General features: G+C 37.0%; 1 pseudogene; it reads left to right on the top strand.

Annotated features, from left to right (window-relative positions):
* Positions 1 to 32,802: 32,802 nt before the first annotated feature.
* Positions 32,803 to 58,021, top strand: LOC132684349 (ribosome production factor 1 pseudogene; annotated as a pseudogene).
* The last annotated feature ends 14,068 nt before the right edge of the window (positions 58,022 to 72,089 follow it).

Genomic DNA, 72,089 nt, shown 5'->3' with positions numbered 1-72,089 from the left:
GAAAGTGGTCCAGGTTCATTCTTCTGCATGTCGCTGTCCAGTTTTCCCAACACCACTTGCTGAAGAGACTCTTTATTCCACTGGATATTCTTTCCTGCTTTGTCAAAGGTTAGTTGGCCATATGTTTGTGGGTCCATTTCTGGGTTCTCTATTCTGTTCCATTGATCTGAGTGCCTGTTTTTGTGCTAGTACCGTACTGTCTTGATGATTACAGCTTTGTAATACATCTTGAAATCCGGGTTTGTGATGCCTCCTGCTTTTGTTTTCTTTTTCAAGATTGCTTTGGCTATTCAGGGTCTTTTCTGGTTCCATACAAATTTTAAGATGTTTGTTCTAGCTCTGTGAAGAATGCTGGTGTTATTTTGATAGGGATTGCATTGAATATGTACATTGCTTTGGGAGTATTGACATTTTAACAATATTTGTTCTTCCTATCCAGGAGCATGGAATCTTTTTCCATTTTGTGTGTGTGTGTGTGTGTGTGTGTGTGTGTGTGTGTCTTCTTCAATTTCTTTCATAAGTCTTCTATAGTTTTCAGTATATAGATTTTTCACCTCTTTGGTTAGATTTGTTCCTAGGTATTTTATGGGTTTTGGTGCAATTGTAAATAGGATCAATTCCGTGATTTCTCTTTCTGTTGCTTCATTGTTGGTGTATAGGAATGCAACCAATTTGTACATTGATTTTATATCCCATGACTTTGCTGAATTCATAAATCAGTTCTAGCAGTTTTTTTTGGTGGAATCTTTTGGGTTTTCCACATAGAGTATCATGTCATCTGCGAAGAGTGAAAGTTTGACCTCCTCCTGGATGATCTGGATGCCTTTTATTTCTTTGTGTTGTCTGATTGCTGAGGCTAAGACTTCCAATACTATGTTGAGTAACAGTGGTAAGAGTGGATATCCCTGTCTTGTTCCCGACCTTAGGGGGAAATCTCTCAGTTTTTCTCCATTGGGGATGATATTAGCGGTGGGTCTTTTATATATGGCTTTTGTGATCTTGAGAACCTACTGTCTTCTAAATAAGTATGCTATCTCTTGGGAGGTAAATGAAATACTATAGAACATAAAGTTACATTTATGCCTCCCAGTTTGTGACTATTCAAACTGAACTTCACCATGTGCATAGTGGTTCAATTTGGGGTAGAATGTGAGGCGCCTGTAGGACATCTTTGTGAAGATGGCCCTCTATGTTTACAGAGAGATTTGGAAGTCATTTGGACGTAGATGAAGCAGCAAAGGCAGAAAGTGGAGAATAACATAGGAGGAAAAGGCAGAACCATGGATAACATCCATATTTAAAGGATAGAGGAGAAATTACTGGAAGAAACAAAAAAGAAACAGACAGATTGGAGGGTAATACAGAGACCAGGATTGCAGAAAAACTAAGAGAGGGGAAAATCATTATAAAGAGAGAACAATCAACACAGTCAAATTCTTCAGAGGAAAACATAGGATAAAGACAGAAAAGAGGCCATTACAATATGTTCCCTAAAGCCAAAGAGAGAGAAGAGAAGAGAAGAGAAGAGAAGAGAAGAGAAGAAGAAAGAGTCCTAAATCAACAAGTCTGTTGTGCTGTCAATGACTTGAGACCTTGCCTAATACTGGTTAAGGAAAGAAAAAAAAACTGTGTCTAAACATCCTAGGAACTTAACATAGAGTTTATTTATTCTATGTTATGTATATTTGAATAACATCAAATATATTTATTCAGCTATTAAAAATTATGGGACAACTATATAATACATTAGCAGTTAATGAACAAAACTATATCTGGGTTTAAATGCATGACTCCTCAGTGTTCATTACTTTCATCAAAAAGTTACAAACAGGACAGTGCCCATTTGTGTTACAGTTGATTGTACACTAGTCCATGCTCTCCAACAGCTATTTGTACTCAATAAATGAGACAGCAAAACAGGAGGAGAAGAAACTGATGTGGGAAAAAAAATGAAATACTTTGGTACTGAGATTTTATATCAAATAATTACTTGTTTCTAACATTAAAATGTCTTACTATCAGCAAAACTCCATCAGAAATTTCAGAACTTTCTGGTTAATATGGCCTCATGCTCAAAAGAAATTGGACTTAAGTTATATAAATAACCGAAGTCTGTGCCAGAAGATTGCACCTAAGTATATCACAAAATGAGATAGCAATTTTAGTCATACAATAAATGGAATCATTGGGTCTCATCTTTGATCTAGCCTATGATCTCATTTTTCTTTGAACATAGAGTTATTTGTACAGAGTGATATTGTGTTTGCAGGGATAGTCTAATGGGCATGCAATGTATCTATCTCTGTAAATCACTATATGTTTGATTAAGTTCTTTATGTACAGCTGTTACTGAATGGGATGCCTGGTCTGTAAGGCTTCTATTTTCTGGGTGATGACCCTACCATAAATTTTACACATATGTTTGAATACTTAGTCTCCACTGAGATGTTTTCACCATTTATTTACAGAAATATGTCAGTGACTGCCCACATGCTCAGCATGAACTATGCTAGCCTTCAAGTACTGTAATGGGAAAGGGCCTTCAGGTCATGAAAGTGTAACTTTGCAGAAACATAACTTCCCCTGTGATTAGAAGAGAATTTTAGTAATTGTTGGGAATTTCACCCTTACCATCCATGTTGAGGAAAGGAGTTCAAGATGCAAAGTCTGGATCTTAACTTTCCAGATGTTGCCTCCAAAAGGAGTTTCCTACCCCCTACCTTGAGAAGAAGGGCTGAGAGTATTGTTCCGAGCACTCTAATGTTTTATATAAGTGTTTTACATAGAAGTTGATTACTCTATGCCTAGCATCCAATGGAATAGATCTGGCATGTGCCACCCACAAGCACCCTTCTAGACCAAGGCACTCACATCCCAGCTTCTGGGAGTATAGGCTACTAAGATCTCGTAGCTGAATTCCTCTCCTGAAATCTGGGAGCCACCAAACCCAAGGTCGTGCTTCTCCCCAAGGGCAGTCCACATCCAATGACTGGTCAACTAGGATGGTGTGGGTAGGAAATAAAAGGGCTAGTCCCCCATGCCTTAATTAGGAACAACTTTAGAAAGCCATATAAAGCCAGAGCTTCACTATTACAACTACAAGACAGTTGTCAATCTCTCCTTCTGCGTAATCCTACTTCTTTCAATGCCTTCAAATCCAATTCAGCAGTATCAGATTTGAAAGCATTCACCAGTAAAATGCCTACATGCAAATCTACATCTCAAAGTCGGTTTCTAGGAATATTGACCTAAAGCAAAAGTCAGGAGTGGTCCTAAGAAGCAGATTCTAAAATGGGAGTTTGATGCTGAATCACCTGCTGATGGCTAGCAGTGAAGACTCTATCACTGGTGATAGGTGGAGTGCTAACCACCTCTGGCATACTGTAGCAATACAATTGTTAAGACTTTCACCTGGGGTGAACAGAATGGGAAGAGAAAGCATTAGCTACAGGCAACATCTCAAGCATTCGAGAGATTTGGGGGAATTAGTAATTATATGGACTGTGGAAAGGGTAGCTGTCGCTGAGGGCTATCAATTCACTGGAGAAAAAATGAAAAACTAGAGATAATTAATCACCAATTTAAGGTAAAGTGTGAAAGCCAGAGGGATTCCTTGGCAGCACATAAAGAATCTCTGCTCTCCTGTAGCTGAAAGGCAAAGAAAGCTGAGGGGTTTTATTTTTTTTCCCAGAACTGAATCATAAAATTAGCAAAACTCCAGAGAAGGTTAAATTCTACAATAGGCAATTCCACAATGCTAAGATCAGGACCTGGATTAGTAAACCTGGAAATGGAAATATCTAGCTCTTTGCACTCAAAAATCTTGAATACTCAGGTTCTCTTGACCCTTTTGACCCATCAGAAGTGCTCCATTCCTCCTTGCTAAAAAGCATTCCCCCCACCCCTTACTTGAAGACAATAGAGAGATTTCTGCATCTCAAGACAATACATGTCCTTCTCAAGATCCACCCCAAATCCCCTATGGGCCTCCAGCAACTGAAGAAGAGGTCAAGAATCTATGAGAAATCACCATGCAATACCAAGGCAACATTATATGGTAATAATTCAACCAGTTCTTCCTTGCAGAAACCTATGCCCATTTTCTCAGGCAACTGTACACTGGAGAAAGACAATTCCTAGGAATTTCAAGGTCATAGTTATTATTCAGGAATGCAAAGTCATCTAAGATTCCATGTCAGAGTGAGTGCACAGGGTAAAAATAAATTCACTGGGTCCAGTTTCCAACAGGTACAACAGGACCCTCAAAGCAACCCTGTAATCATTCCCTCTATCCTTCATGTGATATTGGAATAGACATACTTGGTATTTAGCAAACTCCTACCCTTACTCCAGGTTGGTGGCTTGAACTTTGAAGGTAAGAGCCAGTGGGAATGACCAAATGAATGCCTGTGTCCAGATCTGACAGTAAGTAGTTAGGCTGCTGCCTGTCCTGAGAAAGGTACGGATGGTCAGGATCACTCATCAGATAAACCACTTAGACTAGCAAAAGTATTTAACCAAAGGTGAAGAGAATCTATAATGGGTAGAAGAGGAGTAGAATAGTAAGTATCAGTTGTAGTCTCTCAAGACCAGCTGCAGCATTGGGCAGTTTTTTATTACATATTTTATGCTTTCTATTCTCAAGTTGGTTTACACACAGTGTAGTCTTGGCTTCAAAGTTATTTTTTTTTTTTAATTTTTTACTTACATTTATTTTTTTTAAGTAAGCTCTGTGCCCAATGTGGGTTCGAACTCACAACCCCAAGATCAAGTCACATGCTTTATGGACCAAGCCAGCCAGGTGCGCCAATTACATATTTAAATAATAATACTTTGAGGCACCTGGCTCTTGATCTGGGAGGTCATGAGTTCAAACCCCATGTTGGATATAGAGATTACTTTTGAAAAATAATACTACTGGGAGCCTGGGTAGCTGAGTCGTTCAGCATCTGACTTCAGCTCAGGTCATGATCTGACAGTTCATGAGTTCGAGTCCCACGTCAGGTGAGCCCAAACCCCACTTCGGGTGAGCACAAGCCCCACTTTGGGTGAGAACAAGCACCTCTCTGGGTGAGCATGAGCCTTCTTTTGGGTGAGCTCTGCTTCTCTCTCTCTGCCCCTTGTGGGATTCTGTCTCTCTCTCTCTCTGCCCCTCGCTCACTTGCACCCTCTCTCTCAAAACAAACAACAACAAAAAAGAATGGTACTACTTTGGACATATATTAAAGAAAATATATCATTAAGTTAATTTTAATTTTTTCAATATGGCTACTTAAAAATGTAAAATAACCTATATGACTCATATTTATGGCTTGCATTATATTTCTGTTTGACAGTTTTCCTTTAAAATATCTGCATGCAACAAAAATTGCATCTAAAATCTGTAACCACTAAATGAACTATTGGGACCTCATCAAAATAAAGAGCTTCTGCACAGCAAAGGAAACAATCAGCAAAACTAAAAGGCAACCAACAGAATGGGAGAAGATATTTGCAAATGACATATCAGATAAAGGGTTAGTATCCAAAATTTATAATGAACTTACGAAACTCAACACACAAAAAGCAAATAATCCAGTGAAGAAATGGGCAAAAGACATGAATAGACACTTCTCCAAAGAAGACATCCAGATGGCTAACAGACACATGAAAAAGTGCTCAACATCACTTATCATCAGGCAAATTCAAATCAAAACTGCAATGAGATACCACCTCACACCTGTCAGAATGGCTAACATTAACAACTCAGGCAACAACAGATGGTGAGGATGCAGAGAGGATCTCTTTTGCATTGGTGGTGGGAATGAAAGCTGGTGCAGCCACTCTAGAAAACAGTATGGAGGTTCCTCAAAAAACTAAAAATAGAACTACCCTAGGACCCAGCAATTGCACTACTAGGCATTTATTCATGGGATACAGGTGTGCTGTTTCAAAGGGGTACATGCACCCCAATGTTTATAGCAGCACTATCAACAATAGCCAAAGTGTGGAAAGAGCCCAAATGTCCATCAATGGATAAATGGATAAAGAAGATATGATAGATAGATAGATAGATAGATAGATAGATATAGATATTACTCAGCAATCAAAAAGAATGAAAACTTACCATTTGCAACTATGTGGATATATCTAGAGGGTATTGTGCTAAGCGAAACTAGTCAGTCAAAGAAAGACAAATATCATATGACTTTACTCATGTGAGGACTTTAAGATACAAAACAGATGAACATAAGGGAAGGGTATCAAAAATAATATAAAAACATAAAGGGGGACAAAACATAAGAGACTCTTAAATACAGAGAACAAACTGAGGGTTGCTGGAGGAGCTGTGGATTGGGGGAGGGACTAAATGGGAAAGGGGCATTAAAGAAAGACACTTGTTGGGATGAGCACTGGGTATTATACATAGGGGATGAATCACTGGAATAGCTTCCTGAAATCATTATTGCACTATAAGCTAACTAACTTGGATGTAAATTAAAAAATAAATAAAAATAAAATAAAATAAAATAAAATAAAATAAAATAAAATAAAATAAAATAAAATAAAATAAAAACATATATAAATATATAAATAAATATCTCTAACCAATAGAAAGCCATCAGTTGCTAAATATTGTGATTTAGCCAATGGAGTAAGAGTTAGGCAACCATGGTGTGCACGGGGAAAATTACAATCTAATGAGAAACTGAAAAAGGAAAATAGCCTTCCAGCTGACTCCTTTTTCCCTCTTTATAAGTGTGGCATAAATACCACCCATGAAGCCAGGACTGAATACAGCAGAGATCTGATTATTTCATAATTTTAAAACATCATGGGAATCTTCCCTAAATGCTTGTCCAAACTCAAAATCTCTATCCTTCTCACTTCAACAAATACCTCTGCAGAAGTTTGACCTGTCGAGATTGTAGAGGATTCCAGAGACAGGCATGTACAGAGGAAATGCATCTTAAAAATGAAAGCTTTAAATAAGCTATAGTCATTGCGTTTTAGAAACAAAATTTAAAATAAGGCAGTAACCACAATATTCATCATCCACCATAAAATTATCTGCTGTAATCTCCATACTTCTGGATATGGATAGCTAAATAGCAATATATAAACAAACAACATCAAAGAGCCTTTTTGGCTAACTGCCACCCTGCCACTTCTGAACTACAGCCAATTATAATGACATCACTCTAGCTTCATGTCCTTTACTGACCTTCCTACTTATGTTGCCAAAATGTATTAAATTTCTGCTCTACAATCTGTCTTTTTCCTTTTGCCTTTGTTTCTTTAAATAATGACTTGACATCACTTGACCTCAACCTACAATTTTGGCTGATAATATCACTGAGCAATTCACATACATAAATGGCCTTGCATAATCATTGGTTGTGTCACAGAAAAATCTGTGCAAGAAGAGATTGAATTTGTATGACATAAACTGAAGAAAATTCTTTTAAATATTCTAAAAATTGTTCTTCCATTAGGCAGCAAAAATGAGATCTTCTATCAAGCTGTAAAAACCCAGTTTCCATAGTACTATATAGTACATAGTACTATAGTAGAAATACATGTTTAGTAAACCCACCTGCAAATATTTGTTTTAGTAAAATAAATTCTTTAAATAAAAGCATTCTTTAAGTAAAAGTCATTCTGACACTAAACTGAAAATGAATATAATTTAATAATAATTGAAAAAGTGGTATCCCATTAGCTGAGATCTTCAAACATGACTAAAGTCTTGAATGTGTTTGAAAATCCACAAATACTAGGAAAGAAAACTAAATCGTTTATCTATTTGAAAGAAAATTAATCTTGGGGCACCTGGGTGGCTCAGTCGGTTAGCGTCCAACTTCGGCTCAGGTCATGATTTCTCAGTTTGTGAGTTCGAGCCCTACGTCAGGCTCTGTGCTGACAGCTCAGAGCCTGGAGCCTGCTTTGGATTCTGTGTCTCCCTCTCTCTCTGCCCCTCCCCACTCAAGCTCTGTCTCTCTCTCTCTCTCAAAAATAAATAAACGTTAAAAAAAAATTTTTAACTAAAAAAATAAAAAAGAAAGAAAATTTATCTCTTTGGAATGTAAAGACAATGTTATTTTCTGGAAAATAAATATGACCCAGTTAATAAAGAATGTTTACAATTACATTAAAAAGTGTGTGCTAATCTATATTATGTTGACTCATTATCTATTAATTTACACATACTAATTAAAGGCCATTATAATTGTTTAAGCATGAGGGTATTTTTCTTTTATTTTAAAGAAAAACAATTTTTCACTTGAACAGATATTTAAAAAGCTATGACTGGGGCACCCAGATGGCTCAGTTAGTTAGGTGTCCAACTCTTGGTTTTGGCTCAGGTCATGGTCTCATAGTCCATGAGTTCAAGCCCTGCATTGGGTCCTGCACTGATGGTACACAGCCTACTTGGGATTCTTCTCTCTCTCTTTCTCAGCCCCTCCCCCACTCATGTTTTTTCTCTCTCTCTCACTCCCCTTCTCTCTCAAAATAAATAAATTTTAAAATGACATTGTTTTTAAAAATAAATAAATACAATACAATACAATACAATAAAAACTATGACTGAGGCGTCTGGCTGGCTCAATTGGTTGAGTGTCTGACTCTTGACTTTAGCTCGGGTCGTGATCCCAGGGTCATGCAATCAAGCCCCACATCAGGCTCCATGTGAATGTGGAGCCTACTTAATATTTTCTCTCTCTCTCTCTCTCTCTCTCTCTCTCTGTCTCTCCCTCTGCTCCTCTCCCCCACTGGCTTTCTTTCTCTCTTTCTCTAAAAATAAAATTTTAAGGGGCACCTGGGTGGCTCAGTCAGTTAAGCCTCCGACCTCGGCTCAGTCATGATCTCATGGTTCGTGGGTTTGAGCCCCCCGTTGGGCTCTGTGCTGACAACTCAGAGCCTGAAGTCTGCCTCATATTCTGTCTCCTTCTCTATTCCCCTCCCCTTCTAGCGCTCTGCTTCTCTCTCTCTTTTAAAACTAAACATTAAAAAAAAAATTTTAATAAAATTTTTAAAATAATAAATAAATAAATAAATAGCTATGACTGACCCTGCCTTTTCCTTACTGTACCCTCTGTGTTTAGCACAATGCCTGGAATATATTTTGTATTAATACGTGTACTTTGAATATTTTAATAATATCAACTTTACAGAGTACTCACAGAACATAGTGGTTAAAAGCAGGAACTACACATTCAAATTATCTGGGCTTAAGCCCTGGCTCTGTTATTTATTGGGTGTGTGACCTTGGACAAGTTATTTAATCTCTCCTCCATTTATTCATCTGCAGTAATAGCCCTGGCCTCATAAGAATGTCATGAGGAATAAGTCAATACATGTGCAACTTTTAGAACAGTGTTTACAGCCTAGTTAAGAGCTCAATCAACTATAGCTTTTATTTAATAATAGCACTTAAGTGCACTTTAGAGTTCACAAGTTCTTTTCACATGTAACATTCAGAAGAATCTCATGAAGTCTTGCGACCTAGGTAAGATAAGTACCTGTTATTACCCTGGTTTATGGTTGAAGCAACAAAGGCCCAAGGTCACATTATGAGAAAGGAACAAATCAAAACTTGAATCCAATAAAGGCCTTGAATCCAAGGCCTCTCTGAATCTGAATTCTAAATGTATTCCACTATATATAGATGGAAGGTATTCTTTTGATTCTCTCCCTAATAGTATCTGAGAAGTGAGTATAGATACTGAGTAACTATGGTAGAACTGTTGGGATTCATTACTCTCAGTGACCACATTGTAGTATAAAAACAAATGTAACGAATGATCAATTTCTTTTTTCCGTGGTTTGCTCATGTGATCATGGGTAATTCCTAAGCACCAGTCTTGCTGAGCACTGTAACATAGGTTGACAGAGTCTACCTGCCCTCAGAGTTCATCATCTAAAAGAAGAAACAGAATATGTACACATGCACACATAACATGGAGAGGTGCTGCGGAGAAGTGTCAGACAAAAGAACATACAGCACAGAGAAGAGAAATGCTGAGGAACATTGGGAAACATAATAGTTTACCAGAACTTGGCAGAAGCCTAAGGTTCCTTCCTAGGACAGAAACATGTCATTTTGAACTAATGTATGTAAGATCAGTGGGTCTTGTTTTTATCTTATGTGAAACTGAATTGTGGATCTTTAAACATTGCCCAGCTTTACATTATTATAATACATTCTCACACACCACGTGAGGAGTATAAATTACTAAAAATCTTTTGGAGGAAGTCGCAAAATTGAAAAACCCCATGCACCTTGACCCAGTAGGTTCACTGGGTCTACTTCTTTCTATCTCTACTATTAGCACTGATCACAGTTGCCATCCTGTCTTGCCCAAACTATTCCAGTAATTTTACTGAGCCCCTACTTCCACTCTGGCACCACTAAACCCCATTCTTCACACAGCAACTGGAGCAATCATTCTAAAACACACATCAGATTGCCCCTGTACCCTCCTTAAAATCCCCTAGTGGTTTTTCATCATACTTGGGAGAAAAGCTAAATTCCTTCCACAACTTAGAAAGTCTTAGGGATCTGCCTGTATTTCTGATCTCAATCATACCACTTTTTTGCACACCACATTTTGACCACTCTGGTCTTCTTTCTGTTTCCAAGATACAATTTGTTTACCAAGGTTGTTATATATGTCTCAAATACTCTTTATCTGCTCATGCATTTAGATTCCAACTTAAATGTCACCTTCAAATAGGTACACCCAACAACCTAGGCTAGAGTGGCTGTCAAAGCAATCTCTAGCACATCATTGTTGTTTTAATTCTCTGCACAACACTCTCATGATATAATGCTTTCTTATTCAATTATTTTTTCATACATCCATTTTTCAATGTATTCATGCAGGTAGGTACATAGTATTTACTGGGGTTTTTCTCCCTCCCTCCACTTACTCCAGAGAATTTAAGTTTATAAGGACAGAGACCTTGCCTATTTTATTCAACAGTGTATCTCCAGGGCTAATAATACCTAGCAGGTAATAGGTACTTACTCAATGAATATTTAATTCTAGTAATATAATATATGACCATTTTTTTCAGGCACGATGTTTCCAAATATGCACATAGAGTACATTTCCAGTTTAATTCACTCATTGATTAAGTAACTACTAGTTCTGCTGTTTGAGAAATTAGGAATAAAATGGGTGTGGGATGAATATCCGATGACCTAAAAGAAAATTTGAGTTCACGTCTGAGAACACAAAAGGTAAAAAAGATAACAAAAAAGAAAAGAAAGAAGATTTAGGCTCACCTAGCTGGCTCAGTTGGTGGAGCACACAATGCTTGATCTTGGAGTTGTGAGTTCAAGCCCCATGTTGGATATAGAGATTACTGAAAGAAAGAAAGAAAGAAAGAAAGAAAGAAAGAAAGAAAGAAAGAGAAGAAAGAGAAAGAGAAAAAGAAAGAAAATTTAAATATTAATTAAATATTATTGTCATTGCTATTTTAAAATCAGAAACTCTTAAACCCATCTAAATGAACATGGGAAGGATCAAGTAGAGAGGGAAGAGTGAGCCAATGCCTTATAATAAATCTCCTTTTATGTATATATGTATTAGAACTCTGACTAATACAAAAGGTAGAAGGAATATGATTAAAAACCAAGAGGTGGAGGACTGAACCTGAGCTAGGAAGGACAATTCATCCTCTGTAAAGGAGACCACGAACAGAGGATGAAAACAGAAGCATCAACGTGTCGGTAAGTCCATAGATTTAATGATGAAAGGTGAGGAAATTCATCTACTGATTTCTGTATACTCTGTGAAGAAATGTAACAAAGTTGCATCCAGAAGTTTAAGGAGTGTAGAAAGTTTTGAAATCATTTCTGTACTGAGTGGAAAAATTGGCCAGTAAAATATAGCAGACTCACTAGGCAGTGTTGGAGTCTAAGTAAGGAACTAATGAATTTATGTGGGAAGCAATCTGCTGAGTTCATGATATCCTTTAGTAATGCTCATTTGCTCATGTGCATGCTTAACGAAAGCCAATATTTAGTTTGATGCAGAGTAGGTGTTTTGCCAGAAAGATGTGATGGCAAAGCAATTTTGCTATTTTCAGAGAGGTATTAAAATTGGTGTAGGTATGTTATTTGTGAAGAATAATAGAACATTCTATTTTTCTCTAATCAAACTTGATTCTACTCTCCATCTCCATTTAGCCGAGAGGCAGAAAAAATACTTTAAACAATTATTAATACATGGAATCTAAGATGGATCGGAAGAAAAATGAAGACTGGGAAGAGATATTGATTAGGAAAAGGACACAAGACAGACTGGGCTTCAGTAATTCCCTCCTATGGATGATTACAAGCTATCAATGTTTAGCCAGCCTGGTCTAGAATTGGCTCCATAACTGGATAACGCTGGACCTAAAAATGTTGGAATTCTCTGACTTTAGAGGATCAATACTGGGGAAGACAGGGGCTGACAGTAAACTATTGCCAGATGCAAAAGCTGACCAGAATATTAAGAAGCCCATGTCTTGGCAATTTGAAAACCCAAAGCCTTTCCATCCATTTTTTTCCATCCCAGTTTGTCATATGATTTTTATTTAGATAGAGAATAAAGATACTTGATCATTGTACTAGTTTTACTGGCTACTTTATAGCTAATGCCATTTCCAATTCTTGCTTAGAAGAAAAGTGAAATTATTTTTGACTGCCTAAAAGCAAGGTGCTATTTAGTAGTCTAAATCCCTCTCCTATATTTAACATTATTCTCTTTCTCTAGCATTAGTTATACAACTATCTACCCTTTGCATTTTAAGTGAATTGGAGCCACAAAAGCTTACTCAGCTGGGTTGTTTCTTAATCCTATCAATTCAAGTCAGAATCATCCTTTTCCACCCACATACACTTAGCTTTCAAGTCTAAAATCCAAAGAAACATTTAAATTATTAAAGTCAATCTTGTGAGACAGGATTTGTCACACAGTAGGCAAGTAATTTAAAGAAATTCCAATGTAAATTTGAACTTACATTGACTAGCAAAGGCTCTCTCCCAAATCAAACCCGTAAACTCATATTTGCTTTGTTCTGATGTTTTGTTTTCATGACCAAGTTTGGGCATTATTTTCATGTTTTACTTTTTTATTAATTCTATAATATGGAGTTCATAATAATAAAATAATTAATTAAACAAATATCTACTAAGCACCTTCTAGGCCTAAGATACTATCCTATTGTGTCTCAGACTTAAGAAGCAGGAAGTTGTAATTCTTACTATATAGTGTGAAAATTATTAATTGAGAAACCCCACTAAAATAGAGTCAGGAAGTTTCAGCAGGAGGAGCTCTCCACCTTACCACTTGTAGTCAATTGCAAACCCAACATGAAGAGACACACTTGACCTTACATGGACTTGGCCTTGCACGTTGATACTCCTATACAACTCTAGCCAGAAGAAAAGATACTTCCTTTCTCTTCTCCTCACCACCAAATAGCTCATCCAATGAAAAGCCACCATACTTTGGACTCCCAGTTTACTCCAATGGACTTTTAGATCATAACTGCCTTCCCAATTTACCCCTTTTCTCTTAAAAAAAAAAAAAAAAGTGTACTTCTTCTTTGTTCCCTGAGCTTGCCTATGATTTTTTATGTGGTTTAGAGTGTTGGGGTTCAGAGCCAATGGCCAAGAAAGAATTCTTGAGACATCTTCAGTGCAAAAAGATGGTTTTATTAAAGCATGGGGACAGGACCATGGGCAGAAAGAGCAGCACTGGGATTGTGATGAGTGACTGATTATATACTTTCAGGTTGGGAGGGGGTTAGGGATAGTGTAAGTTTCTACGGTATTTCAGAAACAAGGTTTCCAAGACCTTGAGGGGCTAGTTGCTGTTAAGAAAAGGTCATTTATTACTGTATAGTAAACACTTAGTCATGAGACCCTTCAGATGTATATCAGGGGTCCATAAGCTTGGAGTATGGTGCCAACATACATCTTGGGGGAAAGCGGGGGGGGGGGGGGGGGGGAGGATGGGGGGAGGCGGTGGTAGAATAAAGGAAGTTTCCAAAGGAATTTTTATATGTTAGAGTAGCCTTACAGGATCCTGGTGGATCAGGATAAGGCTAAGCTAAGATTCTCTTTGCCCCTTAGCAATGTGTCATCATTGAGGCAATGGAGCTCCAGGTGAAGGTCACTCTGCCTGTGTCAAGGACTTGTCAATGGGCTGGAAGTTATAAGGAAATTTAGTTTTTCATTTGCCTTTGTTTCCCACATCAGTTTTGCCACAACATAATTGTCCCAGATTGCAATTCTCTTTTATTCCAGAATAAACCCATGTTTTACTCGCAAAATAACTGGCCGTTTTAATTTTAAGGTTAACAATAGGTTCTAAATAAATCTCCTGATGTGGGTCAATTGAGTGTACAAACAGACCTTAAAATAACACCTAAACTCAAGAGGGGAAGGAATCCGAAGCTGTGAACTAAAGTAGTGATAGGCAGTGTAAACGAGAAAAAATATATTTTTCTCTCTTCATCATTATCCTTGGCTGAGACTTTTTGTAATAAAAGATTTACAGGAAAAAAACAAACAGAAGTTTAGTAACGTGTATGCCTCCTGTATACATGGAAGATGCCCAGGAGAACTGAATAAAATTCAGAATGGCCCAAGCCACGACCTTAAATAGCATCTTCAGCTAAAGACAAAAAGATGTTGGAGGTTGAGGTGGCAGACGCCAGTTACTTGAAATTACCAGGAAAAGCACAGTAACAAAGGTGACAAAGGTTAGTTGTTATGCAGATTTAAACCAGGGCCTTTCCACTGATAAAGAGTTTTTGTGATCTGGAGTCATTCTTCTCTTCCTGGTACTGAGAGGAGATACCCTTACAAATGGAGATTTCTCTTATAAATGTAAATTTCCCTTACAAAAGAGTAAATTGTTTGTGGAACTTCTTGTGTGTCTGCTCTTTCTCAAAAATAATCAACTCAAAATAATCCTTACATCAAAGAGCCATATTTTGGGGTGGCACATTCTGCTACAATTCAGCAGAATTAAAAAAAACTCTGGAAGGAAGGGGATGTCTGTTAGACAGAGACAAAGGACTTCAAGAAAACTCCATATTTTTCATGTTTAGTCAATGGGAGAAAAGTATTATAATTGGCAGAAATTGGAAATTTAGGAACAATGAGTTGTTTTGTGGAGAAAGGTGATAAATCTGGTTTGAGAAATTTTTAGTTGACGGAAACTGTAGAACATGCAAATAATGATGTCTAGCAGGCAGCTGGAAATGTGTAGCTAGAGTTTTGTAGCAAAGTCAGGGAGCAGGGCAGTAGAACCCGGAATGATTTACAAGAGCAATAAAAAGCTGCTACAATCTCCAATGGTGAGAATTGGATACAAACAAATTGTGTATGGGGGATGGTATGAGGAAAGAAATTTGGTGTTGTAAGAAGAAAAGAGCACAGAAAAGACAGACAGCAAAGCGATAAACACAAAATTAATATTCAGAGATAGAGAGCCAAGATAATATTTTAAAAAATCAGATGAGAAAAAGTTCTCATTATGAATAGTGTGATCAACTCTGTCAAATGCCACAGAGATTTTGGAGATAAATCATTTCCAAAATCGCTCAGTATTGTTAATCTTGGGAATATAGAGCATGTTACGCCTAATAAGAGCTACCAGCATTAATTAATTTTCAAGCTAATAATTATATTTTAATTCTCTTTTCAAGTTTGAGACAGGAGCATACCCACAAGAACGATATCTCTGAACTTGTCTGAGCTGAGTTTCTCTTTTACCAGGCAAGGATTTGCAGATATTACCAGAGGTGATGCCTCCTTTTGCCATCAGAAATACGCACCCTTTTCTATCATTTCCAAACAGATGTCATTGGTCTTAAAGCAAGAAGGCTCCTTCTCTTAATTCATTGTCCACTAGAACTCTGTTCTTCACTTAATGCCCCAGAACAGGTGGAGAAAGGGTTGAGAGCCAGAGCTGTGGGTCAAAGCTGCTAATGTTCTGAGGAGCATTTGCACTGAACATTCCAATCAGCAGGAAAACAAAATAAGAATCAAAAGGAATAAGTTTCAAAAGATCATGACATTTGATTGAGGAGATATAAGGAAAAACACCCCTTAAAATAACATCATGTAGGCAACCTCTAATTTAACTTATCCTGAAACTGACATTTTAAATGGACAAGTTTGACTAAGATTATTCTAGGAACTTTTTAAAGCTATACCATGATGCTATTACTTCAGTCCCAGAATCACTTCTCTCAAGAGGGCTTCAAAGATTTGGAAGGTTGGAGGAGTAGCTTCTCCAGGTCTTTCCCTTTGCATTTCAAAGAGCTTTTTATTTGAGATACACAAGGAAATTTCTGTTGCCAGTTTTCTAGTGGTGTACTTTCATTGATAGTGGCGGTCAAAAAGAAGCCTCACTATCATGCATGCAGCCAGCTAACTTACATTTGCTTTTATATATGCATTATATTTTCTTCTTTGAAAGTACTTGACCATCTTGTCCCTTCCCAAATTCTGTTTCTTTTTTCCTAGAATATGAAGATAGATGTTATTTAAATTAAGAAAATTCAAAGATATATTTAAAAATATTAGTTAAATAACTAGGACCTGGGAAAGAAGCCGAGGCAGCCAGGGACATAGGAAGGGAGTCGGGACTCAAAAGATGGCCATTAAATAATGGAGAGAAGGGAGGTATTTTGGAATATTTTTTTTAACAACTAGTGTGCTGAAACAGGTTCCTACTACCTGAATTTCCACCCTGAGCAAACTTTTCTTTTTAAAAATGACTTCTCTTGGGGTGACTGTGTGGCTTAGTCGGTTGAGTGTGGGATTCTTGGTTTCAGTTCAGGTCATAATCTCATGGTTCGTGGGATTGAGCCCCACGTCAGGCGCTGTACTGAGCCTGCTTGGGATTCTCTCTCTCCCTCTCTCTCTCTGCCCCTCCCTCACTTGTTCTCCCAAAATAAATAAATAAACATTTTTTTTTTTTAATTTTTTTTTTTTCAACGTTTTTTATTTATTTTTGGGACAGAGAGACACAGAGCATGAACGGGGGAGGGGCAGAGAGAGAGGGAGACACAGAATCGGAAACAGGCTCCAGGCTCCGAGCCATCAGCCCAGAGCCTGACGCGGGGCTCGAACTCACGGACCGCGAGATCGTGACCTGGCTGAAGTCGGACGCTTAACCGACTGCGCCACCCAGGCGCCCCTACATTTTTTAAAAAATTAATTAAAAAAATAAATATGACTTCTCTTATATAGAATTGCTGAATCACAAAATTCCACACGTGAAGGTAATACAACACTATTCTGGAATTAAAAATGAAAGATAGGGGTGCCTGGGTGGCTCAGATGGTTGATCACCTGACTTCAGCTCAGGTCATGACCTCATGGTTCCTGCATTCAAGCCTTGCATGGAGCTCACTGCTGTCAGTGCAGAGCCCACTTCATATCCCCTCTCCCTCTCTCTCTCTCTGTCCCTCCCCCACTCATGCTCTCTCACTCGAAGATGAATAAACATTTATTTAAAAAAGAAAGAAAAGAAAATTAAAAATAAATAGATAGGTAATCAATCAACAAATAAAAATTATTTATCTTAAATTCTTTTCATTGGAGCACCTGGGTGGCTCAGTCTGTTGAGTGTCCGAGTTTGGCTCATGTCATGATTTCCCTGTTCATGAGTTCAGGCCCCACATCAGGCTCTGTGCTGACAACTTGGAGCCTGGAGTCTGCTTTGGATTCTGTGTCTCCTTCTCTCTCTGCCCCTCCCCACCTCTTAAAATACATAAACATTAAAAATTTCTTTTTGGGGAATGCAAGCTGGTGCAGCCATTCTGGAAAACAGTATGGAGGTTCCTCAAGAAACTAAAAATAGAACTACCCTACGACCCAGCAATTGCACTACTAGGCATTTATCCACAGGATACAGGTGTGCTGTTTCCAAGGGACACATGCATCCCCATGTTTATAGCAGCACTATCAACAATAGCCAAAGTATGGAAAGAACCCAAATGTCCATCGATGGATGAATGGATAAAGAACATGTGGTATATATATATACAATTGAGTATTACTCGGCAATCAAAAAGAATGAAATCTTGCCATTTGCAACTACATGGATGGAACTGGAGGGTATTATGCCTATGCTAAGTGAAATTAGTCAGAGAAAGACAAAAATCATATGACTTCACTCATATGAGGACTTTAAGAGACAAAACAGATGAACATAAGGGAAGGGAAACACAAATAATATAAAAGCAGGGGGGGAGACAAAACAGAAAAGACTCATAAATATGGAGAACAAACAGGGTCACTGGAGGGGTTGTGGGAGGGAGGGATGGGCTAAATGGGTAAGGGGCATTAAGGAATCTACTCCTGAAATCATTGTTGCACTATATGCTAACTAATTTGGATGTAAATTAAAAAAAATAAAAAATTAAATTAAAAATTTTTTTTTTATTTCATTTTTATTAAAACACAAGAAAATCTGTTTATATGCACTTCTCTAGTTGTCAGGTTAAACCCATTAAAAATGGCATATCCACAGTCCATGAATCAGCTCTGGCCAGTTAGAAAATGGAACAAGCACGTGGTGTTAGTTTCCATTACTGATTACTTTGCCTTCCCAAATGCTTTTCCCTTCCACCCTGTTCACCTGAGAATGTATTGCACAAAAAGTCAGCCAGAAAATTTGTCCTCAGAAGCTCTTGAGTTAAATAATTTAGAAATGTCTTATAAAGATAAGTTGAAGGTACAGAGATATATGGATACAATATAGAGTTGGTATGGAAAGGAAGAATCATTTATTTTTAGTTATAGTAAGTATGAACATAATCCTCAATATTATAATTTCAAATAATTCGCACCATTTTTTTATGTGTTCACCACTTTTTTGTTTAGTCACTGAAGTTTGCAACTACTGTGCATATAATAATATATATATTATATAATATAATGAATATATATAATAAATCTTACATAAAGCATAAAAGTACTTAATGCTCTTGTTTAAGCCAAATTTAAGAAATAAAAACATGAGGAGTAGAGAAATGTGGTATCTAATGGGTTAAGATACTTCCTCTGCGCTTTGTAAATTAATCAGGGAAGATTAAATGAAATAAAGGTCTTGGAGACCAAGTTTCAGCTTTAAATAACTAGTTCCTCAAGTAGGCCATGCAAAGAGAATATATATTGTTCCTGAGGTAAGTGAGTTTAGAGAAAATCAGCATATGTGTGGCCACTCCTCAGAACTTTGGGAACGGAGTAGCTAAGACAGCATTGTCACTTGAAAATAACAGTTTTAGTACTTTACCTCCCAAATTATTTCTCTTCATCTGCTGTCTGCAAGCTCAACCTAGTGGTTTTTAAACCGAAATACAATTAATTGCTTTTTATTAATAATATCCAGACCTAAATTTCATTTTTTTTTCAAGAAAAGCACCCCACCCTTGATTTATAAAATCGTAAAATATAAAGCTGGAAGTAATTCTTCTATTCCTACAGTAAATATCTTTGCATTTCTGCTTGAGGTTTGGCCTTTTATTGTACACCTTCATTTCACAGATGAGAAAACTAAAACCCAGAGATTTAAAATGTCTTAACCGAGTTCACAAATCAGGACAAATACGTTTTAAAAGACAGAAGTAGGCTGGGTCTATGAACACTAATTCAGCTTAAATCCAGTTATTAACACACTCAGTTTCCTTCTGCTGAGACTTTCAGGAAATATTAATGTAGAAAAAAATCTGCCAAAGCAGTCGTGCAGTGTGTATCTTGTTGCGATAAAGAACCTCATAAGGCAATCAGATCGCCCCAAGAACCACAGCACTTAGGAAGATGTTTCAGAGCCTTAAAACTCAAAGTATGTTTCCTTGGATTGGCAGCCGCATGTTAGAAATGCAAGATGCTGGGCCCCATCACAGACTACTGAAACACTTCTGCATTTTAACAATATCCCCAGGTGATGTGTACACGCTCTAAAGTTTGAAAAGTACTATGATGGATGATCTTGGAAATAACTTCCAATCTTAAAAAAAAAAAAAAAAAAAAAAAAAAAGTATGAGTTAAAATGTGTGTGTTTAAATGACATCAGGGGTATCTTATTATTCAAAGTAATTCTGTTGTGAATATTTACATAAAGTGAAGAATCTCTTTTAAAATAAGTTATCTCCAATTTATGTTAGGTGTCAGTCGGGAATTTTTATACATGGATTTCTTATTATATAAGATGAGGCCACTCTAGAAATCACAGAGTGGAAGTAGGAAGAAACAAAATGCTTTCAAAAGAAAATGCCAGACAAGCAATACGTAAGTTGCTCTTACTTGAAAATGCACTTGCTCTACAGTTCATTAGTTCAAAACTGATTTACATAAAATTTATTTTAATTCAGTCAGAAGTTGGGTGAAATTACTTTTGCACTATTTATAGACAAGGAAGTCTCGTGAGTTAACTCCAAAGAAAACAATTTTCTTCTTAAAGAAAACACATTATTTTTCAAATTTACAAGTCTCTATTTTCAAGCAAGTAATTGCTATATAAGCAAGAGCATGTATTGTTGTTTGTATACTCGACTAATTACAAATGATTCTTAGCTAGTAATTAAAGTAACTTTAAAAAGGCAACATTTGGTTTATTTGGTTTGCCTGGCTGTTCACATAAAAATAATAAGACCTTTAAAGCCAGCAGACTATCCATGAATTTAAACAAAGCCAAATTAGGCAACATTGCTGAATTTTAATTGATTACTCACTTAATATCTGAATCTTTTCTTCACCTAAGATCCTTCAAAAGTGCTTAAGGACAATGTAACCATTTCTATTTTATGAGCTTCTAAATATCTAAGCTAAATAGAGAGTATGATATTTCCTTCAAAACTAAATCAGTCTCCTGCATGGAACTGAGACGGATGTCTTAACCTACAGTTTCAATGTTTTGTGTTGTGAAACAAAAATCTTTATCATTTTAAACACTTTATCATTTTAAACAGTCTTAGTACTTTTAAGTACACGTTGCCTTGTAGGTGGTTTTCAACAACAACCCCATTTTTAGTGGCTGTTTTGAGGAATTTGTGTAAACCAAAATGTTGCACATAAAATAAATAATGAAAATAATTTTATAGAATTATTTATATAATAATTCTGCACTAGTTTCAGTAATACATTACAGATAATTTCTGAGCATAAGAGAAGTTCTGTGTTACATGCCTGTGATTTCCACTTATCTATTTCCACTATTTTCCTTTAAAAAGACATTCATTTAGAAAATGCACGTGTTTTTATGACTGCTGCTGTTGGAGCACCATAAAAACTGCATTTGACCAATTTTCTATTGGCCTGTGTCATTTTATCATGTTAAAAATCTATAACCACCCTAGCAAATATCATTTCACCTGACTTTTTATGTTGCCTCTGAACTTCAAGGTTTTCAAACAGTGTGACACATAGCTTTTGTGGGGCATACAACATATGCTTTTCTGGCATTTCAGCTTTTGGAATTTTTATATGTATTTCATGTACGTAAACTCTTTCACTAAATAGTCTTAAGGTCATTAATAACATTCTGGCCATTTTTTCTAACTCTCAAATAGCTAATAAAGAGTAGATTATTATTTAGTGGACTTATGTAACAACTTTCTAAGTTCCTGAAAGAAAATAATGACCAGAATTGCATACTAAGAAGAGTTAAAAAAATGAATTACCCACTTCCATAAATATATTGCTTATAATAATCTAAGTGAAAATAGAGCAAAATATTTTCTGACCTTCTCTGGAGTACCAGCGGTGTTAAGGAGTGGGTTAGTAAGGAAGAAAGTTAAAAGTAAACAGCACTTATACATGGCTTAATAGTTGTCTCTTAGGACACTATTTTATGACGATCCTACGGAAAAGAAATTTTCTTCGGACTGCTTGTGCTGGGTAAATATTACCCCAGATAAATGCCACATTTTGACTAAATAAGTCTGTATAAATATAAGACTGTTTTATGTTGGTTTCCTTAGTTTCGTTAGGTTTTCTGCATTAATTCAAAATTCAAGTCACGATTCCCCCTAAAACACTCTATAAAATAGTATTCATGACTTCATACAGTGAGGATGATATTTTCCTTTATAAATGCCACATAAAATCTGTGGTAAATTTTTAAATAGAAAAATTGTGAAAATCCCAACATAACCACAGATTGCCCTCCATCCCCTGGTCCAATAAATTCTAACTTCAGGTTTTTACTATCTGACAGAAATCCTTTACAGTCTTGAGGGAAAAAAAAAAAAAAGCAGCCTTCTGTTTCTTGTGCATTTGTCTGTGTGACTTTCTCTTTTCCAGTTGAGAATGAATTGAGGATAAACATTATAATTCATATCTGCATAGGGGAAACTTGAGGAGTATATTTTCTCCATAAATAATATTCAGAAAACTTTCAAGAATATTTTACCATTCAGGAAGAAAAGAAACAAATAAAAAAAACATTTTTTAAATATCCATGTAGTTACCAAAAATATACTGGAAACTAAAACAATCTCCTACTGAAAATAAATAAATAAATAAATAAATAAATAATGTCTATTTTAAATTGACTTTGAATGTTATAATCATAAATGAGAGTTTATTAAACCTACCAAGTTAAAGCTTGACTTACATATATTTTTACATTAGAATATAAGCTTAAGTTTTTTCAGTCAATTACTAATATTAGCAGTTGCTACCAAATGTAGGAATTTATTTAAATTAGCTATAAAAATATTACATTTAATTTCATATTAAAGTACAGAAACAATAGATACTCATGCTAGGGACTTTTTAATAAGAGGAAAACCCTGTTGTCATATATTACATAATTGACAACATATCAGTGGAAATTTTCTGCCTAGAAAATGATACAGAGAACAGATAGCTAATATTTTGTTATCTATTCTAAGCAAATACAATCAATAACTCCTTTGGCTAACTGACTTGCATACCGAAATACATTCATCTGAGAGGGATGAGTCTCTTTGAAGCATATAAAATGAAATTTTAGTTTCTTCTTTATTAACTAAAGTGAATATCATATTGGCACCCCATAATATCATTTCTCCTCATGTGATAGGCTTCTAGATCTTTCCATTCCATGTACTCAGTGCTCTCTCTCCCCTTTTTTTATTTTTGCAATTACTTTGGATAAAGATTTTTAGATTTTTATTTTGTGCACATGCAGTATTTCCAATCCAAATTTGATAGATTGAGTCTTTGGTTTTCGAGTTCCCAAGATGAGAGCTGGAAAAATTAATACAAATTAAATCATTGTCCTGTCCAGTAGACTATTAGAAGCTCCTTCTTACTGCTGTGTCCTAGATAAAACATCTCATACTTCAGACTGTGAGGACAGAAAATACAGGAAAGCAAAAGATTGTGTTCAATAGTGAAAGAGAAGATTTGTTACCCGGCAGGTACTTCCCCATTGACTGAGTAAAATAAGAAACCCCATCTTCTCTTCTTTAACTAAAGGATGGTCACAACAAAGGATCTTTGAGCAGAGGATAAAATAGAGATAAATTGATGAGCATCTTCAAGGCTTCTCAGGGATATTAAATGCCCCCCTCACAAAGACCAGATGGAAGAAACACACTGATAAGCTTCATGTACTTTTGGAATATTTGGGCATCTTAGGGAGGAACTAGCAATTTTGTCTTTTGATATCACAGTAAAAGCTATATATTCAATCATTTCAAACCCACTTCAAGAAAGAAAAAAAAAGTATACAAAATTCACAGCCAATTAAAGCTGTCATTTCCCTTCTTTTATATATATCATGACTCCAGTGTTAAAAATTAATTACAAAAGCAATATTTACAGCTAAAAATGAATATGGATTCTATTTTGATTCATGGTTTTGGTGTTTTCAGAGTTCATTATCTCTCAACTCACCCTTTAATTTGCTATTGAGTTGTGGAGTTTATCTGACTTTTTAAATGCAATTTATTCTTCATTTGCACATTAATTATTAAAAAACAAAAGAAAACCAACACACATGAAGAAATATTCTGAGATACAATGCTTTCTTTGCCCCTAATGATTAAAATATTAATGAAGTGGACAAGAAATGTTTTCAAGAATATGAGGCAATAAACATGAGGAAAGAACGTAAAAAAAAAATAGAGTGAAGTGAGCTGGCAATGTCAAATACTGAGTACTCATTATCAAAACTAAAGATTATTCACTGCAGCTGTATTATGGCACATACCTCAAATAAACGCCAATTACTCCCTCACCCTGAATCAGCCTAAGGACAGATTGGAAGCTGCTTTGTGGATACCTCTCTTAGAAAATGGTTTCCCTGAATCAGCTAATAGTGAACATGATCTGGTTAGGAAGTATGTTCTCAAACATTATCCACAATATTTGCTCCTTGAAAAAAAGTGAGGGTTTATTGACAACATGGGACACACGGATTAAGCCAGCAAAGATGTTACAGTATGCCTAATATCTAAAATTGTAATCCAGTTATCAGTAGCGTCATTAGGCAATTTTCTATACAGGTAATTGTATATTCTATTTCTTTTCCAACATAGGTAAATGTGAACTCAGAGAATTGGTATGAATAAGTTGGGGAAGGGAAATCTAAATTTTGAGCCATTCTTTACTGATTCCATGAATCATCCTTGCCAAAGTTAAGCCCACCCTCTCACCACAGGACTTAAGAAAATTATTTGTAATTTGCAGGTATTAGTGATTTTATATGGCATATATTCTCCTTGGGCATTTGCATTTTAAAAGAAGGGCAAAAAACAATGCAAAATAATAAACTGCTAATAATAAAATTCTGTATTCTTTTAGAACACAACAAGAGAAAATTATTTGCTTCTCCTGACAAACTGGTATAACTTCTCTGTGGATAATGAAAATTATTTGCTTCGAGTACCAAGATATATATAGCCAAATTTACAGGCCACCTTTATTAATTTTTTCAGATCCTAGGCCTATGTATTTCCCATTACTGATCTTCTATTACAATTTATCTTTTCTCTGGTCCTGAATTTTTACAAGCTGCCCGGCTGTCCAGGGAATAACACTCCAAGCATTGCTGTGTCTTCCAAGACTGGTCCCCACCATCACCATCACCCAAGCCCACAAGCCTGTGTAGGGTATGAAAGTTTCCTTGCGTCAGCTCTCCATTTTCCATACTTAAGCTTTGATGTGTGCAATAAATACTGTTCTTCTCCTACTTGAAGAAAAATTAATTCAGAGTGACCCACAAAATTGTGAAAGAAGATCAGTCTTCTCTTTGCCTCTCCCTTCCTTAGAGACTTCCTGGTGTCAGGCTTCCAGGACCACCCCCCACTCTGGGCCATAAAGACCTTGAGCCTCAGGGCGTCTGGGTGGTTCAGTCAGTTAAGCATCCCTCTCTTGATTTCAGCTCAGATCATGATCTCCCAGTTGATGAGTTCGGGCTCTATGTTTGGCTTCATGCTGGCTGCGTGAAGACTACTTGGGATTCTCTTTCTCTCTCCCTCTCTGTCCCTCCCCTGTGCTCTCTCTCTCTCAAAATAAATAAACTTAAAAAAAAAAAAAAAAAGACCTCAAGCCTTTACTCAGCCTCTGCATCCCTCAACTCAACTGCTTCCATTTCACCCAACTTCTCCATTCCTGCTCCCAAACTTGTTTGGAATTGCTCATTTCAATAATAAAATAGCCTTGCAGCAAAGCCTGAAGTGGCTTTATGTAGTTAGTGTTGGTCTCTCAGTATGACCTTGACATTGAACCAGGCCAAATTTCCATTCAAATGCAGAGGGCTAGTGTTTTCTAATTAACATGGGGTTTGCACCCTTATCTCATTTATTCAAGCAAAATACACACATGCACACACACACACACACGTATATACGTATATATGCGTATATACTAAATTTACTCTAACACATGCACATGTTTCTCAAAAAGCATTATGTATAGAATTCACATCAGTTGTGTTTATTTCTGGGAAAGCATGCTGAGGTAACATTCTAGTCTCATTTCTTGTCAAATAAGAAATATGGATGGTTTTAAAAACATTTTTTTTCATATTAAATGTAGGGCATTAATTGGTCTAAATATTCCTGGCAGAGTTTCTGCACCTCTAATTAAATTCCAAACAGGCCTCACTTCTCAGAAAACACACGTATTAATGCCCTAAATCTAAACTAAAGCAGATGAAATGCTGCATCTTAACGAGTCAAGCACCATTGACATGCCTTCCTGAATTTTGAGTCAATCCACCCTCAGGCTGCACGGTGCTTTCCATGCAGCAGAGGTGCTGCTATTCTACACGCTGAAGATTTTCATTTTGCCCTTTGTATCATTTTAAGAAGTAATTAGTGTGTTCAGTTACCTTTCTGCATGATCCCAATTTTCTCTCATTAGCTTTTGGCTCTGTGGTATTCAAAGTTCATTCCTCTTTGTTTTTAGGAAGTATTTTTAAACAACTTGAAGTTAACTTCAGACATAAAGTGTTCTATTTGTTTCATATTTGCTACGTTGAAGAATAATACGTTGAAGAATAATTTCTCTGAGCTTCTATATTGGGAAACATACAACTCCTTTCTACTTCTAGATATACTCAAAATGGATTCAATAAATCCTATTCCTTATTTAAAGTTTTAGGAAATAGTAATTAATCACCATGATTTAGCAGTTAATAATTATGGAGACGATTATTTCAATAAATCAACTCAAAAGATTTCACAAATGAAAGGGTTTCCTGGGTTAACATTGTAAAAACTTTATAGACCTGAATTGTTTCCTGATTATTGTACTATTAATTATCTAAACAATGTATCTCAGCTTAAGTACAGATGTTATTTTACATTTGTCCAACTCATTAACTTAATAACCAGATGAGAAAGCAATAGAATGACAAAACATGTCATTTTCCCCACTACTCAATTTTTCAGAAACTCCTTTACATACATAAAAATTCACTTACTTGATTATACACTGTACCATTATTTTGAAAATTTGTCAAAACAAAAGGAGACCTACCATAGCCAAAAACATTTTTAAATAGTATGAAATTTGGTCTGGGTATAGAAGGCGTTATTTTATAATAATATGAACTATGGAACTGTAACCATAGTTTTTATCTATGAAGAAATATCATTTTGGTGCAAAGCATTCAGTTCAGTCCAAAAAATTGTTATTTTTAAAACTAAGCAGTTAGTTATTAACTGATTTCCAGCTAATTAACTGAATATAAAGTACTTTGTGCCTACACCAATAAGCCATGCCAACAATTTAAGATTAATTGCTATAACATGCGAAATTTTCTTTATGGTTATGTTTAGAGCTGACATTTAAAATTATTATTAAAATGGCCATTGATCACAGTGATCAACCAATATAATCTAAATTATAAAACTAAGTTATATAAGTAGATAAGCTGCTGAAGATAATAATAACGGTGGTTTGGAGGTGAGAAAGTACAAATTGCCTCTTTAACTGAAACCACTGGAAGGTAAACAAAAGAGCTCCCAAGGCGATTCTAACCAGAATCATAGGACCAAGAGAAGCTTGCATATATAAAAGTGCTTCCGGATGAAGGTGTTTGTGTAGAACCTTCTACGTAGAAGCCATAATTGGTTTATGGGAAAAATTGGCATGTTGTCCTGACAAAACCACAGAGTCCACCATTAAATTAACAGCTATATGGAAGGCTTTTAACAAGATAGTTAAATTTCTGATAAGCAACTTGAAGACTTGGAAAAAAATAAGGGCAGTACTACAAATAAAAGGAATTATTTTTTTCTACCCAAAAACAGTTTTTGCTGTGCTTCTAAATCTGTGTCATTTCCTGCCTAAAATATTTGTTTAGAGCTGCTCTTTTGTGCTATTTTTTTTTTCCAATTTCACTAGATGATCTTAGAAACCAATAGGGATTTAAATCATCATGAATAATGATGGAGTCAGATGCATAGGCTGTTAAAGCAAAAATAACTTAAATTTGTAACACTAGTTATAAATAATAATAGGACATTAAAGAGTTTTATTAGAAGAAAAATTGCCCGAAAAACCCCCTTCTGTCAGTTTAACCTTCTCGAATTTCTCGGGCAAATCATTCTACAAAATCAAAACCAATATCCAAGTCTGTAAAAATCACCAATTCAAAATGCAACTATTTGCCCTTCTCATTTAAAATTTAAAAATGCTCTCTTGCTCTCTTTGTGTTTTAGCTGAATCTGTGCACAGTACATTGTTGTTCCAGCTCAAAACCTCCTGTGTGGCCGAGGGCTTGGCAACCCAGAGAAAGGCAGTGAACACTGTTGAATTCAGCGCAGTGCACTTGGTAACACAGGGAGAGTATGAATAATATTTGGAGATCTAGCACACCTTAGTGGAAACAATTATAATTACAACTGCGTTGAAAGCATTTAAATTTTAAATTCCATTGTTTTAGTTCCATTTTACCTAAATGGAGGGGCTTTGTTCAGACATTTTTTCTTAAAATGATGTGTTTCTTCCCCAACTCCTCACAGATAAAAAAAATTAATTTTGATAATAAATTTCTAAAAGTAGAAATCATGATTTCTTTTCAGAATATCCAAAAGTATCTGTACAACCCCCTTGAAGCCATCAAATTAGGGGCAATGCCATTGTGCTTAAATGTAAAGTGTCAGATTTTTCTTGTTAAATGATTGCTGTGCTTTTGACTTGTAAAAGCTGTCAGGTCAGCTCTTGGGATACTTCAAAGACTTGGTTTCAAACAGGTTGTACATGTTCTACCATTAATGGCCAACCCTCCCTTTACTTCACACTTCTAAAATGTCATCAAGAAAAAGAGAGTAAAAAAGACATCATAAATATCCATTCTAGACCATTTCAAAAGCTTTCAATTTTATATTCTGTCCCATCATCCTCCATCTTAGAGGTGGGATAGGTAAAGCATCAAAAATAAATGGAAAATTTTCATTCCAAAACATGGAGAAAATTAGCCCTGTTCATGTATACCTCCATTGACACATGTGTTTCTAAAAATCGGGATATAATATTTATGAAATTGTAGGTAAGATACACTTGCTTATTATCTAGGCATCTCAACTATCTGCTATATGACTGAAAACTGGAAGGAAAACAAATAATGGTTATTAACAATTAAATATTTTAGAGCAAGCGACTTCCAAAATGGCAGAATAAGAAGCTCAGGAAATGTTCTCCCCCCAAAACAGTGATACAACTAAAGAAAACTGTAAAAACAAACAAACCAAATCAGAACAAAACAAAACAACTATTTTAGGACTCTGGAAATTGGCCAAAGGCATTCAACAAATTGAGATGCATTTATTCAAGTAAAACCTCCAGAAAGAACAGTGAGTGCCTATATCACTTTTGTCTGAGCTGCTCCCTTCCTCAATGTTCTCCAGCTTTGCTGTCATGGTAGATATACAAGGGCATGCAAGCTGTGAAAAACAGCTGCTTTGTTGTTGGACGGGGCTCACTTGGTTTAGAGTAGAGCACTGAGCAATTCCATGCCTATAGGAACGGCCCAAAATAGTAGCAATCTCTGAAGCGAACAAACAGGGAAGTCCAGTGACAAAGCTGTCCTAGGATTGTAGTCCTGGTCAGAGCAGGCAACAAAAATGGCAAACTAGCTTTAAAAAATAACAAGAAGACTGGGGAATGAGACAACATAGTCTCAGTCTCATTCAAATGATATTGATAAATTCTCACAAGTCTCTGGAAATTTGGAAGCCTGCACAGGCTGCCCATATACAGGTGAGACCAGAAAGGGCATGACAAATTCACTCATTCTGGCTAACCATGAGGCCTTGTGTATTCACACAAGAGAATTGAGAGGGCCTGGAAAAAAGCAAAAGCTGGGACAGACTTGTAAACTGCCTAATTTTGAGTATGTCCCCAAACACACAGATCAATGTGGAAGGTAGGAGCCTTTCTAGGGCATAATTTCTAAATAATCACCGGCTGACCACTAAGCTATATTGTCTCAGGGCCTCCTAGGGAGGAGGCCAGGATTAAGAATATGAATAAGAATTTGTTTAATTGTGCATAAATATTAGAGGGTGCATACTGTGGAAGAAAACAGATTCCATGTATTTAGTTCAGGCAAGTTACTAAACACACACACACACACACACGCACACACACGCGCGCACACACACACACACACACCCCACAACCACCACCACACCACCAACAACAATACAACAATCCATAGGGGGAAAACTCAGAATTCAGAGTTGCTACAATATATTATGTAAAATGATTAGTTTTCAGTAACAACAAAAACATCAAGATATGTAAAGAAACAAGAAAAGGTGGCCCATACAAAGGGAGGGAGGGAAGCAGTCAGTAGAAAATGGCTCTCAGGATACCCAGATATTAGACTTAACAGACAAAGAATTCAAAGCAACTGTGGTAGCATCCCCTCCTTAAGGAAAAAAACAAAACAAAACAAAACCCCTCAAGGCAACCTGGCTATACTCATATGTGACAACATCCCTCATGACCTTGTAACATGAGACCATTTTAATCAGACTACATGTTTGTTTGTAACCATCTATGGGAGACAAAGAAGTAGAAAATATATAAAAAAACTACGTGGTGTTCAGGACTCAGTTCTTCGAGTACAAACCCAACTGAGCAGTGCCGGCATGAATAAAGTTGCTTCTTGGAAAGAAATCTCAGTGTAACCACCCTCTGTGCGGGAATCCTGCTACACAACCATTATAAATATGTTCACAGAACAACAACAACAACAACAACAAAACATTTTTAAAGAACTATAGGAAAACATGGTAACAATGTATTATCTAAAATAGAGTCTCAACTTAAAAACTGAAATTATAAAAACAAACCACGTAGAAATCGTAGAAATCGGGGAGTTGAAAAGTACAATAACCAAAGTGAGAAATTCACTAAAGTGATGCAACCATAGATTTGAGGTGACTACAAAAATGATTAAGAAACTTGAAAACAGATCAACAGAAATGATCTAATCCAAAGAACTGAGGGGAAAAACGATAAAGAAAATGAGCTGAGAGCCTCAGAGACCCGTGGGATACCATCAAGAATACAAACATACACACGATTAGAGTCCCAGAAGGAGAGGAGAAAAAGGGTCAGAAAAATATTTGAAGAAATAATAGCCAAAAAATTCATGATTTGAATAAAAAATATTAATATCCAGATAAAAGTTCAGTGAGCCTCAAGCAAATACAAAGTGATCCATAGTTACACATATCATAGTCAAATTGTTGAATGCCAAAAGACAGAGGAAGTTTTGAAATCAGCAAGACAAATTCAACTAATATGTACAAAGAAAAAAACAAAATTCACAGCTGACTTCTCATAAGAAACAGAAAAAGCCAAAAGACAGTGGGATGCTATATTTAAAGTACTGAAAGAAAAAAAAAACACTAACAAAGATGGAGCCTTTATCCAGAAAAATAATCCTTCAAAAATAAAGTTGAAATAGACATTCCCAGACTTTAAGAAAGAAAAAAAAAATGTTTTCAGCAAGTGTGTTACTAGCAGACCTGACACAACACATAAGAAAGTCCTTCAAGCTGAAATACAATATCATTCAGTCACTTGAATCCACATCACAAAATAAAGAGTACCAGAAAAGATACATGTGTGCAAATTAGAATGTATAAATATATTTTCCTCATTTCTTCTCTCAAATGATCTAAAAAAAAAAATAATAAGATTGCATAAAACAATCTTTGTAAAACTGCCTTTCTTAGAATTCTGGGAAGATTGTGGAGTTAGGAAGCACCAGGAATCGATCTTGCCTCCCACACAATAGCAGTGTGCTGGCAGAATCTGTCTGGCAAAACTGTTTTTGGAGCTCTGGAGAGTATGGAAGACTTGTAACTTCCAGGGGAAGACTTGGAGGGTAAATCATAGTGAATTTCAGTGAATTTCAGCTCTTAGCATAATAGCAGCTACCCATCTTCCACCCCCTCCCCACATGGCGGTTTGGAGCAGCTTGCAAGCAGCTTGAGAGAACCAAGACTGGCAATAAGGATTTTGTCCCGCAGATAGCAGGCGTTGGTGCTTTGATCATTGGTTACTGCTTCTAATCATGAGATTGCAGACCCAGACGTGGACAGCCATCGTTGCACACCCTACCTACTGTTGCAAGTCCCTCACCTTTCTGTTGAAGCAATTTCCAGAAGAAAATGACAGAAGCCAGTCCCTCTTTTCAACAATTGCCTTAAATATAAATGGATTAAACTTTCCAATCAAAAGAAAGAAATCAGAATAGCGGATCAAAACACATGATCCAACCATATGCTGGCCCGAAGACACTCACTTTAGATAAAAAGATAAAAATAGATTAAAATTTTAAAAAGATGAGAAAAGACAGTCCATGCAAATAGTAACCAAAAGAGAGCAGGGCTGGCATAGAGATATCAGACAAAATAGCCTTTAAATAAAAAAAGTTTACAAAAACCAAAGGAGCACATTACATATTAACAAAAGATTCAATACAACAAAATACAACAATTATATACATTTAAACATATAATAACAGACTGTCAAAATATAGGAAGCAAACATTGGCAGAAACTCAGAAAGAGACAGTTGTACGATGACAGTTGGAAACTTGAATACCTTACTCCTTATAATGAATAGACCATATGTTAAGTCACAAATTAGGTCTCAAAGACTTAAAAAGATACTTATCATACAAAGTATCTTCTCTTACCCACAACAGGTGAAGTTAGAATACAAAGTAAACCTCACATTTATGGCCAACTGATTTTTTACAAAGATAACATGGCAATTCCATGGGTTGAGGATAGTTCTCTTCCATTTCTTGATTAAGAAAAAATGGAGACATGGGGCGCCTGGGTGGCTCAGTTCGTTAAGCGTCCGACTTAGGCTCAGGTCATGATCTCACAGTTCATGAGTTCGAGCCCCGCATCGGGCTCTGGGCTGACAGCTTAGAGCCTGGAGCCTGCTTCAAATTCTATGTTTCCTCCTTTCTCTGCTCCTCCCCCACTCATGCTCTGTGTCTCTCTCCTTCAAAAATAAATAAAAACATTTAAAAAAAAGAAAAATGGAGACAGATGCGAAGGAGTAAACACCATGGCAAAGGGCGGGGATAAGAGCAGCAGTAGAGGAAAGAAAGGCTGAAACGAAAAGTATTCCCAGAAGAACCTGAAGAAGCCACAGTCACACAGGATGGAGTGACAGAAAGCAAGGTCCAACCCCAAAAGCAGTTGCCTTTCCCCCATGCCTTCAAATTTTGGAAATTAAGAACCCACAATGGGAGACATCTAATGTTCATGCAGTGGAAATAGTAGCAGCATAAGGAAATGTTGGCAATTAAGAAAAAAACTTAAGAATGGATAAAGAAAATGTGGTGTATACACACACACACACACACACACACACACACACACACACACACAATGGAGTATTACTCAGCAATCAAAAAGGATGAAATCTTGTCATTTGCAACTACATGGATGGAACTGGAGGGTATTATGCTAAGTGAAATTCATCAGTCAGAGAAAGACAAAAATCATATGACTTCACTCATATGAGGACTTTAGGAGAAAAAACAGATGAACATAAGGGAAGGGAAACAAAAATGATATAAAAACAGGAAGGGGGACAAAACAAAAGAGACTCATAAATGTGGAGAACAAACTGAGGGTTGCTGGAGGGGTTGTGGGGGGGGGATGGGCTAAATGGGTAAGGGGCATTAAGGAATCTACTGAAATCATTGCTTCACTATATACTAACTAATTTGGATGTAAATTTTAAAAAATAAAAAATAAAGTTAAATCACAAAAAAAAAGAAAAAACTTAAGAAAGAGAGGCTCTTAGTGATAAGGCTCCACCGAAAGCCTATACCAAAGACTACTGACAACCAGCGAGTTGATCCTATAGTTGATCCTAATGATGAAGCGATTGCTTATGATGGAGCTACAGATGAATTTACTTCTTACTTCAACAAATTTCTCCCAAGATTCTCATAACATCAGAGAGACATCATGAGAGAACAGTAGGACTCCGTGAACAGTATTCCACAGTTACACCAAAGTCTCACGTTTACTACAGAAGAGGACTGGCTCTGAAAAAAAAAAAAATTATTCCACAGTGCATTTCAAGAGATTTCACAAATCTGATTGTTATTAATGAAGATTGTAAAACACCAAATGGATGAATTCTAAGTCACTTGTCAAGTGGCCCAACTGCTCATTTTAAGTTTTTGTTTTTTGTTTTTGTTTTGTTTTGTTTTGTTTTGTTTTGTTTTGAGAGAGAGAGCACAAGCAGAGGTGGGGGCAGAGAGACAAGGAGAGAGAGAGAGTCTCAAGCAGTCTCTGTACTGTCAATGCAGAGCCTGTCGTGGGGCTCGATCTCATTAACAGTGAGGTCATGACCTGAGCAGAAATGAAGAGTTGGACATTCAGCCAACTGAGCCACCCAGGTGCCCCTCACCACATTCTTGCACCTAGACTATTGCATGCAGCATTCCTGTCACTTGAATACTTCTTCTTCCCTTCCATCCTCCAGCTGATGCCTATTGAACTCACTCTTCCCCAGCTTCTCCCAATCATCCTCCAACTCCAAATCATGTGACCATCAAAGTACTGCCATATCCCCTAGTACTTCTCCAGAAATGAATAAGAGCTTCTTTACTTCTCTTTACCACCATTAAAATGTAAACTAAGAAAGAAAGTTGGGACTTTGTTCATCACTAAATTCCCAGGGCTTACAGAGAATCTATCCCGTAGTCAAAACTAAGTATATATTTGGTGATTGAATGAAAGGATGTTATTGTGCTATCATTTGAATAATTTATGGCAAGCCCAAATTTAATTTGGATTAATTTGGAGGCTATAAAATGTTTTAAATATATTTATTTTCCTATCTATTCTTTCACTCCTTTCAATGTACGGCAATTTCAGAAAGTATATTTGTGAAAACTCTCTAAGCCATTACCAACCTATCCAGCATAGAAGGCCAACCAAAACAAAATAAAAAACCTCTTACTCCCACTTAGCTACCCACACATTTTATCATGGGGTCAAAGCCAAGTTGGGGAAAATGTTTATTCTAACCAAATCTTCAAAACCTGCCATGGAGAAGAAAAGGACAGGATCCAACATTTCTGGACTTGACTTCTGATAACTGAATCCCTGGTCTACATTCCAATATAAAATATTTTAGGCGCGCCTAGGTGGCTAAGTTGGTTAAGCATCTGACTTCGGCTCAGGTCACGATCTCATGGTTCGTGGGTTAGAGCCCTGCGACGGGCTCTGTGCTTGCAGCTCAAAGCCTGGAGCCTGCTTCAGATTCTGTGTCTCCTTCTCTCTCTCTGCCCCTCCCCCACTCTCTCTCTTTTTCTCTCTCTCTCTCTCTCTTAAAAATAAATAAAACATCAAAAAATTTTTTAAAATATTTTATATTTTTAAATTTTTTTTTAATTTTTTTTTAATTTTTTTAACCTTTATTTATTTTTGAGACAGAGGGAGACAGAGCATGAATGGGGGAGGGTCAGAGAGAGGGAGACACAGAATCCGAAACAGGCTCCAGGCTCTGAGCTGTCAGCACAGAGCCCGACGCCGGGCTCGAACTCACAGACTGCGAGATCACGACCTGAGCCGAAGTCAGACGCTCAACCGACTGAGCCACCCAGGTGCCCCTAAAATATTTTAGATATGCTCTTGTGCTACCTAAAACATATTTGAGGGGCACCTGGGTGACTCAATTGGTTGAGGGTCCAACTTTGGCTCAGGTCATGATCTCATGGTTCATGGGTTTGAACCCTGCATCGGGCTCTGTGCTGACATCACAGAGTAGAGCTTGCTTTGGATTACTTGTCTCCCTCTCTCTCTCTGCCCCTTCCTTGCTTGTGTGCTCTCTCAAAAATAAATAAATAAACATTTAAAAAAGAAACATGTTTGAATTTTTCCCTTGTTAGCTCTCAGTTCTTAAAATGAAATTAGATAGATCATTGTTTGTAACCCATTGCAGTCCTCTTGTCCAATAACTAGCTGACTATTTCATTTGGGACTAATTACTAAAAAGAGATTAAAAATGAAGCATCTGTAGTATCCCACAGCTAGTTACAAGTTGGGAACTAGTCTACCTTTAAAATTTTAAAAGACATCCATGATGTCTATAATTTCTAACATCATTTGTAGAAGTTCATCTTTTCTTATTGAAGTATAATTAATACACAGTGTTATATGAGTATTAGGTGTACAGTATAATTACTTGGCTTCACAATTTTATACATTAGTGTTCATTAGGATAAGTGTACTCTTGATCCCCTTTATCCATTCCCCACCCACCCACCTCCCCCTGGCAACTACCAGTTTGTTCTCTGTATTTAAGAGTCTGTTTTCTGGTTTATGTCTTTTTTTTTTCCCTTTGTTCATTTGTTTTGTTTCTTAAATTCCACATATGAGTGAAATCATATGGTATTTGTCTTTCTTTGATTGACTTATTTCACTTGCATTATACTCTCAGTCCATCCATGTTTTGGGAAACAAGGTCTCATTCTTTTCTATGGCTGAGTAATATTCCATTGTGTATATATATATATATATATATATATATATATATATATATATATATACCATTCTTTTTTATACATTCACCTCTCAGTGGATACTTGGGTTGCTTCCATATATTGGCTATTGTAAATAGTGCTGTTATAAACATAGGGGTGCATATATCTTTTTCAATTAGTGTTTTCATTTTCTTTGGGTAAATATCCAGTAGTGGAATTACTGCATCATATGGTAATTCTATTTTTAATTTTTGAGGAAACTCCATATTGTTTTCCACAGTGGCTGAACCAGTTTGCATTCCCACCAACATAGCACAAGGGTTCCTTTTTCTCCACATCCTTGCCACTACTTGTTATTTCTTGTGTTTTTTATTTTAGGCCATTCTGACAGGTATAAGGTGATATCTCACTGTGTAGTTCTGCTTTGCATTTCCCTGACAATGAGTGATATTGAGCATCTTTTCAGTGTCTGTTGGCCACCTGGATGCCTTCTTTGGAAAAATATCTATTCATGTCCTCTGCCCATTTTTTAATTAGATTATTTGCTTTTTGGTGCTGGATTGTATAAGTTCTTTATATACATTAGATATTAACCCCTTATCAGATATATCATTTGCAAATATTCCCTCCCATTTAGTATGTTGTCTTTTTGTTTTGTTTATAGTTTCCTTTGCTGTTCAAAAGCTTTTTATTTTGGTGTAGTCCCAATAGTTTAGTTTTGCTTTTGTTTCCCTTGCTTGAGAAAACATATGTAGAAAAATGTTTCTATGGCCAATGCCAAAGAAATTACTGCCTATGTTTTCTTCTAGGAACTTTATGGTTTCAGGCATCACATTTAGGTCTTTCATCCATTTTGAATTTATTTTTGTGTATGGTATAAGAAAGTGGTCTAGTTTCATTCTTTTACATGTAGCTGTCCAGTTTTCCCAACACCATTTTTTGAAGACACTGTCTTTATACCATTGTATACCATTCTTGCTTAAAAGTCTTTGACATAGATTATTTGACCATATACTTGTGATATTTCTGGCCTCTCTTTTGCATTCCATTGATCTATGTGTCTATTTTTGTGCCACTACCATACTGTTTTGATTACTACAGCTTTGTAGTATATCTGAAAATCTGGGACTATGATACTAGTTCTTTTAAAGGCTATATTGTTCCCTATGGATGATACCACATAGTCAAATTATTCCTGGTAGGTTGCCTATTGTATGATAGGCTCCTTCAAATTAAAATAGCAAGAAGATAATTGATCAAAATTGCCTTGTTTAGAACAATGCCTCATAGGAAACTCTAAATAAGAGGAAAATGAAAATTCTTCTGAGGGATTTCTTTTAAAAAATTGTGTTATTGTAATGAGTTATAGCAACTTTATGTAGTATAGAGCTATTTATCTATCTCATAATATTTAATTATTTCCTTTTATTGAATGATGGACGTATTCATCCTCTTGTTCTCTTTTTCCTCCAATGGAAAAAGTAAACTGTTTTTACTGGTGCAAACAGGAAAAGCATCAAAGTCTCCAATACCTGCAGTTTGCTGAAAGAATTCTATCCAGCTCCATGAGATTCTGTTCTCATAAGCCATACAATAACTATAGGAGTGTTGGTATTTACATCCTCCTCATTTAATTAGTCAGCTTCAAACTGTAAATAGAGGATATCTCAAACGTCTATTTATACAAGGAAAGACACTTCAAATAGCTATTCCTGTTTTTTTTTTTAAATCTACACTTCATCCTATTTGCATGCTTTTCTTTCTTCTGAATTTAGGGGAAGAAAAAATGGTTAATACATACATATAACATCTTTATATCAAAATTAAGGAAAATGTCTTAATCATTAGAATCCTTGTTTCTGAAACTGCTCATATGGTCAAAGTTAGTATTCATAACTAACTGCCTTCTTCTACTACCAATTCCATAGCCTCTTTGCTTTCAGTAAGCTCCTCAAGTGGTCATGGTTCTTTGCCTGGAAGGGTTACCCAAATCTTCATCCATCAGGGATCTGGATTATTTTAGGTTATAATTTCCCACTGACTTAAATCAGAAGATATGGAAGTGATAAGTGGCACCTATGGGGATCTCCTGCATTCCAGAAATACTCATTCCTACCCCATTAGATAGAAGCAACCTAATTACCTCTTTTTAGTCAGGATCAATCACCCCAGCCAGTAGAGTGATGTTTTTCTTTGCTTATTGATTTACTGGCCTGAAGAACAGTCAAGTGGCAGACTCAACTTCCAATTTAGGGGATCCATTCCTGTATTCTCTAGTTCCCTTGGCAACTAAAATTTGTAGACCAGTAGAGCTTCAAATTGTGGGAAAGAGAACAAAAATATTGCTAGTGGATCTCTATGGTTAACAGTGTAAAGATCCACTCCCATTTCTACCCTTTGATTCCCAGAACTCTGAATCCTGGCTACGAGAGAAATAATACCATATATTGGTCTGCTTTAGAACATGTACTGTATCCTAGAGAAAATTATCATGGACTTGCAAAGTATTGCCACCTAGCTGGTACCATAACAGAAATTGAAAAAGCCATTCCATTATTCTGTGAGGCCAATTGCTTCAGGATAAGGGGAATTTGGTAAGAATAGTGAACCTCATGAGCACGAGCCCATCACTAAACTTCATTTCCTGTAAAATAAGTTTAAAATGGTTAATATATACACATAGTATATTCATATCAAAATTAAGAAAATAAAGAAAAAAATTAACTAGGGGAGCCTGGGTGGTTCAGTCAGTTAAGCGTCCAACTTCAGCTCACGATCTTGCGGTCGGCGGGTTCGAGTCCCACGTCAGGCTCTTTGCTGACAGCTCAGAGCCTGCAGCCTGCTTCGGATCCTGTGTCTCCCTCTCTCTCTCTGCTCCTCCTCCACTCATGCTCTACATCTCTCTCAAAAACAAATAAACATTAAAGAAAAAATTAACTTGCTTAGTACAATCTTAACCGTAATGTCAGAAGAAATGTTTTATGGAATGTTGTGACTATTAACAAGATGTTCAATAAATTCCTAGATGTAGCTTTGGCAAAAGTATTTCTGGAAAAATGATAAATTGATGTCCATTATAAAGATCTATTCCAGTGAGAATAATGCCACCTCTTCTATGATATAAGTGGTGCTATGTAATCCAACCTGCCACCAAGTAACATGTTGGTCTCTGCTATTGGCAAGTTGAATACTCAATGGTGTCTGAAGCCAGATGGGCCTTAGTCAGTGGAAATCAGTGTTGCTGAGCCCATGAATAATCTACTCATGTCACTATAGTTACTTTGTTCATGAGCTTGACGAACAAGAACGGAAGTGTTTAAGAGGTTGACTTATGTCCAAAGAACATGTCATCTTCTCCACATATTATTACAGTTTTCCTCTGCAACAATTGTTCTTTGGTGATCATTCACATGGGACACAAATATAAACATTCTGTGCCCATTCTGAGAGATCTATTGATATACTTTTTCCCCTATTCTTCATGTCACTGATTTTCCAATCATGTGCTTTCCAAGCCTCTAATCCCATCAAGCCAAGTTATTAGCTTTCCATGAAATATAGCTCTGTACCTACAATCCTCTCTCTAAGCACAGTAAACAAAGTCCACAGAACTGCTTGATGTTCTGCCAACTGGGAATATTTTCCTACTCTACTGACATTCAGGGTCACTCCATAGTGGGTTATGGTTCTGGAGCCATCCATATTTTGGTGGTATCAGCATAACATGAACAACTGTCTTCCTCAGCTAACTGGTCACGGTAAAATTCCCATTGGACCATATGTACAGACTGAGAAGAAGGAGGCAGTGTAGGAAGAATTTGGGCCATGGCCATCTGAGCCATTTGCATATGCGGCTTACCTTGGACTTCAGTACCTGCTTAAGCCTAATCTCAATATATACAACTTCTGTGACAGTGATTATCACACACTTAATCAGGTGGTGATTTCAGTTGCTGCTACTGTTCCAAATATAGTTTATTTATGAAACAAATCAACCCATATCCTGGTACCTAGCATGCAGATGGCAAATGATTATTTCTCTACACCTATTGTTAAGAACCATCAGAACCAGTTTGCTTTTAGCTGACAGAGTAGCAATACACCTCCACTGTCTTTTTCAGGGCTATTTAAGTTCTCTGGCCTTATGTCATAATTTAGTCTGCAGGGACCTTGATCATGTCTCCATTCCATGGGGCAGCACACTGAATCATTACATTGGTGATAGTGTGCTGATTGGATAAAATGATGAAGAAATGACTACAGACACCCTGTTAGGACACATACATGCCAGAGGGTGGGAGAAAAGTCCCACAAAACTTAGTGAACTGAATAGTGAAATTTCTAGGGTCCAGAGTGAGGTACCTCCGGATAACTTTTCTTAAGAAAGGACAAGTTTCTGCATGTTTCCTCTTCTACCATGAAGAAAGAGGTACAATGCCTAGGAAGCCTCTTCAGGACTTTAGAAGTACACATATTGTATTCAGGTGTGTTATGTTGACACAATTACCAAGTGACTTGAAAAGCTCCCAGTACTGAAAGATGCCAAGGATAAAAGAAAGCCCTAATACAAGTCCAGATTTGTCTACAAGCTTGCCACTTGTAGAAGAGTCAGTGGAGGAGAAGGTTGCTATATGAGGGACTCTGGCAAATCCTATAGGCAAATCATAGCACGGTGACCTTTAGGATTTTGGAGCAAAACTATGCTATCCTCTGTACATAACTGTTTCATTAAAAATTGGGCATCACTATATTGTACACCTGAGACTAATATAACACCATATGTTAACTATAGTGGAATTAAAATTTAAAAACTTGGGGTGCTTGGGTGGCTCGGTCGGTTAAGCATCCGACTTTGGCTCAGGTCATGATCTCACGGTCTGTGGGTTTGAGCCCCGCGTCAGGCTCTGTGCTGACCACTCAGAGCCTGGAGCCTGTTTCAGATTCTGTGTCTCCCTCTCTCTCTGCCCCTCCCCTGTTCATGCTCTGTCTCTCTCTGTCTCAAAAATAAATAAACATTAAAATTAAAAAAAAAATTAAAAACTTAATAAAGAAATAAGGGGCTCTTGGCTGGCTCAGTGAGTGGAGCATGCAACTCTTGTTCTCAGGGTCATGAGCTCGAGAACTTCATTGGACGTAGAGCCTACTTAAAAAAATAAAAATAAAATGTGGTACCTGGGTGGCTCAGTTGGTTGAGCGTCCGACTTTGGCTCAGGTCATGATCTCACAGTCCGTGAGTTCAAGCCCCGCGTCAGGCTCTGTGCTGACAACGTGGAGCCTGGAGCCTGCCTCAGATTCTGTGTCTCCCTCTTTCTCTGACCCTCCCCCATTCATGCTCTGTCTTTCTCTGTCTCAAAAATAAATAAACATTAAAAAAAATTTTTTAAATAAAAATAAATAAAAGTAAAAAATGATAATAAAATAAAATTGGGAGATTTTAATAAAGATCCAGATGTCTTATCCATCTTGTAAAATCTAGCAGTGATGGGCATGCATTTCCCTAGCATATGCACCCTCCAGTGTCTTCCTTATACCCATAATGCTTTATTTATTCATCCTTAATTTACTTACAGGATGAATAATATTCACAGTAATTTTGGAATAGGTGTTTAGGTCTCCACATACAGAGAGAAGGATCCAAGTTTATCCAGATCTTGAGTGGCAAGGAGACTTCATGTGACATCTGGTCCACAAAGCAAAAAAGAGACATTTATTCAGAGGATATGGAGTTTTACTGTGGACACCAAGAGAGGTGGATCAGTGGGTTCTGTGGTAACCTTAAAAGAGGAGAGGCAGCAAAGGCAGGAGAGAAGTCAGGCAGACCCCACCCTATGACATCATCTGTCACCCCACAGTATGACCTCATCTTTACTAATTTCATCTTTCCTAATTACAGTCCTATTTCCAAATAAGTTCACAATATGAGGTACCTGGGGTTAGGACTTCAACATATCTCTTAGGGGGACATAATTCTACCCATAACAAATGGGTAAACCTCTGACAAAAACAAACCTGTCTCTACGTGGCTTCCCCAAAAAGCAGAGCCTGGGACAGGACTTGTGAGCAAGTTGGATTAAGTATCCAAAGGGAAGCCTTAGCTTTTTTGGGGACATGATCCCAGTGAGCAGGACTGAGGAGATGAGAGTGAGGCAGTGAAGGAGGAAGAGCCAATATAAGTGTATGTTACTGAGGTTGCCACCGTGGACACAAGCAGCCTGATTCTGCTTGGACTTCCAGAAAAGTATACAGAATGCTTCCCAGAATTATGTGCTAGAAGGATGAAAAGCAGGAGCATTTATGAATCAGCTCTGATTCCTCATAGTTGAGGGGGCATTAAGGATGTTAACTCCCAGAGATGTTGACTTCCTCACACTTAACAAGCCAATGTGCGTGAACAAAGTGAGCTCCCAGGGGTATCACTAGCATCCAAGAGTTCCTGGGCAGAAAGCAGAGATCTGTAACTGTCAACCTAAAGTGAGTGAAAGTGTGCCCAGAACTCTCTACTACAGCCACAGCTAAATCAGAGGTATAGCTGAGTAGACATGCACTTGGCCACCAGATTCTCTCTCCAGGGGTCATGGAATTAGGATTCAGAATCTTTAATCAGTTGGTTGGTGACATATGAACAGGCAGGAATTGTAGGTGCCTACAAAAGCCAAATTAGATACATGATTTTGTTCTGAAGAAACATAGCAGACATACAGCAACATGAATATGAATAAAGCAGAATAAAGCAGACGTACAGAAGCTGCAAAGAGCAGAAAAAGCATGCTTTCCCTGACAAATGGAGCTAGACAAGGGGTCGACTTTGCTGCCTGACTGCTCTCTAGTTTCAAGGTTCCGCTCATCTGCCTCCATTGATATCTACAGGACAAACTCAGTACCCTCCCAATATATGCCTCTTTTTGGTTTGTAGCCCAGATGTCATATGAAGCTTCCCTGCCACTCAAGATGTGGATAAACTTGGATCCATTTCTATACATATGAGATCTAAACACCTATTCCAAAATTACTATGAAGACTCAGATTGCTATGAATATTATTCATCTTGATAAGGATGAATCAGTAAAGCATTACGAGTCTAAGGGAAAACTGGAGTATGTGTATGCTACTTATCTGATTATAGCCAGGGAAATGCATGCCCACTATTGCCAGATTTTACAAGATGGACAAGATATCTGGTTCCCTATTAAAATTTCTCTAATTTTAGGGGTGCCTGGGTGGCTCAGTCGGTTAAGCGTCCGACTTCAGCTCAGGTCATGATCTCACGGTCTGTGGGTTCGAGCCCCGCATCGGGCTCTGGGCTGGTGGCTCAGAGCCTGGAGCCTGCTTCCGATTCTGTGTCTCCCTCTCTCTCTGCCCCTCCCCCGTTCATGCTCTGTCTCTCTCTGTCTCAAAAATAAATAAAACGTTAAAAAAAAATTAAAAAAAAAAATAAATAAAAAATAAAAAAAATAAAAAATAAAATTTCTCTAATTTTAAATGATGTCATATAATTCACATATTTTAAAGCACTCTGCAGACTAATCATGTCTGTGTACCAGATCCGGCCTTGTGGCTCTAGTTTCAACATCTGTCACATTCCTGGAGGTATCGCCACCTCCAGTCTCCTGTGCTTTCTTCAGAATGATCTGACCTGACCATCTTATGCCTCATGTGAAATTCTCTCCTTTCACTGATTTCCACAGCAGAAAACAATCTCAATAAGAATTACCCACAGGGGCACCTGGGTGGCTCAGTTGGTTAAGCATCTGACTTTGGCTCAGGTCATGATCTCACAGCTCGTGGGTTCGAGCCCTGCATTAAGCTCTGTGCTGACAGCTCAGAGCCTGGAGTGTGCTTTGGATTCTGTGTCTGCCTCTCTCTCTGCCCCTCCCCTGCTCGTACTCTGTCTCTGTCTCATGTCTCTCTCTCTCTCTCTCTCTCTCTCTCTCAAAAATAAACATTAAAAACTTTAAATAAGAATTACAAAAGAACAAATATTATATGACTCCACTCATTTGAGATATGTGAGTAATCAAATTCATAGAGGCAGAAAATAGAATGGTGGTTGCCAGGGACTGGGGAGAAGAAGGGAATGAGGATTTGGTATTTAATGAGTACTGACTTTCTGTTTGGGATGATGAAAACATTCTGGATCATTGGTCAACAGTGAATGTTCTTAATGCCACTGAACTGTATACTTTAAAATGGCTAAAATGGAGGGTCGCCTGGATAGCTCAGTTGTTTAAGTGTCCAGTGTCCAACTCTTGATTTCAGCTCAGGTCATGGGCTCATGAGATCAAACCCTGTGTCTGCTATCAGTGCAGAGCCTGCTTGACATTCCCTCTCTCCCTCTCTCTTCCCCTTCTCCACTTGGGCAAGCATGCTCTCTCTCTGAAAATAAATAAACTTTAAAAAATAAAATAAAATGGCTAAAATGGTAAATTTTATGTTATGTATATTTTACTGCAATTTTTAAAATTAAAGCTTTAAAAATTGTGAATTTAAGGACTTCATTAACAGTTTAGAGAAGTTCGAAGGAAGACTCACATTACGCAAATGCAGACTTCTACCCTCTGCTTTCTCCTCCCATTGCCCTGGGCATACCAAATTCCAACTCTATTACGAAGATCATCATTTTTCTAAATAAAGACGCTTCTATGCAACAGTTATCCTGGTGATTGCTATTCGAAAAATAAAATTGTCTCATTAAACCTAAGTTAGACCGAAGGAGTTTCTGATTTTGGGGGACAAACATTATCTCTGACTAAAGCACAAGTACTTACATACATTTTTTCTAGAAAGAGTGAGATAATCTTTCTTAAGACAATCTTTAATTTATGCATGTGTCATATTATCCTATGAAAGTTGTAGCATAGTGAATGGGGCCTATCATACGTTAATATTTCCATACCTCTGAACCATGTTACAGCAGAGATAGAAAAGATGAGGTGTTGGAGAACTATTAAAATAGAACTTTCATCCTCCGTCTTCTAAATTAGCAGTGTATTAGAAAGCCGTGCCTGGATATCTGAAAACAGCAGAAAGGAGAGCTGCCGCCTCGCTAATTTAATACCAAACTCCCAGGAGAAGTTTGCTGTCAGAGTTTTATCATGTATTATGGGGACAAGTATTGGCAGGTTTCCGTGAGATGCATATAAGCTTTTATCTCTTCCCTAGATCAGGTCATGTGACTGATAGCTGGATCCTTACATAGGCTTTTACCATCCTTTTAGTAATACACTTGGTGATTGAGTGGAGTCCCATAAATCTAGTCCAGAGTTAATGACCCAGTGGGGGTTTATCCTGTTGATCCCCAACCATCTACCACACGTGTACATTAACATTTCATAAAAGCTCTACTCACAGGTCTCCTGAAAGCTTTCTCATATAGAGACTAGACTCTTCAAAGCTTTCTCTGATTCTCAATAACTGAAAATAGTTGTTATCCCTTAATAATAATTCAAAAACAGAAGATGACTAACTTCTATTCTGCACTAAAATTCCACAATATTGTTATTCAGGCAGCAACGATATAGAGTTGTTAGTAGGTGGCCCTGACTTACGATTCTTAATTCTTACCTAGTCCTATAGAATAAAAAAAATCAGTAATTGAAGACTGTTTAAATGTCAGCTAATCCAGGGGTTACAAATTGCTCATCTACAGAGTAAATCTGGTTTACAGAGATGTGCTGTTTAGCAACACAATCTTTTTAAACCTTTGGAATTATCTGCCACATTTTAAAAGGTAGAGATTGCAGGGGTTCCTGGGTAGCTCAGTTAGTTAAGTATCTGACCATTGATCTCAGCTCAGATCTTGATCTCAAGGTCATGAGTTCAGGGTCTACACTGGGCTCTGCACTGGGCATGAAGCTTACTTAAAAAAAAAAAAAGGAAAAAAAAGGGGGCAGAGATTGCACATCAATATCAAAGATCTGGCAACACTAGCCTACTGTTCCCAGGTAGTAATGATGCGCTGAAGCCTGGAAGCCACTGATGTCTGTGGGCAGGACGTGCGTCCTCCACCTTGCTATGGCATGTTGTCTATCACCACCAATTCAGCTAAGTATGCTGCCTGGATTTTGTAGGCATTTGAAATTTTCACTCATGTCATTTTAGAAATTATAAAATATGAGATTAAACAGTGCTGAAATCACTCTCTTAAAAGTGAAAGGGGCAAGTGGGTGGCTCAGTCGGTTAAACGTCTGACTTCAGCTCAGGTCATGATCTTGCAGTTTGTGGTTCAAGCCCCATTTGGGCTCTGGGCTGACAGCTCAGAGCCTGGAGCCTGCTTTGGATTCTGTTTCTTTCTCTCTCTCTGCTCCTCCCCTGCTTGTGCTCTGTCTCTCTTTCTCCCACACACAAAAATAAATATTAAAAAAAAATTTTTTTAAGTGAACAGACAAAAAATGATAAACGTACCTGATGCCAAATTTTGTGTCTATACAAATTTCTTGTGAACTCTAGAACTTATTCCTCATGAAATGTTGCAGTGTTCTAAGGGACATGATTTGAAAAAATCTGCACTACACTATTTCTTCTTTTAAATTAAAAAAAAAAAAAAATAGTGGGGCACCTGGGTGGCTTAGTCAGTTGAATGTCTGATTCTTGATTTCAGCTCAGGTCATGATCTTGCAGTTTGTGACATCGAGCCCTGTGTCAGGCTCTGTGCTGATAGCTTGAGATTCTTTCTCTCCCTCTCTATTTGCCCCTCCCCCACTCTCTCTCTCTCTCAAAATAAATAAATAAACATTTTTTTTTTTTTTAAATTTTTTTTTAACGTTTATTTATTTTTGAGACAGAGAGAGACAGAGCATGAACAGGGGAGGGGCAGAGAGAGAGGGAGACACAGAATCAGAAGCAGGCTCCAGGCTCTGAGCCATCAGCCCAGAGCCCGACGCGGGGCTCGAACTCACAGACTGTGAGATCGTGACCTGAGCTGAAGTCGGACGCTTAACCGACTGAGCCACCCAGGCGCTCCAATAAATAAACATTTTTAAAAAAATAGTAATTTTTCATCTCTACTTCTAACACAAGATTTAATTTAAGCAATAAATGATCAAAAAATAATTAGTAAGAATTAATCAGAAATAAAGATTGTCTAAATCTTTCTTTTAAAGTTTATTTATTTATTTTGAGAAAAAGAGAGAGAGAGCATGAATGTGGGAGGGGCAGAGACAGAGGAAAAGAGAGAATCCCAAGCAGGCTCCAAGCACGGAGCCTGACACAAGGCTCCATCTCACAAATGGTGAGATCATGACCTGAGCTGAAATCAAGAGTCGAACGCTTAACTAACTGAGCCACCCAGGTGCCCCAGATTGTCTAATTCTTATGCAATATTATATTCCAACAGTCTGATAGGCTTTATTTGTGGTTTCTAATTTCTAAATGACAAACTTGGTTAGAATTTTTTAGTCTAACAAACTTGACCCCCAAAAAAGAAAACATTAATGAACAGATGAAATGCACTTTTTTTTTCTGTATCTTGAGCCATTTCAAATAATGACTATGTTTTTGTAATATGAAATGTGTGTCTATTTGTTCCCTTGTATTGGAAACAAGCTTACTCCTTAGAGAAAGAAAGAAAGAAAGAAAGAAAGAAAGAAAGAAAGAAAGAAAGAAAGAAAGAAAAAGGAAGAAAGAAGGAAAAAAAGAAAGGGAGATAGGGAAAAGAAAGTAAAATACTAAATGTAGAGGGGCCTAAGGATTGCTCTATATGAAAATCCTCCATTTTCCCCTGTAGATCTAATCCGCACTTCTCTCTCTGTCCCAAGGAGCTGATCTATAACAATATCTCCATGGCTTCTCTCTTTTAATCGGCTTTTATCAATGGAAATCCCCGGTAGGAGCATTTATGGAGGCAAGAGAGTAAAACCTAGTATACTTATTCCTTTAAATCTCTTCTTGCAATGTCACCTTCAGCTGGCTGTAGCCTCCATCCAAATGTCAATGCCCCATTTGTAATGATACTCCATACAAGTTTTTCTTTCCAAGCTTTAAAAACCATTGTCTCTCCTTGTTGCTTTAGACCTAGGGGGTAATGACATGTAGGTTGCTATTAAGCTGCAGATCAATGAACCATTCCTTATGGTTCCCTTCTTGCACCTTTGTAAATAAACACTCCTTGAACTTCCTATTGAATATGCTGTCCTTACTGAGACCCAGACTGATAACAAGAGGCACATTTCATTTGTATAATATTTTTAAAATTAAAATAAATGAAGTGAAATACTAGAAGAATATAAATAGTATGCACAATTACTAGAAGAAGCCAAAAGGAACTTCAGCTGTAAGCAATTTATCAAAAGAGTTTTCTAAACACAGTTTCCTCTCTCAGATGAATTATAGTAAGATCTATCAATACAATTCTTTCACCTCCACCAAACATATTTTGGCTCTTTCATCATCTCTTCTAAAGATGTTTCCCCTTTATTAATTTAATATATACACTGTTCCATCTTTTCCAATCTATAAGCCCCATTTCCTAGAAACATTTATTCTTCCCTTATGTCATTTTTGCTTTTTACTCCCATGTCTTTTAATAATACACTTCTCATCCTATTTCCTGATTTATAAATTTTAGATATAATCTATTATAATAAATGAGGGATCAGCTGGCTTACCACCAACCCCCTTACAACCAGTTGTTATATATTTCTATTTTGTGTTCCTCATGTATCTTCCATAAAATACTAATATCTCCATTCCTTATTTCACCAGCTGTGAACAGTATATTTTAGAGCACTAAACCAAATGCATACCTTGGCCAAATACCAAGGCAAACCCCAACATGCTGCATCCATAATTTTTCTTCCCAGTTTTAAAATGATATTAATGACCATAATTTTCCTTTCAGCATTACACTGTTCTTTTCCCCTACAACTACTATCATCTACATGATAACTTTTGCAATGTTAAGATTAATAGTATTTATATAGGATTAATTCCTCCATGCTGTATCTGTAAGTTGATATAAAAGATGTAAGTCGATAAGAATATTAAGAATATAAATATGATTCCATGCAGGTCCGAGCAGTGTCGATTGATTGTTGTCATGTGTTTTTCGCAGGTTTTGCCTTCAATTTTCTAATTGCAGTGAGTTTTTCTTGCCTGTATCTCAGTACCAATGTGTATAAAATTATAAATGTTCTATTGCATCACTATTTCTCCTGATGCCTCAGTTTGGACTGGCTGAATGCCAGGTCTGCCTCCTAACTGCATTTCTGGGCTTTCCCTTCACTGCTCTTCTAGAGACAAATTGGCTCCACTATTTCAAAGATGCCAAAATGTTTTCTGTCTTCATTTTCTTTCTTGTTTGGATATAGTCCAAACTCAAACAGCTTTCCTTTCAGGTAGAGGAAATATTTTATAAATCTTGTGACATTGCCCATTTTAACTTTAAAGTAGTTCTTCACTGTCTTGTAACATTCAATAGTGTTGATGGGAAACGTGATACCAGATTTGTCATTTTTCTGTGGGTCATTTTTATTTTTTCTCAAGAAAACTTTGAGTCTTCTCTTTATCCTTAGTAAGCTGAGTTTTGACAATAATGTGTCTAGGGGTGTCTTCATTCCTGTGCTGAGAACTCAGGGCAATCTTTATTTATTTTAAGATTTTATTAAATTCCAGTTAGGAGGGGTGCCTGGGTGGCTCAGTTGAGCATCCAGCTCTTGACTTCAGCTCAGGTTATGATCTCACAGTTAATGAGATCAAACCCCACATCGGGCTTTGTGATGACAGCATGGAGCCTGCTTGGGATTCTCTCTCTCTCCCTCTCCCTCTCTCTGCCCCTCTCCTGCTTGTGCACGTGCTTTCTCTCTCTCTCTCTCTCTCTCTCTCTCTCAAAATAAACATTAAAAAATATTTTTTAATAAAATTAAACATTAAAAAATATATTCCACTTAGTTAACATAGAGTGTAATATTCATTTCAGGCATACAATATGGTAAATTAACACTTCCATGCAACACCTGGTGTTCATCACAACAAGTGCATTCCTTAATCCTCATCATCTATTTAACCCATCCTCCACCCACTGACCTTCTAGTAACCATCAGTTTGTTCTCTATAGTTAAGAGTCTGTTTCTTGGTTTGCTTTTCTCTCTCTTTTTCTCCTTTGCTCATTTGTTTTGTTTCTTGAATTCCACACATGAATGAAATCATATGGTATTTGTCTTTCTCTGACTTATTTTGTTTAGCATAATATTCTCTAGCTCCATCCATGTCATTGCAAATGGCGAGGTTTCATTCTTTTTTATGCTGAATAATATTCGTGTGTGGGTGTGTGTGAGTGTGTGTGTGACATCTTTTTTATCCATTCCTCAGTCAACGGATGCTTGAGCTGTTTCTATAATTTGGCAATTGTAGATAATGCTGCTATAAACATCAGGGTACATGTATCCCTTTCAATCAGTATTTTTGTATCCTTTGGGTAAATACCTAGTAGTGCAATTGCTGGATCATAGGGTAGTTCTATTTTTAACTTTTTGAGGAACCTCCATACTGTTTTCCAGAGTGGCTGCACCAATTTCATTACCATTAACAGGGCAAGAGGGTTCCTTTTTCTGTTCTTTTGTTGCTGATTGTAGCCATTCTGACAGGTGTAAGGTAATATCTCATTATAGTTTTGATTTGCATTTCCCTGATGATAAGTAATATTTTCATTTGTCTGTTGGCTATCTGGAGTCTTCTTTGGAAAAATGTTTGTTCATATCTTCTGCCCATTTGTTTTTTAGTGTTGAGTTTTATAAGTTCTTTATGTATTTTGGATATTTTGTCAGATACGTCATTTGTAAATATCTTCTCCCATTCCATAGGTTGCCTTGTCATTTTGTTGATTGTTTTCTTCACTGTGCAGAAGCTTTTTATTTTGATGCAGTCTCAATAGTTATTTTTGTTTTTCTTTCCCTTTTCTCAGGAGACATATCAAAGAAGTCACTATGGCCACTATGGTCAAAGATAGGTATTAACTTTTGGTAGCATTTGCTTTTCAAGCCATCTGGTCCTGGACTTCAGGTTGTTGGGATATTTTTGATTACTGATTTAATTTCTTTGCTGGGTATCAGTGTGTTCAAGTTTTCTATTTCTTCCTGTATCAGTTTCAATAACTTATGTTTCTAGGAATTTATCCATTTCTTCTGAATTGTCCAATTTGTTGGCATATAGTTTTTCATAATATTCTCTTATAATTGTGTTTCTGTGATATTGGTTGCTATTTCTCTTCTCTCATTTGTGATTTTATTTATTTGGGTCCTTTCTCTTTTCTTCTTGATAAGTCTGGCTAGAGGCTTAGCAATTTTATTAATTTTTTCAAAGAACCAGCGCCTGGTCTCATTGATCTGTTCTAGTGTTTTGTTTTGTTTTAATTTTTATATCATTTATTTCTACTCTAATTTTTATTATTTCCTTCCTTCTGCTGCCTTTAGACTTTGTTTGCTTTTCTTTTTCTAGCTTCTTTAGGTGTGAGGTTAGTTTGTTTATTTGAGATTTTTCTTGCTTCTTGAGGTAAGACCTGTATTGCTATATACGTCCCTCTTAGAACAATTTTTGCTGTATCCTAAAGGTTTTAGAACTTTGTGTTCTCATGTTCATTGTTTCCACATACTTTTTACTTCTTTAATTTCCTGGTTGACCTTATTGTTCAGTAGCATGTTGTTTAACTTCAATGTATTTGTGGTCTTTCCAAATTTTTTTCTTATGGCTGACTTCTAGTTTCATAACATTGTGGTCAGAAAAGATGCAGGGTATGAATTCATCTTGTGTATTTGTTGAGGCCTATTTTGTGACCCAATATGTGATCTATTCTGGAGCATATTCCATGTGCATTTGAAAAGAATGTGTATCCTGCTGTTTTAGGATGCAATATTCTGAATATATCTGTAAAGTCCATCTAGTCCAGTGTGTCATTCAAAGCCATGGTTTCCTTGTTGATTTTCTGTTCATTCAAAGCCATGGTTTCCTTGTTGATTTTCCACTTAGATGATCTGTTCATTGATGTAAGTGGTGTTTTAAAATCATGTACTATTTTTTTTTTAATTTTTTTTTTTTAACGTTTATTTATTTTGGAGACAGAGAGAGACAGAGCATGAACAGGGGAGGGTCAGAGAGAGAGGGAGACACAGAATCTGAAACAGGCTCCAGGCTCTGAGCTGTCAGCACAGAGCCCGACGCGGGGCTCAAACTCACGGACCGCGAGATCATGACCTGAGCCGAAGTCAGCCGCTTAACCGACTGAGCCACCCAGGCGCCCCAAAATCATGTACTATTATTGTGTTATTATCAATTAGTTCTTTTATGTTTGTTATTAATTGCTTTATGTATTTAGGTGTTCCCATGTTGTGTGCATAAATATTTATAATTGTTATATCTTCTTGTTGAACTGCCCCCTTTATTATTATATAGTACTCTTCTTTGTCTCTTGTTATAGTCTTTGTTTTGAAATCTAGTTTGATAACAAAGTATTGCTATTCTGTCTTTCTTTTGACATCAATGTGCATGATGAATGTTTCTCCATCCCCTCACTTTCAGTCTTTAGATGTCTTTAGGTCTAAAATGAGTCTCTTCTAGGCAGCATATAGATGGGTTTTGTGTTTTGTTTTATTTTATTTTATTTTATTTTATTTTATTTTATTTTATTTTATTTTACTTTTTATCCATTCTGACATCCTATGTCTTTTGATTAGAGCATTTAGTTCATTTAAATTCAAAGTAATTATTGGTAGATATGTATTTATTGCCATTTTATTACTTGTTTTGTGGTTGTTTCTGGAGATTTTTCTCTAATCTTTTCTTGTCTTTCTTTCATGTTTTGCTGATTTTCTTTAGTGATATATTTGGATTTCTTTCTCTTTATTTTTTGCATGTTTATTAATGATTTTTTGATATGTGGTTACCAATAAGTTTGTATATAACCTCTTCTGCAAATAGCAGTCTATATTAAGTTGATGGTTGTTTAAGTTTGAACGCATTCTTTGATCCTCGCCTCCCCACATTGGTCTTTGTTATTATATTTTATATCCTTTTTTGTGTGAGTTCCTAGATTGACTTTTACAGAAATATTTTTTACTGTAGAAATATTCATTTTTACTACTTTTGTGTTTCCTGCCATTATACTGTCACTTTTCGTCTCTCCTTTCCACTTAAAGAGTCCCCTTTAGTCTTTCTTGCAGAGTTGGTTTAGTGATCACAAACTCCTTTAGTTTTAGCCTATCTGGGAAACTCTTTATCTCTCTTTCTATTCTGAATGATAGCCTTGCTGGGTAGAGTATTCTTGGCTGCAGATTTTTCCCATTCAGCTCTTTGAATATATCATGCCACTCCCGCCTGGCTTGCCACATTCTGTTGAAAAATCTCTAGCTGGCCTTATGGGATTTCTTTTGTAAGTTAATGACTTCTTTTGTCTTGCTGCTTTTAAGATTTTTCTTTATCACTATATTTTGCAAATTTAATTACTGTATCTCTTGGTGTTGGACTGCTTTTGTTGATTTTTATGGGAGTTCTCTGTGCCTCCTGGATCTGGATGTCTTTCCTTCCCTAGATTACAGAAATCTTCGGCTATTATTTCTTCAAATAAATTATTTTCTCCCCATTATCTCTCTTCATCTTGTGGGACTCCTATAGTGTAATGCTATTATGTTTGATGGAGTTCCCTAAGTCTATTCTCATTTAGCATATTTCTTTCTCTCTTTTGTTCAGCTTCATTGCTTGCCATTAGTTTGTCTTTATTTTATCATTACTTTGTCATTAATTCATCCCTCTGCTTCTTCTAACATGCTACTCATTGCATCAAGAGTGTATATTGCTCTCTTCATCTCTGATTGACTCTTCTTTAACTCTTTTATCTCTTTAACTCTTTTATCTACATAAATCATTTGAAATTTTTCTATAGAGGAGATCTGTCTCTATTTCTTTCTCTTTCTTTCATCATTTATTTATATTAGTGTGAATTCATGCGTATTTATTTTATACTTTGAGCTACAAGTCAATGCTATATTTTTGGTTGCTCAAATTATTATAGCTTTGGCTATTGGCAGCTCTTGCCCCAGGGATTTTTGAACTGGTAATAGGAGACTTTCTGGGTGGCTGAGTGTATTTTATATAAAACTCAAAAGTTGTTAGAAACCAAATTTTTCTGCCAGAATAGAGAAGTGATGGAATTAGGTGTGCAGAGAAAACAGAAATAAAAAACCACCCAAAAGTCTAAAGCAGATACCTTTATCCCCTCACTTCTTTTGTTAGACATATATTCTGAGTCCCTGTTATCTCATCCTGAGGTTTTGTGTACCATTTCAGTTTCTGCAAACAAAATCCCTCTTTTTGCTTAAATTAGATCTATTTCTTAAAAAAAAAAAAAAATTAGATCTATTTATTCAACCTTAAAGTTAAAACTAACCTAAAGAGTTAAAGCTGCAGAAAGATAACTGCATTATTTAGGTGAGGTCACAGGTAAAGAAATATCAAGTAATGGTTATTAATATGATCCAATTGATACACAGAGGTCCAGGCTTCAGTTGTGTTTCCCTCAGTTCATATCCCATCTATCCCCTCAGTCCTGCCTCAGAGGCTCTGATGATGACTGCTCCCAAGATGCTCAGCTCTACCCATCCCTGGAATCAATAAGATCCAGATCAGGTGGTACATCAGGAGTCCTTGTCCTCTAAGTTGAATTTAGACACGTTGGAGTCTGAGTAAGCCCTTGGCAGAAGCTTCCCAAGCTGACCCTAAAAACCAGCACTGCCCAAAGGACTCAAATCAGGAGTCCCTCTCCTCTAGATATCTCAGGAAATTTGGTGCCAGTTGGGTAGAATTTGAGATTCCTTCTTTATTTTGATCTCAATCTCCTGGGCTGCCAGCATCCCTTCTGCTGCTCTGGTCAGTTTTCCAGTTTGATGGGAAACATTCCTACCACCTCCACCTTGCTTCCCTCCCTGACTCCACTCAAGTTTTATTTTCTATATTTTTGGTACCATTTTCTCTAGTGCCTGGTGGTAAGTCCCAAAATAACACATTGGCACTCAGTGTTTGTATATAATACTATACATTATGATGACAGCATATTATTTAAAGAGAAATTTCATTCTATTTCAAGAATAAATTTGTAAGGTAGATGTTATTCCCATATCATAAATTAGGAAACTGTCATTCAGAGAGATTCACTGATTTGTCTGACACAATATCTGGTGAATATGGGATTCAACCAGTGATTTCTGATTCCCAGAACCATGCTCATTCTGCAATGCCATACTGCAGGCATTAACAAATTATTGAGTTAAGCTGAATTTCTATTCTCTAGTGGAAGGGAATATATAGTGACCTTATGTGTCAGCCTTCTTAGCATAGCCAAGAAAACCATTAGATATGCATATATAACCAACTTAGTTGGTTGTCCATCTATAACACAGTGTCCATCTATGTCATCATTTTACAGAAATTCTTACGGGGTGAATTTTTCCTTTCACAAATAAATTTTGGTAGGTATGAGAAAGCTAGAGAATAAACCTGATTCGTTATTGTTAATGATTTGTAATAACAACTGAAAACATGATTTCAGTGTTATCTTCTTTAGTTAAACTATAATTCAAAACAATGATAGGCACTTTAGGAATTGGATTAGATTTTGTTTTTAATTGGAAGCTAAAAGTCAGCTCCACTAAAAGGTATATAGAGGGCTTTAGTACATACTTGTCTAGACTGGGATATTTACTGAAGGCCATTTATTTAATAGTTATTTATATTTTCAATAAAATTGTTGTGTTACTTTTCCATTGCTTCTCTAACAAATTGCTACACATTTAGTGGCTTAACACAACGCAAATGTACTATCTTACAGCTCTATAAGTCAGAAGTCTAACATGGGTCTCACCAGCCTAAAGTCAAAGCTATGTTCCTTTCTGGAGTCTTGAGGGCAGGATCCATGTCCTTGCTCATTCAGGTTGTTAGCAGAATTCAGTTCCTTATAGTTGTAGGGCCAATGTTGACTGGCTGTCAGCTGAGGACTGTCTCTAGCTTCTCAAGGCTATTGCATTTCTTGGCTCTTCAAAACTGGCAATGGGGGGGTCAGGTCCTTCCCTAGCTTCAAATATCTCCTCTTTATCTTTCTTTTCTCTTGGACCCAGCCAGGAAAGTCCCTCTACTTTTATGGACTCATCTCTTTAGACTGAGTACACACAACTGATCCAGGATAATCACCCCATTCGAAGGTCTGTTTCTTTAACCACATCTACAAGGTCTCTTTCGCCATGTAAGGTAACATATTCACAGGTTCCAAGAACTAAGGCATTGGGAATATTTGTGGGGGAAGCTATTATTCTACCTATCACGGCTTCCAAATCACTGTTAACTTCATAGACTTTTACAGTAATTTAAACTCCTCACATTCATTTGCTTCATTAGAATAAACAAAAATATTTTAAATATTTTTCTTCATTTTGAATTTTTCTTAATATTTCTTCCACCAAAAACCTTGTCCTCTGCCCATAAAACTTATGAAATGAATTTATGTAAAAATTTCATTTATATTAATTTTTCTAAACCATTTTCATGAACAACACATTTGACAAGTTCTTTTTGCCTTCTTTTCATTTCATAATACAACCCATCTGCTGATTTAATTTGATCTGAAAGGAATTTAAGACTAGCTTTTCTCTTCTTGAATGTTGAAATTATGCTTTCACAGCAGATAGATTTCCTGAGGAATAGGAATCACTTGTGTTTTTCTCTATATAAGGAAACCTAAATTTTTAATTTTATGAGAGATTATTCCATCTTTGAACAATAGCAGTTAACTTTTAACAGTGATATCGAACTCCTACTCACCTAATAAAACATTCAAATTACTGCTTGATTAACAATAAACTGGCACTGGGTGTTATATCTAAGTGAAGAGTTACTAAATTCTGCTCCTGAAACCATTATCACACTATATGTTAATTAACTTGGATTTAAATAAAATAAACAAAAACAATAAACTGACTTTTTTCCAATGACCAATTGCCCAGCAAATATGTTACACAGATCTCTAATGATCTTTTCTCTGTCAATACTTAGCAACTTAGTTTCCTTATTAGAAAGGTAAAAAGAAATAAGTACAACTGAAAATCAGTTTCAATTATTATAATTCCTTTTTAGTTGCCCTGGTAAAGGACCGATATTAAGTAATAATATGTGGCTTAAATGAATCTTATTTTTTTTCTAACTTTTTCTTCAACTCCCTGAAAAGGTGTACTAAGTCTAATTCTCTGTGCCTCTTTTTCTTTCTGTCCTTGTTCCCCATGATCTTATATGCAACCATCTTCAAATATCATGTCTATGAAGGTGAGTCTCAAGTCTGTATTGCCAGACTGTCCAATAGTCTATTTTCCCATTCTTAATAAAGCTGTATTTGAACACTGTTATTAATTCAAAATATCAAAAACATTAGTCATAAATTTTACTGTCATTATAATTATTGTACTTAAAGAGTTGAAGATGGAGAATACAAAGAAAACAAGACAAGAACTTGCTGGGAGAGTGCATCAGAAATCAACAAAGATGAGGAATTTGATCATGTGGTATAGGAAAGTGAACCAGTTCATTCACCAGGGCTTAATTCTGCACACAACTCAAGGTGAAAGAGAACTGAGACAAAGTCATTGGCAAATTGGGTAATGGCTCATCTAAAGGTAATGACAATTTAATCTGCAAAAACAATATTTGAGGGAGTCTGTTTTCTGGACTATTTGGTGAAAGATGGAAAGAAATGGGGTGTAGGGGATAGAGAATGCAGCCAGTGTGATCAATCGATATCTTCAAGGCATAAATATGATCATACCTCCACTCTATCTTCTGAGATAGGCCTCAGTTCACAAGGCAGTCTACTGCCATTGAGTCTCCCATATCCTGGGCAAATCTCAATACCCTTAGTCTTGCAAAAACATGGAATAACATCTTTGTTCATCATAATGCTTGATGAGTTCCTTGTATGCCACAAGCTCTATAGGCCTCCAGGCATGTAGTAGTGCCTGAGGGTCCAGCATATCCAATGTCAGGGTAGACTGCTTTAGTAGAGTGCAGCATGAACAGCTGCTCTGCCTGTGAGTTCCCTAGGGAAGCAACCAACTGCTTCCCTGGTGCTGGCATTGAATCCAGCCAGCAGAAAGGAGATAGACATTAGTAGTAAATTAGATACCATGTGAACCTGGGAATTCAGCTATTCTAGCAATCTTTTGAACAATGCCTCCTTAATTATCCTGGAATTTCTCATTTCATTATATCTGCTTGCATTTGTTATCGATTGTTGCGTAACAAATTACCTGAAAATTTAATGTCTTAAAACAACAAGCATTTATTATCTCAGTGTCTGTGGGTCAAGAATTTGGCAGCAGCTTAATGAAATGATTCTGGTACAGGGACACTTACGTGGTTTATAATCAAGATGTTGGCCAGACCTGCGGTCATTTGAAGGTTTGACTGGGGCTGGTGGATTCACTTCCAAGCTCATTTATCACTCATTTATCTGTTAGCCAGAAGCCTCACTTCTTTTTCATGTGATCCTTCCCATAGAATAGCATGGCACCTGGCCCAGTGTAAGATCTGAGAAAGAACAGCTACCAAGAAAAAAAAAAAAAAAGTGTAAAAATACAGATGTGACTCCTATACTCTCTAGGAGGACCAGATAGTCGGTCTTGAGGCTTCTGCCAACAAAAACAACACCCAAACTAGTGGGACTGTCTCCACTGGAGATATTTCAGATGACACCATTGGGAACACACAATGTAGTTCAAACCACTGATACTAACACCAAAAAGCAGAATCTGAACCACTGATTTCCCTAAAAGCCAGTTTCCCTTGACAGAAAAGAATGGATTCTGTATGGCACATGGTCCTCAAGTTCCGCTCTTCCATATCAAAATCTTAAGCACTTCACTGGTAGAATCAGTGTCTATGCCCTAAGTACGAAAGGAGACTGACAAAAGTAATTTCTGGTTTCTATCTTGGAGAAGATAACCTCCCACTATAATACAGAAAATTTTCCATTATGGTATTCCAAAGATGCTGGACAATAACAAAGATTAAAAGTGTCCAGTCCACTTCTCTACTTAGCTTCACAAAATCAACAAACACCCACTTCTATATTTAAATTTGCAAACAGCAGTAGCAAACCATGATCTATAATATAATCTAACTTATAATTTATATTATAATGTATTATAATATTTTATAATAATATAAACCATGACCTATTTATAACATCCATGACCTATGGATATGACCCTTAGATCTATATCATGAAAATGTCTCCATCGTGACATTTTATAATCTGTGGATTAAGTTGTAAAGTTAAACACTACCAGCACACCCTATATATAATAGTAGAATATTTGTTAAAATAAATAATTGAGAGATCAAGGGTGAACACAGAAGTAGATAATACAGTTCTGCAAGTAGTCATAAAGCTATAGTTGACATGACTTACTTCCTCTACCACAACTTCCATGTCCCTTTGTTCTTAAAAAAAAAAAAAACAGATTCATCTACCTACTCCTTATTACCAATCCTCCAGTATTATTCCATACAATTTTCTGAAAATATTCTGCATATAGATCCATTTCCGCAGGCCATCTGTCTTTCCAGACAAATTAGATAGTGAAATGTTCTGGCACAAGCTTTGCCAACAGAGAGGATATCTCTTCCCTGTTTTCCTTCAAGACCACTTCTAAGTCTATAATAGGACCAGAATCCAGTTCTGGCTGGTGCATAGCCATCAGTAAACAAACTCATTCATTTTCCCCCAATCAACTCATCTAAGGGAGATTCCCTCTGCAATCAGATGCAAGAGTTGAGGGGAGATGTGGTCATACAGCAAGGGTAAGCTTATTGGGAATATGAATCGCTTGTTTATTCAATTTAATTTGGTCTTTTGGAACTGAAATCTGGCATTTCAACTTAATGTTAAAGGGCTGCTACACCATCTAAGTGTATGACTTAGGTTCAGATATCACCCAGTCCTTAATGTACAGTGCAGGTCCTAGGAACACTCAGGGTGCCATGACCAAAAATTTAATCTCTGTTAGGAACAAGGAGAAAACCAAAAGCTGATTCTCAAGAGGAATAGTTATCTGCCAGAAACAGCATTGTAATTTCCCTGCCATAGACTTCATTCATCCAGATCTGCCATAGATATTTGGATCCCATAGGTCTTAAAAGATACACAGCAGATCTACTGGTCCAGCTAAAAAGCCTTCTCTTGCTCTGGAACCTACCAACCTGGAAGGTAGGCCTTTGGGCTCCTTGGTTAAAGATTTGGAGTAAATGTATATGCCCCTTCCAAAATACAAAAAAGACCACCAAGCATTGTGCTGCTTTTTTAGTAGTAAAGGAAACAAATCTCACAAATACTGAAAAACAGAATCAGATGTTTTGCTCATATCTATACTCTATCCAGGAAAGGTTTCCACTTCACAGATCTGAAGGAAAAAAATCAAATATTAAAAAGTATCCTACCTGAAACTTTTACTTAGTGTTAATCTCTGGAAGAGAGAAATAAATAATGTCTTAATGTAAAAAGAGTGGGGCCTAACAAATACTTACTCTAGAAGGTATTTTATCTTACTTATTAATTATTTAGGTTTATTAAATCTTTAATCTCTGGCACGTTTGGAAGTTACAGAAATTAATAAGGCACGTGCACAAAGATGACTCCAACTCATAAAGCATTTCATATTTTCCGGTACCTACCACAGGCACTGTATGGCTCTTTTTGTAATCTCAATAAATGTTTCTTTGAATAACTGATGGGATCATCATTAATGTGGTAGAACAGAAATAGCATGAACTTTGGAGCCTAAAAACATATAGATTCAAATCTCATGTCTAATACTTATCAACTCTGTGACTTGGGGGCAAATTAGTTAGACTGAATAATGGTCCCTCCAAAGATATCAACTTGCTAGTCATTGGAACCTGAGAATATGTCACCTTACACAGCAAAAGGGACTTCACAGATGTGATTAAATTAAGGATCTGGAGATGGAGGGATTATTTTGGATTATCCAGGTGGGCCCGATGTAAGGAAGGTAGGAAGGTCAGGGTCAGAGCTTTGATGATGGAAGCAGAGACTGGAGGAACACAGCCCTGCTGAAACCTTGATTTTAGAACTTCTAACCTCCCAAACTGTAACAGAATACACTTATGTTGTTTTGAATGACTAAAATTGTACTAATTTGTACAATGGAAAACTAATCCAGACTCTCTGAGCCTTAGTTTCCTTGTGGGAAAATAGAACTAATATATTTACACTTTGATGATTAAAAATAATTTTAAAGCACTCAGCACATAGTAAGTACTCAATGAGTGGCAGCTGTTATGGCACGTGCTGTATTGTTAGAGGTGAAGCTTAGCATATTAATTAAAAGCTTACACACTAGAATCATACTAAAGGGTATTTCTTTCCAGGCTCTACCATTGGCCAAGTCTAGGTTCATCTGTAAAATGAAGTTAAGGATAGGCTCAGCTCATAAGACTGTTGTGAGGATTAATTGAAAAATTTCATATAAAATACTGAGCCCCACATCTGACCCAAGGTTAGCACATAATAAATATTGGCTCCAACTACTACTGCTATTCCAACTACTGCTGTTTGTTTTTGCAGTTTCACCACTGAAGCATTCAAAAACTATCTCTGTAATTTAAAAAGACGTCCCTGTAATTTCCTGCCACGAGATGACTACATCTTGCCATGGTCACTCATTCTGAACTTCAAAGAATGAAGTTGGCCTGGGGCTTAAAATGGTAGCTCTATCCTGGGCTCACCCAGATTTAACCCTAACTATTAATTCCCCCCAATTCCGTTCCAAAAAGAAGAAAAAAAAAATCTCTTTATTAAAATAACTAAACTAGGCTTCAGTAAACATTAATAACTACTAAAACCAATAATGTTTTTGCTTTAGTAAATCACATCCTACGGTACAATTACATTTCTTCTTTCTTGTCCTAAGCATGTCTTTACCAGTTTATTCTCAACTGTTTTTTATACACCAGCATCTCTTCCTGACCACTACATAATTTAAAATATATATCCTAGTGCTCACATTTTCTAAATCATGAAGGGTGTTTTAAACAGCCCCTGTTTCAGTACCTTTCTTACACTTACAAAATTTTGTTATAAATTAGAGATAAAATATAATAGGAAATATAAATCAAAATGTTGAACATGCATAGACATGATTTATTACATCTTAAAGCACTTAGAATGGGCGCCTGGCTGGCTCATTCAGTAGAGCATGTGTCTCTCAATCTCAGGGTCGTGAATTCAAGCCCCACGTTGGTCATGGAGCCTACTTGAAAGAAAGAAAGAAAGAAAGAAAGAAAGAAAGAAAGAAAGAAAGAAAGGGAAAGAAAGAAAGAAAGAAAGAAAGGGAAAGAAAGAAAGAAAGAAAGAAAGAAAGAAAGAAAGAAAGGGAAAGAAAGAAAGAAAGAAAGAGAAAGAAAGAAAGAGGCACTTAGAAAGTGAAAAGCTGAAAAAATAGAAGGAATTAATTTCTGATTTTCATGAGATTTTCTTCTGATAGTATACTCATGAACATCACCATCATTGTCACCATGAAAAACCAGAAAGAGAAAAAACATTCAGCTTACATGGGAACAATTAGCTTTCTATTTTAGGTGGAAGGCTAATGTGTGTATATTCACAATACTCACATTTGTGCTCATTCACATCAAATGAGTTAGTTGACGTAAGAACTTTCTTGTCAACAGACAAAATTTGAATTAGAGTGCATGTATAATTTGTCAATAAAACTAAAATACTTTTTTATATATATTTTATTTTTCATTTTTTTTTAATGTTTTATTTATTTTTGACAGAGAGAAAGACAGAGCATGAGCAGGGGAGGGGCAGAGAGAGAGGGAGATGCAGAATCTGAAGCAGGCTCCAGACTCTGAGCTGTCAGCACAGAGCCCGACGTGGGGCTCGAACCCACAGACCACGAGATCATGACCTGAGCCGAAGTCTGACGCTCAATCGACTGAGCCACCCAGGCGCCCCAAAACTAAAATACTTTTGAAGGCACCTGGGTGGCTCAGTTGGTTAAGCCTCAGACTCTTGATTCTGGCTCAGGTTATGATCTCGGTTCATGAGATATAGCCCTGCGTTGGGATCCATGCTGGCAGTGCAGAGCCTGCTTGGGATTCTCTCTCTCCCTCTCTCTCTCTGCCCCTCCCCCACTTTTACTTTCTCTCTCTCTCAAAATAAATAAATAAACTTAAAATAAAAACACTTTTGAGAGTAAAAGGGAGCATACTGTTAATAATTATGTCAGAAAATAGATGTAAACTGGGACTGACCAGAAAATCTGGGCGTGTTGTCAATGTGGTCCTCATTGTTTGAGGAGATGTGACATCACCCTGGATGGAAGCATCTGGAGGGAAGGGAAGAAGGTACAACCACTACACCAGTTTAAAGCTGACTCCACCTGAATATTTACCATTCCCCTTAGTTGGTGGCAAAGTATCCTTGATGTCAACTGAAAGAAAACCAACCTCAAAATAGGTTGGTAAACACTTTATTCATTGCCTCGCTGAGAACTATAGCCCAGGAAACAGTATCTCAGATTGGTCTGAAGAACTCCAAAGCTTGCTAGCTACAGGAGATTGTAAATACAAAAAGGGGGAGAAGTATAAGTGATTCCAAGCAGTTCTCCAAATTTTTTTCACATCACAAAATATAATTTGTTACAATTGTAAAAATTAAGGGTTATTGATTTCCACATAGACACGAGAAAGATCCTTAAGTCATCTTAATACATTATGCTTCTGTCATATCTGATTGTTTAAAAATATTACTTGCATGCCTCTGCCTATCTGGTTTTCCAGTTCTTACTTTTTGTTTTTTGGTTTTTTTGAAAGTTTTATTTATTTACTTTGAGGGAAAGTGGGGGAGGGGCAGAGAGGGAGGGAGACAGAAAGAATCCCAGGCATGCCCCATGCCCCGTCAGCATGGAGCCCAATGCTGGGCAAAATGTGGGGCTTAAACTTACAAACCATGAGATCATGACCTGAACTAAAAACAAGAGTCAGAGGCTTAGCCTCCTGAGCCACCAGTCACCCCTCCAGTTCTTGTTTTTGATTCCTCCTTGAGGTCAGTTGACAGGCACAGAAGGCTTACATTGGTCGCATAGGGCAGCTGTAGTGCACATTTACCAGGCTGCTTGACACTCTGGGTTTCAGGCTAACCTAGAACAGTGATCCAAAGAAGGAAATTAGAAGCTCTAGATACTCACTGTTGTTCTTCCCATTCCCATGATTATCTTCTTTCGTGATCTATTTCTGATGTAATTTCATGCACGTTTATTATTCAAAAAACTTTAGTATCCTTGTGTGCTAGGTACGTTCAGAGATGAATAAGAATTCTTAAGGAGCAGCAAATCATATAGAAAGATCAGAACACGAGCATTCATCAGTGCCATCAACATTGGCCTTACTATGTAATGTAAGCAGAGGTTTGGAAATGTACATACAAGCTAGTGATAGCATGTGGGGAGGGGTGCCTAAGAAAATCTGATGAAATAAGGGATGCATTTATAGAAGGTGTAACCCCTAAAATAAGAACAAACCCTGTGGGAATTCCAGGGAGGGGAAACAAAATTAAAAGGACCAGAAACTTGAAACTTTGGTGCAGAAAGAAACTAGAACATTTTCATGGAAGCGTATACCGGGCTACTGATGGGATATTGAGAGTGAAAATGAACAGGAAGGCTTTGAGAGTATCATGAAGGATTTTGTTTGCCAACCTAAGGAGTTCAGAGTTTAACTCTTCCTCAAAACACTTATAAAAATATATACATTGGTGTGGGCCTGAAAATCTTTATATACATATATTTTAGGCTCAGGAAGATTCAAATGTACTTCTAACATTGAGAGCCCCTGAGATAGGAAAGTTTTTAAACTGGAATTAGAAGGGGGTAGGGGTTACAGCTTAGAGGTAAAAACCATGTGGTGATAGAATGGCTGGTAAAGAGGTGATGTACAGGGATGCATATAGAATTTAGTTACATCCTAGCTTTCTGACTTGGGCTACTGGATTGATTTTAATCACATTAAACTGTAACCAGACAATGTTCCAGAAGATTTCACCCAAGGAACATGATGTTTTCTCAAAAAAAAAAAAAAAAAAAAAGTTAGATAGGTACTACTTTAACAGCATATTCAATGCATCTGAACTTTATTTTGTGGTGGAACAGGAATTTGGAAGATGCTGACATTTTTAAGTGTTGAGGCTAATAATTCATTACCTTCATAGTCTTTTATTAGGCAGGCTAGAGGAAAGAGCTATCCCTTTGGTGATATGCAGACAAAGCAATTCCCACACACCCCTCTGAAGAAGATGCTACAGACAGCTCTGCTGAGCCTTTATATGGCAGTGCTTTTAACAGAATGTTTTTGTTTTCATCTGGTTATCAGTTGTAAAAGGAGGATGCAGGGTGCTGAATGCTATCTTTCCTGTTTTCCAGATTTGACAATTAAAGACCATGGCTGAACACAACAGGTCCAATACTGAAAGGACATGTGCCTTTCTTTTCCACTTATTTCCAAATGTCTCATAATTTCTTTGACAAGCAGAACAGTATTCTGTTTACCCCTAACCATCATTACACCTCAGTAATGTGAAGGAAGAGGCAGGAGAGAGAGCAGAGCTGAAGAAAGACAGGGTAATAATTAGAAATATTTAGATAATGCTTACTGTATGTCACAAATGGCTCTTTCTTTTTTAAGTTTATTTATTTATTTTGAGAGAGAGAGAAAGTGAGCATGAGCTGGGGAGGGGCAGAGAGAGAGAGAGAGAGAGAGAGAATCCCAAGCAAGTTCTGTGCTGTCAGCTCAGAGGCCAAGGCAGGGCTTGAACTCAGGAACCTCAAAATCATGACCTGAGCTGAAACCAAGATCAGATGCTTAACCAACTGAGCCACCCAGGCGCCCCTGCCAGAAATGGTTCTAAACACATTTAATTTTGCTCTCCTAACAGCCCTTTGAAGTAGGTACTATTATTATCTTCATTTTTCATAAGAAAACGGTGGCATAGAGAAGTTAAGTAACTTGCTCCAGGCTACACAGCTAGTAAATAGCAGAGCTGGAGTAGGGAACCACATCCAGCTTCCAGCGTTGACACTATGGACCAGAGCTGAGGAGTAGCTACATCCACACCTCTGGGCCTGGTAAGAATTTGTTTCCATTGGACAGATGTATACTCTGCAAGTTGTCTGGGAGTTAAACCAGTTTACCAGGGCCTTGGAAGAGGGTGCTCATGTAACATATGTCCATAGGTTTCAGAGAAGGAACCAATGAAGAGAGAAAGGTTGAAGACCTAGGAGAGTATAATAATTACTGGAACAGGTTCTGGAGAAGGTGAGACAAGATGAGACTTCCATAGGGGCATCTCACTGTCAGCACAGGGCCTGCTTGGGATTCTCTCTCTCCCTCTCTGCCCCTCTTGACCCACCCCCACCTCTCAAGATAAATAAATAAGCAGAAGAAGAAGAAGAAGAAGAAGAAGAAGAAGAAGAAGAAGACGACTTCCACAGACGAAGGACTACCTTTCACCAGGAGAAAGGACAAGTGAGGCTATAGGTGACTTTTTAAACACACATTGAAAACTGAGGTGAGTCACACCAGATGAGGCAAGAAGAAAACCGGGTGCAGAGTGTGAAAAGTCAGAGTGTTTGGGGAGTGGATGGTTTGGAGTTTTCACGTAGAGGTGGCTAGACAGGTTTGGCAGCATCAGAGGCAGGACTGGCCTCATGGCTTGTGGCTACAGGGGTTAGGGCCCAGTCCAAAACGAAAATCAAGACTCCTAGACAAAAAAACTGTCAAGAATTTCAAGATAACAGTAGTGCAGTGCTGAAACAGGCACATGCACAAGGTCTTTCTGAGTGTGGGGCCTTACGAGACTCTGAGGTCACACGCCGCTCAAAGGCTGAGGGAGAAATGATTCTGTAAATCTGGGCTGGCATCAGCCTGACTCTACGCTAAATCAGATTTCTGAGTCACTCCACTTCTTCTAACCAAAATCTCTCTCCATAAGGAAGAAGAGAATCAGGTGGTGAGTAAATCCTGCCCCCTCAACCCCCCACCCCGCCAGGCAGTTTTCTACCTCCTGATTTTGTAGCTGAGTGAAACCATGACTCTTCTTTTTCTGTAATAGAGGGTGTTGATTTTTATTTGTGAGCAAGTCTTGCTTATCATCCCTAAGTCTTCCGCTCCATAGTAAAAACATAAATTATTACCTTAAAAAGTGTCTATATTTCAGGGCGCCTGGTGGCTCAGTTGGTGAAACTTCTGACTCTTGATTTCAGCTCAGGTCACGATCTCACTGTTGTGAGATTGAGCCCGAGTTGGGCTCTGTGCTGGCAGCACGGAGCCTGCTTGGGATTCTTTCTCTCTCTACCTCTCTCTCTCTCTCTCTCTCTCTGCCACTCCCCCATTCTCTCTCTCTTCCCTTCTCTCTTTCTCAAAATAAATAAACAAAAAAAAGTGACTATATTTCTTAAAACAGGGATCACATCTTCTAATAATACAAAATCATTTTATTGTAAGAGACTAGAGAATATCCTCGCAGGGTTACAGGAAAAAAACAAAAGGTGTTTCTGTGGAGGAACTTAGAGACTATTCAATTGCCTATAACTTGTTAAATGAGTTACAAGTCATATTCTATAAACATTACATAGCAGGTTTCAAATTATATTTAATTTCAGAAAATTGACATTTTATGAGGGTGTTTCCTTCCAACATAAATGTCACTTTCTTACCAAAATAAATAAATAAATAAATAAATAATAATAACAATAATGTTTTTCTAAATAGAATTTTTTTTCAATTATTAGCTGGAAATATTTGCTTTAGAGCTAATGAGATAATCAGATATTTGTTTAAATACTTGAACAACCTGGCTTGTGTATATAACTCTTATAGTTATTTTTGTTGCCATGAACTCTCAAAGATACTGAGCATTCCTGGTGGTTATGTTTTTAACAATATTTATATTATCAGATTAGCTGAAACTATTTTAACTATGCTTGCAGAGATTTTGTGGCAGACAAAAGGCACATGAAGAAACATTTTCAAAATAAATAAAATTGTAGAGATAAAACAAAGCAGGTAGTATCTTCTAGTCCTCCCTCCTGTCTTAAGAACATTTGTTAATATAAATATGCCATTTTTGAAAATCTGTAAACTACAACCATTTGGTTGCATATGTACCTCATTTTTTTTTTTCTTTTTACTACCACTATAGAAAATTTCATGGAGTCAGGTTCACATCAAACTTTGAACTGGCTAATTATTATGTCTGTTCTTTGAACAGTCTGTCAAAATCTCTCTGTTTTTTTCATCTGTGTAATGGAAGTTTTCAATCCTGAAATGATTCTAGAAGCACCTTGGAAAATGTAATGCATATAGAGAGGAGCGATTCACATCACCCTGTCTTTTAACCCTAACGTCATGACATTGAAAGGCTTGGACATATGCTCTGAACCACAGTCCTTTAACAATAATCATTATATAACAACAACAACAACAACAACAGCAACACTTACAGGGCTTAGATGAGGATTGAATGAGACTATATTATTAAAAACATGCTGCTCAACTATAAATATGTAGGTAGATACATGGATAGATGATCGATCGATAGATACAAACATACATAAATAGATAATAAGAGAGGCATATCATGCTGTGGGAACACGAAATTCCCAACATAATATAAGACATAATATGGATGCACAAATAATTACAGCACATGGGAAGATTATAAATGCCCAAAAAGTAGTATATGGGAATAATGTTGACTGATAATATTTCATTTTCTAAAACACAAGTTAGTCGGATCAAGATGCCTAAACTGGCATATTAGGAACAAAGTTTAGGCATCTGATCTAACTTGTATTATAGGAAAAAAGAAGCATGATCAGTCAGCATTATTAGGTACAAGCACAACCAGTCACATAATTTGTGAGGCTCATTACAAAATGAAAATGCAGGTCTCTTTGTTAATTGTTTTGTAATTTTTTTTTTAATGTTTAGTTGTTTTTGAGAAAGAGAGAAAGAGAGAGAGACAACAGAATGAGCAGGGGAAAGCCAGAAGAGAGGGAGGCACAGAATCTGAAGCAGGCTCCAGGGTCTGACCTGTCAGCACAGGGCCTGAAGCAGGGCTCAAACTCACAAACGGTGAGATCCTGACCTGAGCTCAACAGACTGAGCCACCCAGGCGCCCCTCTTTGTTAAAATTTTATTGGGAATTTCAAAACAGTGACCACTGAACAGTAAGCCAAAAGGGCAGGGGCAGTTCTAAGTTCAGAACTGCCCGGGTGGCTGCACTGGTATTTTCCTCGTAGAGCAGAAGGTAGCCTATGCCTCCCAGAAGGTCACATAAAATAGGGAATTCTCAAAATATAAGGAGGGATCGATCATGTGCCAGGTAGCTAATAAAGATAACAAAAGTCCATTATAGAAATAAAATATTTTTCTCAGGCAGGTAATCAAAGTTATGAAGTTTGGTCTACTTATTCATTTCACTCTGAAACTCAGAAGTTTATCTTGTGAAGAAGACCCCGATAATAACATGTTTGTACAACATAGAAAATACATCCACAGCCTCTCTCTTCTTTCCAGCTTCTTTCCCTCAGAAACCATCTTAGACGTCCCCCAACATTTTTTCAAATTAAGATTGATCTTAAACCATTCCCTTCGTCTGACAAAATCATCATTTTTCCATTGCAGTGAGAATGCATTGTATGTATGTATGTACGTAATCCGACACTTCTGGCTTACATTCTCTCAGCCCAATCATGTGATTCTGGTAGAGCTGAGCTGCCCTCCCATACCCCTATATTTCTGTTAATGCCAATGAGACCCGGGCCCAGCCAAGTTTAAAAACCCTTTTTCCCAGCCACAGTGGTCTGATAGGGACACTGTCAAGCTTTAATATACACACCAACCAACTAGGGATCTTTTAATAGGCAGATTCTAACTCAGAGAGTCTGCATTTCTAAGAAGCTCACAGATGAAGCCTCTGCTGCTGTTCTGTGCACAACACCAGGAGTAGCAAGGACCTAGATGTCTCCCCCAGGGTCTAGGGTTCTGCACTCTAACCAAACCAGGCCAGTCAACACACAGAAAGCCTAGGGATGGCTGAGCAGAGCTCAAAAGAGAAGAAGGAAGGACCATTTTGTTTCTTCAGTCCATTGTACCTGATGCCAGTTCCTCCTCACTCCAGGCACACAGGCCAATAAATCAACTTTTTGTTTAAATAAGGCTGAATTGGATTTCTTCGCTTGCAACCAAAAGAATACTTAGAGTATAAACTCTCTTTAGATCTAATCTGACATTGCCCAAGATGTCTTAAACAAAATCCTGTTCCTTATTTGCTACATTTGCAACCTACCTACCTTAAAGAATTTTGAATTCTGATTCATGATTAAAAGAAATAACTAGGAACAAATATGTAATTGCTAAATTACTTGTTACATGTTAGAAAGCCACTTATTTTTCTATTATATTAATCATTATCTAAGTAAAGCTAATATAATACTTTAAGGCTTCTCTTTGATCAACTGAGTAAAAATATGGTATTCATTAAAAAAATTTATTTCTACTGTGCTAGCTTCCTGTGTTTCCTGTTGACTTCTCCATGGGTAGCTATACCTCTGGAACCAGAACAAGGGGTACAATATAGCTCCAGTCTGTTGTGGGGAACAGACATTTGTAGAGCTAAACTGGTATCCTAAATAATATGCTGTTGGGGTCTAAAATCACACCAAGTTCATATATGTCTACAAACCACACTTATCTATAAAAGTGTAAACTACTTGTTATTAATTCTTGCTAAAAATAAGTTTAGATCATTGTGCATTTTTAAAATTAGGCTGTTAACTGCACTATGGACTAAGTTAGTCATCCTCTATTCACATGGCATAAATTATTAACCACCCTTCGAGAATAGATGGGTGGCAATTCTGAAGACAAGGTTAAGTAAACACAGAGAAGTCTTCCTAGTAAAAAATGAATCATTGCTCTGAGAGGTGGTAATGTCATAGTTCTCTGAAACAAATAGAACAGATATTCCCATTACAAGTACAAATAGTAATCAGCAAATTCACAAAACATGGTTGTTATCCTTTTGTTAGAGCAATTGATATTTAGTTCAAGCCACAGTTTGTCAAAACTGTCATTCTGTAAAACTAGAATAAATCCAAATAGCAAAATGACTTTCCCAGGTCGGCTCTTGCTCACAGCCTTTATAGGCCTCTTCCTCTGAAGGCCTTATCCGTGCCCTCCCACCCGCGTGAGGTGCTTGGCATGGGCTCCCCTGGCGTCCGCAGAACTATACCACACATGTTCACTTTTCTGAATGTCTCACTTCCTTTTCCTACAACCCTCTGCATAGTTAAGTATTTAGGACAAAGTTAGTGTTTTAAATATCTGTTTACTACATGGACGAGAAGGTTGGCAGATGCTACTTTACAACCAATTTAATCCAAACATAAAGGGCACCTTACATTTGTAAGATGCTTATGTAATGCTGATGTAATCTGCTTTGAAAAAATTCATATAGCCTCGGGTTTTTTTTCTTTTCTTTCTCTGTTAACATGA

The sequence above is a fragment of the Panthera onca genome, chromosome C2, assembly GCF_046562875.1.
Source record: "Panthera onca isolate mPanOnc1 chromosome C2, mPanOnc1 haplotype 2, whole genome shotgun sequence".
NCBI lineage: Eukaryota > Metazoa > Chordata > Mammalia > Carnivora > Felidae > Panthera > Panthera onca.
This window is presented reverse-complemented; position numbering and strand designations above follow the sequence as displayed.